Source organism: Homo sapiens, chromosome 16, assembly GCF_000001405.40.
Source record: "Homo sapiens chromosome 16, GRCh38.p14 Primary Assembly".
In the NCBI taxonomy this organism is placed as follows: Eukaryota; Metazoa; Chordata; class Mammalia; order Primates; family Hominidae; genus Homo; species Homo sapiens.
This window is the reverse complement of record NC_000016.10, coordinates 35,011,169-35,083,257: the sequence shown is the minus strand read 5'-3', so window position 1 is coordinate 35,083,257 and position 72,089 is coordinate 35,011,169. Positions and strand designations below refer to the sequence as shown.

The following is a 72,089-nucleotide window of genomic DNA, read 5'->3' as shown; positions in this document are numbered from 1 at the left end:
ATGAACACTGGAATTCTGGTTTACACACACACACACACACACACACACACACACACCATCTGCCTGCTGGCAAGCAGGGATCCTTGTTGGCAAAGAACTTTCTCCCAAATGCCTCTAGAGGACACCCAGGGCTTGGGGAGCCCACAAGGCCACCTCCTCTGTGTGGACCTGTGTCTCAGGTGGGCAGGGCCGTCAGAGCTTCAGGGTCTCCACAACCTCGCACTGCTGTCATGGGGCAGCCCCCATGCAGGGGTGGCCTGGGGACTTCCCAGGGTCCCCAGTTTGAACACTGCCCCTCCATGTGTTTCTTGGGATTTGGAATTGCAGTTATTTAGGGGGAGGAGAGAGGTTCTATGATCAACTCTGTGTGCCGTTGAACTATAGACCTTTTCCACAATTGCTCTTAACAAGCAGAGAGACCCTGGGATCCTGAGCGGCTTCTTCCCAAAGAAGCTCTGAGTCCACGAGAGCAGAGTTTACAACCAAGCCAGTCTCACCACACCTGCTTATTGTGCTGGATCAGGCCGACTTCTGCACTCAGGAGCTGTGAGGCTTTTTGGTTTTCTTAAATGAATGTCATTTATACTTACAGAATTCCATCGGGCTGATTTCCAGCCTGGCTTGGTACTCCCCGATATTTTTAGCCTCATGACTGTTTTTTAACCCATGGGCCATGAATTTGGAGGGTGCAGGTGTGATGGCCTGAGAGGCAGAGCTGTGCTCCAATCCTGCCCTGATGTGCTAATCTGTGACACAGAGACCCCAAAAGGGCAGGGACCTCCAGGAGCCCTCCCCTGATCAGGCCACCCAACTTCCAGACAAACCTCCACCTTGCACAGCACTGAGTCCTCTTGCAGCCCCTGGATGCTGTGCAGAACTAAGAAGCGCTCCAGTGTGCTGTCTTCTGGGTGCAGCAAGAAGCAGGTGTAATGACATGGGACTCCATGGTCCATGAGCACCTGGTGGATCTCCTGCTTGATCTCCTGGGGTAAGACTTCTGCCAGTGATAAGGCCCCCAGTACCTTGGGGAAGAGGACATATGGCAGGGAGAAAGGACATGCTCCCTTGTCCCCAGCCCAAAATACCCAGGTCCCAAGAATAAATACCCAACATGCTCAGTTTCCCACTTTTTGGCTTACGTTCCAGGTTCTGGCTGTACACACCAAGTCCACCTACTCATATGTGTGTGCTGGATGGAGCCCGGCCCTGCTGGCTATTCCTGAGCCCAAGAGTAACACCTGAGCAGAGTAGGGGGAGATGGAAGAACAAGGGGAGGGAAAAGAACAGCCTTGTCTCCTCCCTAAACCGGTACTAATGGCCCCAGGAAAAATGGCTTTCACCTTCCATTAGGGGCACTCCAAGGCCCAACCCTGGGGACACAGAGGACATGAGAGGGCTTTGCCTGGTTCCCCATTGAGTTAAAAGCATGCAACACCTCTGGGCTGGCTCTGCCCTTGGAGATCACCCAACACCACCTCCCCTCTGGCAGATGGTGAAGTCATGGCCCAGAGAGAGGTGACTTGCCTCAGGGCACAGAGCAAGAGGCTGGGAGTCCTGGGACCCCTCTCCCACCAGCCAGTCACTCCCACTCCTCTCCCCAAACAGGCCTGGCAGGTCCAGCTGGTAGCTGTCTTCTAGCAGTGGGGCAGTGACCTGAGTCTGGACTCCATTCCCACGTCCAGCACACCAGCTGAATGTCCCTGGGTGTTGGGAACAGGCCCCCAAATCTGGCCATAAACTGGCCCCAAAACTGGCCCTAAGCAAAATCTCTGCAGAACTGTGACATGCTCATGATGGCCATGACACCCACGCTGAAGGTTGTGGGTTTACCAGAATGAGGGCAAGGAAAACCTGGCCCACCCAGGGTGGAAAACCCCTTAAAGGCATTCTCAAACCACAAACAATAGCATGAGCTATCTGTGCCTTAAGGACATGCTCCTGCTGCGATTAACTAGCCCAACCCATCCCTTTACTTGGGCCCATCCCTTTATTTCCCATAAGAAATACTTTTAGTTAATCTATAATCTATAGAATCAATGCTGATCACTGGCTTGCTGTCAATAAATATTTGGGTAAATCTCTGTTTAGGCCTTTCAGCTCTGAAGGCTGTGGGACCCCTGATTTCCCACTCCACACTCTATATTTCTGTGTGTGTGTCTTTAATTCCTCTAGTGCTGCTGAGTTAGGGTCTCCATGACCGAGCTGGTCTCGGCAAGCAGCACCCAACATCGAAGCTCGAACCCAGGTCAAAGGGTCACCAGAGCGACAGTTGAAGAACTTGGAACTAAGCTGGAGGACACCCAAGTACTCTTTTTTTTAAAATATATTTATTTATTTACTTATTATTATTATACTTTAAGTTTTAGGGTACATGTGCACAATGTGCAGGTTAGTCACATATTTATACATGTGCCATGCCGGTGCGCTGCACCCACTAACTCATCATCTAGCATTAGGTATATCTCCCAATGCTATCCCTCCCCCATCCCCCCAACCCACAACAGTCCCCAGAGTGTGATGTTCCCCTTCCTGTGTCCAAGTGTTCTCATTGTTCAATTCCCACCTATGAGTGAGAATATGCGGTGTTTGGTTTTTTGTTCTTGTGATAGTTTACTGAGAATGATGATTTCCAATTTCATCCATGTCTCTACAAAGGACATGAACTCATCATTTTTCATGGCTGCATAGTATTCCATGGTGTATATGTGCCACATTTTCTTAATCCAGTCTATCATTGTTGGACATTTGGGTTGGTTCCAAGTCTTTGCTATTGTGAATAATGCCACAATAAACATATGTGTGCATGTGTCTTTATAGCAGCATGATTTATAGTCCTTTGGGTATATACCCAGTAATGGGATGGCTGGGTCAAATGGTATTTCTAGTTCTAGATCCCTGAGGAATCGCCACACTGACTTCCACAGTGGTTGAACTAGTTTACAGTCCCACCAACAGTGTAAAAGTGTTCCTATTTCTCCACATCCTCTCCAGCACCTGTTGTTTCCTGACTTTTTAATGATTGCCATTCTAAATGGTGTGAGATGGTATCTCATTGTGGTTTTGATTTGCATTTCTCTGATGGCCAGTGATGGTGAGCATTTTTTCATGTGTTTTTTGGCTGCATAAATGTCTTCTTTTGAGAAGTGTCTGTTCATGTCCTTTGCCCACTTTTTGATGGGGTTGTTTTTTTTTTTCTTGTAAATTTGTTTGAGTTCATTGTAGATTCTGGATATTAGCCCTTTGTCAGATGAGTAGGTTGCGAAAATTTTCTGCCATTTTGTAGGTTGCCTGTTCACTCTGATGGTAGTTTCTTTTGCTGTGCAGAAGCTCTTTAGTTTAATTAGATCCCATTTGTCAATTTTGTCTTTTCTTGCCGTTGCTTTTGGTGTTTTAAACATGAAGTCCTTGCCCATGCCTATCTCCTGAATGGTAATGCCTAGGTTTTCTTCTAGGGTTTTTATGGTTTTAGGTCTAACATTTAAGTCTTTAATCCATCTTGAATTGATTTTTGTATAAGGTGTAAGGAAGGGATCCAGTTTCAGCCTTCTACATATGGATAGCCAGTTTTCCCAGTACCATTTATTAAATAGGGAATCCTTTCCCCATTGCTTGTTTTTCTCAGGTTTGTCAAAGATCAGATAGTTGTAGATATGTGGCGTTATTTCTGAGGGCTCTGTTCCATTGATCTATATCTCTGTTTTGGTACCAGCACCATGCTGTTTTGGTTACTGTAGCCTTGTAGTATAGTTTGAAGTCAGGTAGTGTGATGCCTCCAGCGTTGTTCTTTTGGCTTAGGATTGACTTGGTGATGCGGGCTCTTTTTTGGTTCCGTATGAATTTTAAAGTAGTTTTTTCCTATTCTGTGAAGAAAGGCATTGGTAGCTTGATGGGGATGGCATTTAATCTGTAAATTACCTTGGGCAGTATGGCCATTTTGACGATATTGATTCTTCCTACCCATGAGCATGGAATGTTCTTCCATTTGTTTGTATCCTCTTTTATTTCCTTGAGCAGTGGTTTGTAGTTCTCCTTGAAGAGGTCCTTCACATCCCTTGTAAGTTAGATTCCTAGGTATTTTATTCTCTTTGAAGCAATTGTGAATGGGAATTCAATCATGTTTTGGCTGTTTGTCTGTTGTTGGTGTATAAGAATGCTTGTGATTTTTGTACATTGATTTTGTATCCCGAGACTTTGCTGAAGTTGCTTATCAGCTTAAGGAGATTTTGGGCTGAGACAATGGGGTTTTCTAGATATACAATCATGTCATCTGCAAAGAGGGACAATTTGACTTCCTCTTTTCCTAATCGAATACCCTTTATTTCCATTTCCTGCCTAATTGCCCTGGCCTGAACTTCCAACACTATATTGAATAGGAGTGGTGAGAGAGGGCATCCCTGTCTTGTGCCAGTTTTCAAGGGGAATGCTTCCAGTTTTTGCCCATTCAGTATGATATTGGCTGTGGGTTTGTCATAGATAGCTCTTATTATTTTGAGATACGTCCCATCAATACCTAATTTATTGAGAGTTTTTAGCATGAAGGTTGTTGAATTTTGTCAAAGGCCTTTTCTGCATCTATTGACATAATCACGTGATTTTTGTCTTTGGTTTTGCTTATATGCTAGATTACATTTATTGATTTGCGTGTATTGAACCAGCCTTGCATCCCAGGGATGAAGCCCACTTGATCATGGTGGATAAGCTTTTTGATGTGCTGCTGGATTCTGTTTGCCAGTATTTTATTGAGGATTTTTGCATCAATGTTCATCAAGGATATTGGTCTAAAATTCTTTTTTTGGTTGTGTCTCTGCCGGGCTTTGGTATCAGGATGATGCTGGCTTCATAAAATGAGTTAGGGAGGATTCCTTCTTTTTCTATTGATTGGAATAGTTTCAGAAGGAATGGTACCAGTTCCTCCTTGTACATCTGGTAGAATTCGGCTGTGAATCCATCTGGTCCTGGACTCTTTTTGGTTGGTAAGCTATTGATTATTGCCACAATTTCAGATCCTGTTATTGGTCTATTCAGCGATTCAATTTCTTCCTGGTTTAGTCTTGGGAGAGGGTATGTGTTGAGGAATTTATCCATTTCTTCTAGATTTTCTAGTTTATTTGCATAGAGGTGTTTGTAGTATTCTCTGATGGTAGTTTGTATTTCTGTGGGATTGGTGGTGATATCCCCTTTATCATTTTTTATTGCATCTATTTGATTCTTCTCTCTTTTTTTCTTTATTAGTCTTGCTAGTGGTCTATCTATTTTGTTGATGCTTTCAAAAAACCAGCTCCTGGATTCATTAATTTTTTGAAGGATTTTTTGTGTCTCTATTTCCTTCACTTCTGCTTAGTTATTTCTTGCCTTCTGCTAGCTTTTGAATGTGTTTGCTGTTGCTTTTCTAGTCCTTTTAATTGTGATGTTAGGGTGTCAATTTTGAATCTTTCCTGCTTTCTCTTGTGGGCATTTAGTGCTATAAATTTCCCTCTACACACTGCTTTGAATGTGTCCCAGAGATTCTGGTATGTTGTGTCTTTGTTCTCATTGGTTTCAAAGAGCATCTTTATTTCTGCCTTCATTTCGTTATGTACCCAGTAGTCATTCAGGAGCAGGTTGTTCAGTTTCCATGTAGTTGAGCGGTTTTGAGTGAGATTCTTAATCCTGAGTCTAGTTTGATTGCACTGTGGTCTGAGAGATAGTTTGTTATAATTTCTGTTCTTTTACATTTACTGAGGAGAGCTTTACTTCCACGTATGTGGTGGATTTTTGAATAGGTGTGGTGTGGTGCTGAAAAAAATGTATATTCTTTTGATTTGGGGTGGAGAGTTATGTAGATGTCTATTAGGTCTGCTTGGTGCAGAGCTGAGTTCAATTCCTGGGTATCCTTGTTGACTTTCTTGTCTCGTGGATCTGTTTAATGTTGACAGTGGGGAGTTAAAGTCTCCCATTATTAATGTGTGGGAGTCTAAGACTCTTTGTAGGTCACTCAGGACTTGCTTTATGAATCTGGATGCTCCTGTATTGGGTGCATATATATTTAGGATAGTTAGTTCTTCTTGATGAATTGATCTCTTTACCATTATGTAATGGCCTTCTTTGTCTCTTTTGATCTTTGTTGGTTTAAAGTCTGTTTTATCAGAGACTAGGATTGCAACCCCTGTCTTCTTTTGTTTTCCATTTGCTTGGGAGATCTTCCTCCATCCCTTTATTTTGAGCCTATATGTGTCTCTGCACGTGAGATGGGTTTCCTCAATAAAGCACACTGATGGGTCTTGACTCTTTATCCAAGTTGCCAGTCTGTGTCTTTTAATTGGAGCATTTAGTCCATTTACATTTAAAGTTAATATGGTTATGTGTGAATTTGATTCTGTCATTATCATGTTAGCTGGTTATTTTGCTCGTTAGTTGATGCAGTTTCTTCCTAGGCTCGATGGTCTTTACAATTTGGCATGATTTTGCAGCGGCTGGTACCGGTTGTTCATTTCCATGTTTAGTGCTTCCTTCAGGAGCTCTTTTAGGGTGGGCCTGGTGGTGACAAAATCTCTCAGCATTTGCTTGTCTGTAAAGTATTTTATTTCTCCTTCACTTATGAAGCTTAGTTTGGCTGGATATGAAATTCTGGGTTGAAAATTCTTTTCTTTAAGAATGTTGAATATTGGCCCCCACTCTCTTCTGGCTTGTAGAGTTTCTGCCAAGAGATCCGCTGTTAGTCTGATGGGCTTCCCTTTGAGGGTAACCCAGCCTTTCTCTCTGGCTGCCCTTAACATTTTTTCCTTCATTTCATCTTTGGTGAATCTGACAATTACGTGTCTTGGAGTTTCTGTTCTCGAGGAGTATCTTTGTGGCATTCTCTGTATTTCCTGAATCTGAATGTTGGCCTGCCTTGCTAGACTGGGGAAGTTCTCCTGGATAATATCTTGCAGAGTGTTTTCCAACTTGGTTCCATTTTCCCCGTCACTTTCAGGTACACCAATCAGACGTAGATTTGGTCTTTTCACGTAGTCCCATATTTCTTGGAGACTTTGCTCATTTCTTTTTATTCTTTTTTCTCTAAACTTCCCTTCTTGCTTCATTTCATTCATTTCATCTTCCATCGCTGAACCCTTTCTTCCAGTTGATCGCATTGGCTTCTGAGGCTTCTGCATTCTTCACGTAGTTCTCGAGCCTTGGTTTTCAGCTCCATCAGCTCCTTTAAGCACTTCTGTGTATTGGTTATTCTAGTTATATATTCTTCTAAATTTTTTTCAAAGTTTTCAACTTCTTTGCCTTTGGTTTGAATGTCCTCCCATAGCTCAGAGTAATTTGATCATCTGAAGTCTTCTTCTCTCAGCTTGTCAAAGTCATTCTCCATCCAGCTTTGTTCTGTTGCTGGTGAGGAACTGTGTTCCTTTGGAACAGGAGAGGCATTCTGCTTTTCAGAGTTTCCAGTTTTTCTGCTCTGTTTTTCCCCCATCTTTGTGGCTTTATCTGCTTTTGGTCTTTGATGATGATAATGTACAGATGGGTTTTTGGTGTGGATGTCCTTTCTGTTTGTTAATTTTCCTTCTAACAGACAGGACCCTCAGCTGCATGTCTGTTGCAGTACCTGGCCATATGAGGTGTCAGTCTGCCCATGCTCGGGGGTGCCTCCCAGTTAGGCTGCTCAGGGGTCAGGGGTCAGGGGTCAGGGACCCACTTGTGGAGGTAGTCTGCCTGTTCTCAGATCTCCAGCTGTGTGCTGGGAGAACCACTGCTCTCTTCAAAGCTGTCAGACAGGGACACTTAAGTCTGCAGAGATTACTGCTGTCTTTTGGTTTGTCTGTGCCCTGCCCCCAGAGGTGGAGCCTACAGAGGCAGGCCGGCCTCCTTGAGCTGTGGTGGGCTCCACCCAGTTCCAGCTTCCAGGCTGTTTTGTTTACCTAAGCAAGCCTGGGCAATGGCGGGCGCCCCTCCCCCAGCCTTGCTGCGGCCTTGCAGTTTGATCTCAGACTGCTGTGCTAGCAATCAGCAAGACTCCATGGGCATAGGACCCTCCGAGCCAGGTGCCGGACACAATCTCCTGGTGCGCCATTTTTTAAGCCCATCAGAAAAGCGCAGTATTTGGGTGGGAGTGACCCAGTCTTCCAGGTGCCCTCTGTCACCTCTTTCTTTGCTAGGAAAGGGAACTCCCTGACCCCCTGTGCTTCCCGAGTGAGGCAATGCCTCACCCTGCTTTGGCTCACGCACAGTGCATGCACCCACTGACCTGCGCCCACTGTCTGGCACTCCCTAGTGAGATGAACCCAGTACCTCAGATGGAAATGCAGAAATCACCCATCTTCTGCGTCACTCAGGCTGGGAGCTGTAGACCGGAGCTGTTCCTATTCGGCCATCTTCACCCAAGTACTCTTAAGCAATCCTCATGGTGAATGAGAAGGGGAGCTTGGAAGCATCAGGGTAACAATGGGGCAAGTGTGGGCTCTGGTTCATTCCACCTTGGAACCTTTTCACACTGATGATGAGGAGGAAGGACAGTATAATGAAGAAACAGAGCAGGTTTGTTTGCCAGCTAAAGCTAAAGCAGCAAAGGAGGAAGAGGTTCATCCCTACCCTTCTGCACCACCTCATTATTTTGAAGAAAAAGAGTGGCCTGACCCTCCAGATCTTTCTTTTCTGGAGGACACTGGATGAAAAGTATTAGCTCTAGTGACTTTTCAAGCAGTGCCTCCAGTGACTGCTCTCAGTTTTATTCAGACAGGAATTCAGCAAGCTAGAAGAGAGGGTGATTTAGAGGCTTGGCAATTCCCTGTTAGAATATACCCCCCAGATCAACAGGGAAATATTGTAGCTACATTTAAGCCTTTTCCTTTTAAATTACTCAAATAATTTAAACAAGCTATTTATCAATATGGACCAGGTTCTCTTTTTGTAATGGGACTGTTAAAGAATGTTGCTGTTTCCATTTGGATGATTCCTACTGACTGGGATGCTCTTACTCGAGCTTGTTTAACTCCCGCTCAATTCTTACAATTTAAAACTTGGTGGGCAGATGAAGCTTCCATTCAGGCTGCTCACAACACCCAGGCCTAACCTCAAATTAATATAACTGCAGACCAACTTTTGGGGGTTGGCAGCTGGGCTGGTTTAGATGCACAAGTGGTCATGCAGGATAATGCCATAGAGCAGCTTAGAGGAGTGTGCATTAGAGATTGGGAAAAAATTACTTCAGGAGCAGAGCAATTCCCTTCCTTTAGTGCTGTAAAATAGGGACCAAAAGAACTGTAAGCAGACTTTATAGCTTGGTTACAGGAGTCTCTTACAAAGGTGATTGCAGGATATAGTGTTATAGTTATCAGCTTTCAACAATGCTAATCCCGATTGCCAGACTGCTCTGCAATCTGTTAGACAGAAAACACATTCAGTTGATTATATCAAGGCCTGTGATGGTATCAGAGGTAATCTGCATAAGGCTGCTCTGCTAGCCCAGGCAATGGCAGGACTGAAACTGAGTAAAGGAAATACTCCATTTCCTGGAGCTTGTTTTAACTGTGGGAAGCATGGTCATACTAAAAAATAATGTAGAAAAAATCAGCGAGTCAGGCCACCAGATAGGGGAAAAAAGAAAACTGCTGAGCCTGAAATATGTCCAAAATGCAAAAAAGGAAAACATTGGGCTAATGAGTGTCACTCTAAGTTTGATAAAGATGGGAACCCGATTTTGGGAAATGCCATGAGGGGCCCATCCCAGGCCCTGTTCCAAACTGGGACATTTCCAGCTCAGGCCATTCCCTCACCCCTGTACAATGTCTGTCCCCCACCACAGCCAGTAGTGCTGCAGTAGATTTACACTGCACAAAAGCTGTAAGGCTTCTGCCTGGGGAACCCCCACAAAAAGTTCCAACAGGGATCTATGGACCCTTGCCAGCGGGGATTATAGGATTACTTCTAGGAAGGTCTAGGTTAAATTTAAAAGGGGTACAAGTACATACAGGAGTCATTGATTCAGATTACAATGGGGAAATTCAAATTGTTTTATCTACTTCTGTTCCCTGGAAAGCAGAGCCAGGAGAGCGTATAGCACAGCTCCTGATTGTGCTGTATGTGGAAATGAGGAAAAGTGAAATTAAATGAAAAGGAGGATTTGGAAGCACAAATAAACAAGGCAAAGCAGCTTATTGGGTGAATCAAATTACTGATAAGTGTCCTACCTATGAAATAACTATTCGGGGAAAGAAATTTAAAGGTCTGGTAGATACAGGAGCAGACATTTCAAGCATTTCTCTACAGCACTGGCCATCTGTGTGGTCAATTCAACCCACTCAATTTAACATAGTTGGAGTTGGTAAAGCCCCTGAAGTGTATCAAAGTAGTTATATTTTGCATTGTGAAGGGCCCAATGGACAACCTGGGACTATTCAACCAATTGTAACTTCTGTACCTATAAATTTATGGGGGAGAGGTTTATTACAACAATGGGGAGGACAATTCTAATTCCAGAGCAATTATACAGCCCTCAGAGTCACAATATGATGCATGAAATGGAGTATGTCCTTGGTATGGGACTAGGAAAAAAATTTGCAAGGTTTGAAGGAACTGCTTCAAGTGGAAAGACAAAGTTCCCGCCAAGGTTTAGGATATCATTTTTGATGGCAGCCATTGTTAAGCCTCCAGAACCTATACCTTTAAAATGGTTAACAGATAAGCCAATTTGTATAGAACAATGACCGCTAAATAAAGAGAAACTGGAGGCTTTAGAGGAATTAGTTACTGAACAATTAGAAAACGGACACATAGCTCCAACATTTTCCCCTTGGAATTCTCCAGTTTTTGTAATTAAGAAAAAATCAGGTAAATGGAGAATGTTAACTGATTTAAGAGATATTAATTTAGTTATACAACCTATGAGGACATTACAGCCAGGATTGCCTTCTCCTGCTATGATTCTGAAAAATTGGCCATTAGAAGTCATAGATTTAAAAGACTGTTTCTTTACTATCCCCTTAGCTGAACAAGACTGTGAATGGTTTGCATTTACAATTCCTGCAGTAAACAACCTGCAGCCTGCTAAGCATTTTCACTGGAAAGTGTTGCCACAAGGCATGTTAAACATTCCAACAATTTGCCAGACTTATGTAGGGCAAGCAATTAAACCTACTCATAAAACATTTTCACAGTGTTACATTATTCATTATATGGATGATATATCTTGTGCTGCCCCCACTCGAGAAATATTACTCCAGTGTTATGATCACTTGCAAAATTCAATTTCTGACACTGGTTTAATTATAGCTCCTGACAAAATTCAGACTACTCCTCCTTACTCCTACTTGGGGACCTTAGTAAATGACACTACCATTGTGCCACAGAAAGTAACTATATGTAGGGATCGATTGAAAACATTAAGTAACTTTCAAAAATTACTAGGCGACATTAATTGGATATGACCTGCTCTAGACATTCCTACCTATGCCATGAGTAATCTATTTTCTGTTCTTAGAGGAGATCCTAGTATCACTAGCCCTTGGCAATTAACAAAAGAAGCTGAGGCAGAGCTGCAGTTGATCAAAAAGCAAGTCCATAAAGCCCAAATAAATAGAATAGATCCAGAGAAGACTCCAGATTTGCTAATTTCTCCAACTCAGCATTCACCTACTGGTGTTATTGTCCAAGAACAGGACTTAGTAGAATGGCTTTTTCTTCCACATACTAATTCATGGACTCTAACTCCTTATTTGGATCAAAACGCTACTATGATAGGAAATGAGAGAACTCAGATTGTTAAATTACATGGATATGATCCTAGAAAAATTATTGTCCTCCTCATGAAGGCAAACATACAGCAAGCTTTTATAAATGGTCTTACTTGGCAAACTCATTTAGCTAACTTTGTGGGTATTCTTGATAATTTTCCTGAAACAAAACTGTTTCAATTTTTGAAATTAACTAACTGGATCCTCTCTAGAATAATTAAATTTAAACCAATTGAAGGTGCTGAGAATGTCTTAACAGATGGGTCTAGTAATGGTAAAGCTTCTTATTCTGGCTCAAAAGGTAAAGTTTTTCAGATGCCCTATACTACAGCTCAAAAAGCAGAGCTTGTAGCTGTAATTGAGGTATTGACCACTTTTGATATGCCTATTAATGTGATTTTTTATTCTTCATACATGGTTCATTCCACACAATTATTTGAAAATGCTCAGTTATGATTTCATACAGATGAACAACTGATAACTTTATTTACCCAACTGCAAATAGCAGTTAGGAGTAAAATGTACCCTTTTTACAACACTCACATTAGGGCTCATACACCTCTTCCAGGACCTTTGACTGCAGGGAAACAAATGGCTGATTGCCTAGTTGCTATTGCAATATCTAATGCTAAACACTTTCACAATTTAACCCATGTTAATGCCTCTGGTCTCAAATGCAGATACAGCATTACCTGGAAAGAAGCTAAAGCTATTATCCATGATGCCCAAATTGCCAAATGGTGTATTCCTCATCTTTTACAGGAGGAGTTAATCCTCAAGGATTGGAATCTAGTTCTCTTTGGCAAATGGATGTCACACATGTTTCTTCATTTGGGAAACTGGCTTATGTACATGTATGTGTGTACACCTTTTTTCACTTTGTCTGGGCTACATGCCAACCAGGAGAGTCTTCCGCCTGTGTTAAACATCACCTTTTGCAGTGTTTTGCAGTGATGGGCATTCCAGCTTCTATTAAAACAGACAATTCCCCCAGGCTATACTAGCCAAGCTCTAGTACATTTTTCTCTATATGGATATTAAACACATTACTGGTATCCCATATAATTCTCAAGGACAAGTCATAGTAGAAAGAATGAATCTCTCCCTGTAAGAGCAGTTGCAAAAACAGAAAGGGGGAACAGGGATTATGGGACAGCCCATACACAATTGAATCTAGCATTATTAACTTTAAATTTTTTGAGTGTGCCTAAAGGCCAAATGTTAGCAGCTGAACAGCATCTATAGAAACCAGCTGCAAAGACAGAAGCAAAACAACTGGTTTGATGGAGAGATCTGATAACAAAAAGTTGGGAAATAGGTAAAATAATAACAGGGTAGAGGTTATGCTTGTGTTTTTCCAGGACTGAGTCAACAGCTGATTTGGATATCATCAAGAAACCTGAAACCTTATCATGAGTCAGATGCTGAGGAAGAGATTCCAGGAAGAACCCAAGGAACCCCTGGTTGCAGTCATGTCGAGACTGACACTGAGGAGGACCCCAACTGTCATGAGCAGCACCCATTGAACACAGCCACCCACCTGGGGACAGATCAAGAAGCTGTCACAGATGGTGGAAGAAAACCTGAGGAAAGAGGGACAACCAGTCACAATGAGTAATTTAACGGTAGCTATGATAGTGGTGATCACCATTGCCATGAGTATTCCTTCAACAAGGGCTGACACAGAGAACAATTATACTTATTGGGCATATTTATCAATCTTGGCTGGCAATAATGCCTGGATGTAATCACTCTATGACACAGTTATGCATGCTTTCTGATCTCAGTATTTGTCATAATAAATCTGGTCCTACAATTGAGGCATACTGGCCTCAAAAACCTATTTGTAAACAGAATTGAACCTGGGCAGAAAAAATGAATGTACTTGTTTAGGAAGATTGCATTGCAGAACAGGCAAAGGTGCTGGTGCAACGATTCCTATGGAATCATTATTGATTTGTCCCTAATGGGCTGTTTAGATTGAATTGCACCCCTCTGCATGCCATGGCCATACTATGTTCAGCTGGTCTGAATAAAATGGTCAGATGGTAGAAACGATAAGAAATATGGCAAGAGTTCCTATTATCTGGCACCATGGTGGTATAGTGGCCCCTCAACCTCAAATGATATGGCCTGTTATAGGACCTAAACATAAGGATTTGTGGAAACTATTAATGACTCTTAATAAGAACAAAATTTAGGAAAGAATAAAAAGCATCTAGAAGCACACTCTAAAAATTTGTCTTTGGATATTGTAAAATTAAAAGAACAAATATTTAAAGCATTCCAGGCACACCTGACCTTAATGCCAGGAACTGCAGTACTTGAAGGAGCTGCAGTTGGGTTAGCAGCTAGTAATCCATTAAAATGGACAAAAACACTTGGAAGCTCTATGATTTCAATGATGATTGTGCTTTTAATCTGTGTTGTTTGTCTTTGTGTAGTATGCAGATGCAGATCCTGACTCCTGTGAGAAGTAGCTCACTGTGACAAAGCTGCCTTTGTTTTTATCTCTTTGCAAAATAAAGAAGGGGGACATGTTGGGAACAGGCCCCTGGATCTGGCCATAAACTGCCCCAAAACTGGCCCTAAGCAAAATCTCTGCAGCACTGTGACATGCTCTTGATGGCCATGACACCCACGCTGAAGGTTGTGGGTTTACTGGAATGATGGCAAGGAACACCTGGCCCACCAAGGGCGGAAAACCCCTTAAAGGCGTTCTTAAACCACAAACAATAGCATGAGCTATCTGTGCCTTAAGGACATGCTCCTGCTGCAGATAACTAGCCAGACCCATCCCTTTACTTTGGCCCATCCTTTTATTTCCCATAAGAAATACTTTTAGTTAATATATAATCTATAGAAACAATGCTTATCACTGACTTGCTGTCAGTAAATATGTGGGTAAATCTCTGTTCAGGGCTCTCAGCTCTGAAGGCTGTGGGACCCCTGATTTCCCACTCCACACTCTGTATTTCTGTGGGCCTTTAATTCCTCTAGTGCCACTGGGTTAGGGTCTCCATGACCGAGCTAGTCTTGGCACCTGTGCAAGGCACAGGACTCTCCGTTTCCTGCCTATGACATGGGGTCAGAAGGAGCATGGGTAAGACTTGGTACTTTAGCCTCATCCTTCCCAGCAGACTCAGGCCTGGTCTCCAGCATCCCTTCCTCCCCCTTACCTGTGAGAGAAGGACTCTATCCTGGAGGCCAGGATCTTCACAGCAAAACCATGTTCTGAATAACAATGACTTCCTATCCTGGGATATTATCTCCCAAATCGACCTCATCCAGCCCACCTTTTCTGGGTGACTTGGCTGCACCAACATCCTTCTTTGAGTTCTCTGGGGAGTCCTTGTGGCTCTGGGGGTGACAAGGATGGAGCTGAATCAGATGGGCCTAGCTGGTGAGGGAGGGCTGTCTGCCTCACTTCACCTGGGGGGGCATGTGCCTTATAGAACAGTGTCTGCATACCTTCCTGAGCCTCCAACCCACAGTCCCACCTCATCCTCAGCACCCCTGCAGTCCACCGCCTCTTCCCTCCCACATCCTGAGCCCTCCCTTCCCATCTGCTGCTCCTCAGCCCACCATGGCATGGCTTCCACCTGAGCACACTGCCCAAAGCACTCTCCCCAGGGTCACCAATGCCACTGTTAGGGCCCAGCCCAAGGATCTTCTCCAGCCCTGATGTGTGTGACTTCTCAGCAGCACCCCCCACCACTGCACACTCCCTCCTCCTCTTCCCTGACCAACATGATCCCCCTGTCCCTCCCTCTCTGGCTCCATCCCCTTCCACCAGTCCTGAGCTGGGGATGTGCCTGGGCCCAGCCTCTTCTCTTTCTCACCTCATCCTCTCCATGGCTTCAAATATCCTCCTTCCACCATGAAGTTCCCATGGCAAATCCTAATCCTGGCCCTGATCAGGCTTTACAGATGGAGGGGACAGCTGCCTCCCAGGCATCACATGTGGCTGACCCTTAAGCGTCACTGAAGACTTGTCTTGTGGGAATGGAATTTAGCTTCCTCCACAAACTGGCCGCTGCTCTGTGTAGGTCCCCCTTCCCTGTTGAATCACTAATCCTAATCTCCCAACTGGCCCATGGTCCCCTACCTCTGTGGCCAAGCCCTGGGATGGGCATTTCTCCTGTTTCAAGACTGCCACTTGGAACCCCTCTAATAAGCCCACTGCTCTCTAAGTCAAGCTTCCTAAGCCAGCACTCTCAGGCACCAACCTAAAGCCAGCCTCAGTTTCTTCCTGCCTCCCACTCAGGTCTAGAAGGGCCAAAACACAGAAGGCTGAAGACCATGCCCCTGCCCTCCCACCTCTGTGCTTTTGTCCAGGCTGCCCCTGATATTCCATTCTTTCAGGCATGCACACTCATCTTTCTAGGCCTAGGTGAAATAAGCCCTCTTCTCAAATGCCAGAATGACCACTGATGGCAGAATTACACCCCATCCCCCAACTTACAGGCTGTGAGGAGAGTGGGGAGTAGGTGGCATAATTTTCCATTCCTACCTAGGCACCAGGGGAACAAAGGAGAGCCCCTCCCTGCCTTTGGGAGCTGAGGCCTCCTCTCAGAAACCCTCCAGCAAACACAGGCCTGCCTGGATGCCCATTGAGCAAATGGGGACCTGGGACCCCAGGGTGTGCCCATCAGCCAGGCAGGCCTGCTTGGCTTGGCTTGGCTGAGAGCTCAAAAGTCTCAGCCCTGAGCAGAGTCTGGGTCAGCTTCCAGATAGAACAGCGCACCCAGATCCACCCATCCCAGCCAGCCCCATCTTTTCTTCCCTACCCAGCTCTCAGCAGTGGGATTAGGGTGCATTTCCCAGAAATGTGTGGGCCCAAACATGACCCACTGGAAGCATGGAGCAGGAGCCTCAGACAGAGGTTTTGCCAGCACAGAAAGGCATACCAGGGACATGGAGAGAAGCTACTATCCCTCCCCTGTATCCCACGACATAGAAATAGGACCTCCGGGAGCTCAGATATGGTCCCCTCCTTCTCACCCCAAATAAGGGTGTATGAGGCTCAGAAAGGTCCAGAGTCTGACCTAAGGACACCGGTCAGAAGGAAACCAGATTCCCTTCCACAGCCACACCCCCACGGCTGCTGCACTGCCCAAAACCCTAGCCACTGAGAGTCTTCAATAACTGCATCTGCTGTCACCCCTCCATGAAACTGCCAAGAAGCACAAGGATGCACAAGGACTTCCTCTCCCTTCCGGCGACCCAACAGCTCCCAGGCAGGGTAACCCCAAGCTCTTGGTAAGTGAGCAGCCATGCCCCACAGTGAAAAACTGCCTGACACTAATGACTGAGCAGACAGGAGTAGGAGGGGCAGAGATCGATTGGTTTTCAAGAAGCAGCAAGAGGAAGGGCAGATAGGAGGAGGAACTTACCCTACAAGGTCCCAGAGAAAGGCTGTGTTGACTGGTATGCCCCTGGAATGAGGGGAGAAGGAGGAAGGGCCCCCACCCACTGTGAAGCAGCAGTTTTGAGCTCTGAGATCCCAGAAGTGGGGAGGCAGAGACCTGGACCTAGATGAGAAACCTGTGCTCCTTGGCGTGTCTAGAATGGGAGGCATGGATAAGGAGAGGGAAGACAAGGCCAGGTGGCCACAGGCCCCATCCTCCCTCCCCAGCTCTGGGAGCCCACCACCTGCAGAGGGCATCTATCCCCTGATCAGATTTCAAAACAACGTGGCTGGTTCCCCAGAGGCCTCCTTTTACCCATGAGGGTCTGTCCTGCCCCTCCTCCTTCCTCTGGAGAACCCTGAAGGTCTCATCATCTCTGGGTGAAGCCCTGGGGACCTCCCCAGTGAGAGAGTAGCCAACTTGTTCATGAGGACTCCACTGCTCCCTGGTGCCACCCTCTCCTGGGCCCTGGGGTCTCAGGACTGCCATGTTAGCAAAGTAGCCAGTTCCCTGGTGCCATCTGTGTTCCTCACTCCAGTCTCTGCCGCTACCCTTGCTCTAATGCAGCTGGTGGGTCCCAGGCTGGAGCTCGAGCTGGCTTTGGGCTTCAATGGGCCACACTTACCAGGGCTGCCCCAGGAAGGGTGCACTCCCCTTGCCTTGCATCTGGCTGAAGGTTGGCCAGAAGGACGGCTATGGGCCAGGAGGCCCCAGTGGCTCCAGGATACCAGAAAACACAGCTATCTGCACTCGGGCCTATCTCCCTATACCCCCAGAAAGGGGCCACTCCTGGCAAGGCCACTGGGTGACAGGAGAACCCGGCATTTGGGGTACTTGCACCCCTGAAGATTGAGGGCCTAGGAGACTGGCTGACAGCATAAGCGCCCTGAATGGGGGTCCTCTGCTCAGCTTCCACCCCAGAGGGTTGGGCAGAACTGCTTTGGCAACAGCTGATGTAGAGCTGGGCCCAGGCCCTGAGGGGCTGCCCCAGTCTGCCAATCACAGGCACTGAGCATCTCCTCTGCCTTCTGGGCCTAGAGGCCAGCTGGGGCCTCTGGTTCCTGCTGCCCCCTGCAGGTGCCCTGACAGTCACCTCCTTCCTGAGAGTCACTGGTGATGGTGAGAGGGAGGTGGATGGAACCCCCCATCACTGTCTCCCAGAGGACAACTGCACTGGTACCCCAGGCCTCTGAGCTCCAACTGAGAAGCTGGTGGCTCCACCTTCCCATCCTCACAGCCCCTTCCCTGCCAGGAGGGAACCAAGTCTCTCCCAGGGGGAACAGAGCTGGCAGCAAGAGGCCAAGGGCAGCTCAGCTGGGGAGAGGGAGCATGCCCACCTCGCCAGGGCACCCCCCAGGGCCTCTGCTGTGCTCCCAGGGCCCCGTCAGGACAGCTCTGGCATCCATCCTAACCAGCTTAAGTGGGAGCCAGGATCTCCCTACAGCCCTGCCCCTCCAGGCCCAGGGACCCAGGCAGAGGCTGTGCCTCTCCATAGCTCCCACCATGGGTTCTGGGCCTCACACAATGACCAGATGGGAAGAAGGGCCAGGCCTAGGCAGAACCCGTCTCTTACCCACTCCCCAGATTGAAAAAGAAATAGGTCATTTCACATGTCATGATTTTGTATAAATATTTGTAAGAAATTTACTAAAAACCTATATGAATTAATAAATTAATTAGATACAATCAGATACAAGATCAACATACAAACTTAAATTGTACTACTGTATAAAATTAGTCAATCTAAAAATTAAATGAAGACAAAAATACCATTGGTAAAAGCCTCTTAAAGGAAGAAATAGTCAGAAATAACTTTAAGAAAATAAGAGCAATGACATCATAGTGAAAAATTATTTTAAAATGCTAAAAGTAATCAAAGAACTGAATATGTTGAGAGACATCAATATTCAAGAATAACAATGCTTAATATTAATATCAAAATACTAAAAGCTGGATCTATAGATTTAATGCAAATTCTCTAGGTTTTTTCAACAAAAATTTTAAACCTCTTCCTAAAATGCATGTGGATACGCAAAGGAAATAAAATATATGCATTTTTTGAAAAGAATAACAAAATTTAGTTACTTACACTGCCAATATCTTTTTTTTTTTTTTTTCAGAGACAGGGTCTTGCTCTGTCACCTTGGCTGGAGTTCAGTGGCAGGATTACAGCTCACTGCAACCTGGAACTTCTGGGCTCAAGTGATCTTCCCACCTCAGCCTCATGAGTAGCTGGGACTACAAGTGCATGCCACTCATCCCGCTAACATTTGTTTTTTCTTGTAGAGATGGGATCTTGGTGTGTTGCCCACGATAGTCTCAGACCCCTGGGCTCAAGCAATTCTCCTGCCTTGGCCTCCCAAAATGCTTGGATTACAAGTGTTAGCCACCTTGCTCACCCATCCAGTATCAATTTTTACTGCAATGTTATAGTCTGGTACTAGCATAAGTATAGATTCATGTAGGCCAACAGAATAGAATAGAAGGGCCACTAATAAACACATTAATTTATGGTAAATTGATTGTGTCAAAGATGCCAAGAAATTGTAAAAGGAAAATAAATGTCTTTTCAAAAAATTTTGCTGGGAAAATTAAATATACACTTTGCAAAAGGAAAAAGTGGACTCCTAACTCAAACCACAGACCCCCAAAAATACTCAGAAAGGGTAATATATCAAAATGTAAGAGGTTAAAGACAAAATTCTTTGGAGAAATCTTATAGTTAATATTTGTATTCTTGGGTTACATAAATATGTCTAAGATATTACACCAAAGGCACAATTTTATTAAAAAAATAAATTATACTTTATTGAATTGGAAACTTTTGTTTTTAGAACATCAAAAAGAATATGAAAACATATGCTGCTTAATGGGAAAAATATTTTAAATTGTATACATTATTTGGGTATATTAGGGTTTATAAAGAACACACACACATATATATTTTATATATATATCATATATATTTTATATAAAATCTCATTTATATATGGAATCTTAAAAACCAAACTCAGAGAAGCTAGTATCTAGAATATATAAAAAACTCTTATCGGTCAATAATAAAACAACAATTGACCAATTAAAAATGGACAAAAGATTTGAATAGATGTTTTCCATAGAAGATACACAATTTGCCAATTTGCTCAATTTCATCAGTTGTTAAGAAAATACAAATCAAACCACAATTAGTACTAGTTGACACCCACTAGAATGGCTATACCAAAGATACAATGACAAATGTTAGAAAAGAAGTGGAGAATATGGAACTCACATATGCTGCAAATAGGAATGTAAAATATTCTGCCACCTTGAAAATAAAACAATACGAAATAAAAATGTGGCTATCCCTCAAAATGTTGCACATAAAATCACTATAGGACACAGAAATTCTAACCCAAAGTTAGTATGCAAAGGAAATTCCTATAATCATACAAAGACGCTCATATGAATGCACATAACATGTGGTCATGTCCATGCAATAGAACTCCACTTGCCATCCAAGAGGAATAATGTAATGATGCAATGATGCAAACTACAACAGAAATGAAACCCAAAAACATTAGGCTAAGCGAAAGGAACCAGACCCAAAAGACCACATAATTCATGATCCTGGCTATTAGAAACTCTGATAATAGGCTCATCTATAGAGACATAAAATTGATTGTTGTCTAGATCTGACATGGCAAAGGTGAATGCAAGTAGGATGCATTTTCCTCTTAAGGGATACAAATATTCTAAACTTAGATGGTAATTAAGCTCGCATGGCTCTATAAATATACCAAATAGCCTGGAGTTGTACTTAAAATATGTGATTATATTATATAAAATATACCCCAGTAAAGCATTTTAAAAAATTAACAGGTCAACATACACTAAGGTTGTTTAAGATTTTGAGAAACCCAGGGCACAGATTGTAAAAATGAAATCTATTTCTTGTCCATTTCAAAGCATAATAAAGAAAATGGAGGCAGCAAGCTAACACGCAAAGGTTTGGTTAGTGATGCAGGTGTATTAATGGGCAGGAACCATGTGATTCGTTTAACCAGGTCAGAAAAGCAAAGGAAATGATCGTAATTTATTGAAGACCACTCTGACTCAGAGTGACTCAGATTGTTAGGAATGTGAAAGCTGTACTCGTAGGTTTGGGCATATTTCTTATCAAACACAGCTCAAAAGAGCCATCTCACAGAAAGGTTATCAACGACTCTCCTATCCGCAGTTTCCTGGAGTTTTACAGTTGTCTATCGCCAGCCCTAAAACTGCATTGTAGTCACTCATTCTAAACCCAATGTAGCACTCAAATCTAATACGAAACTCCACATTTCATGACTACCACGTTCAATAAATTGCCTTTTATTTTTTTCATTTTTTGGCCAGCCCTCCGCATTCCCTCTGTTTGTAGCCCTACCTGTCGCCGCTCGCTCTGGAGCAAAATTGTCCACCTCGGGAGCTGGGGCTGCGGGTCCGCGTACTGCGCCGGGCGCCCGTGTTGGCTGGTTCAGGAGCTGTGGGGCGGGCTTGGAGCTCACAGGGCGCAGATGTCCCCTGACAGCCCCGGGAGCCCGCGGCCGCCCCCCGCACCAGGCCGCGCTCCCCTCAGCAGGCGCCCCAAGGGTTCTGATCTGGGCTGGAAATTGAGCCCAGCAGAGAAGGAGGAGGGGGAGCGCCGACCCCACCCTCCGCTCCGCACGGTCGGCCAAGTAAACCCAATTCCAATTCCGTAATAAAAGGATGCAGAGGTGCGCAACTAGCTCCGTTCCTTCCTGCTGCCTGCCCTTAAGGGGTGGCCCCACTGTCTCCAAGGCTCAAGGAGCTTCCCCGCCCAGGAGCCCCGCGACTCCCCCGAACTAAGTTTGCCAAGCGCCAAGTGTGGCAGGCGGGAGCCCAGGCCTCCTGGCCGCGTCCACCGGGCGATGCAGAGAGCGATGCCAGTTTCACTTCCTTCCTCCGGGACCCAGAAAGGTCTGAAGACGGGAAAATACCCCGCGCCGGGTAGGGGCGACCCTAGGAGCCCCACGGATCTATCTCCCAGACGCCCTACAGAAGGACCCTGCAAGACCTAACCTGCTGAGGCCCCTTCTTTCCACCCTTTACCTCTCGGGGGAGCCATCATTCCCCTGAGTGTCCCCCTAGGTTATTCACGCGCACCCCGCATTGACCTCTGGCCTTGGAGCACCCTCGAGTGTTCCCCGCCCGGAACATGGGACTCCACAATTATTCCCCTCCAAAGACTCCTCCCAAACCTGTCTCCTGGCATCAGCGACACTGACACACTGCGGCAACTGCCCAGGCTGCCCCCTTCCCCGCCCCAACCACCTCGGGGTCTCCACAATGAGTTCCCCAGGTCGAGGGCTGTACTGAGACCCTGCACAGCGACCCCGACTCACAGGAGGACCCTCCAGCACTCCCTCAGACATCCCGCCCCCCCTACAGGGGAGACTAGGCCCCACCCTCCACCCAGACGATGGCTTCCCCCAGCCACCCCTAAAAATATGCTTTCCCGGAGACCCCGCACAGGGCGCCTCTGTCACACAGGGGCGACCCCATAAATCCCTCCCCAGACATCTTCCCCCCTCCCCAGATGGAGATCTCACAAGCGGAGAGCTCCCCTGGAGAGGATCCTCAGAAACCATCCTCAAAGCCACCACCACAGTCAGAAAGACCCAAGGGAGAATCGTGGGCACGAAACACATCTCCACACATGCACTCCTCCCGGCACTCACGGCCACCTCACCCCATGGAGACCTCAAAATGCTCTCCGTATGTTGCAGGGAAAAGAAAGGGAGAGCCCAGCAGAACTTCCCGCAGGAGAATCCATTTTCCTTTTATTCATTATGCAGTGGAGCCTAAGTGCAGGGCACGAAGGATTTTACACAAAATTTTAAGTTGTTAGGTATAGGTTTTCATGGAAATGTAAACATTTAACAAAGATACAGATAATAGATAATAAACCCATCCTAAGTACATTATCACTAGGTTTCAGCAATTCTTATTTTGCCATTTATTTTCAACGATCAATCCAAATATCCTAGTAGTATTTTAAATCAAATATAAGATACAATATCATTAATTTTGGAAAAACTTAAGTAACTATATCTAACAAGTGAAGATAAAAAAGAAAATATTATCACAACTAATATAATTTTTAATATATAAAATAGATAAATTTGTGTATTCACCAGAGTAGACTTTACAACCACTGAAGGTTTTGCATGAAATGTTTTAACATGTTTAGTCTAATATTTTATCTTCAGACAAAATATCAATACATGAAAACATTCAATTACATATAAAGGGCCATAGATTATGGTTGGAGGAGGAAATCGCAAATTGACGGTGGGATATTCCAAACCACTGCACTGTGAAAGTAAACGCAAGAAAGAAAATAGGGATTCCTATAGTTCCCGATAAAAGGAAAGGAAAGGTAACTCGCAGAGAGCCACTCCCTCACTTTGCCATATTCAAATGTCTAGAACAAGGCACAGGTCTGGCCATACCCAAGAAAAGATGAGGATTCAGGTGTAACAAAAGACAGCAGAGATCATGGGGCATCTTAGGATTCTGCCCCCTACATCCACCCTTGCACAAAAACTTGATCTAACATCTCACATTGGTGGGGATCTGGTGTTCTTGTAAGAGAAAAGAAAGTCTCAGAAAGTGGTTCCCTTGTAGACTCTGAGGCAGTTGCTCCTCAGCACCTTCTATTTTGGAAGCCAGAAAATTATTTCTTGATTGACAAGGGGGGCAGTCCTGTGCACCATAGGAGTCCCATTGTTGACTGCATGTCAGTAGCTGCCACCAGTTATTACAACCAGAACTGCGTGAGTAAACTTCCTCAGGATGCAGAAGCCGCTCCCGTGAGAACCTCAGCTCCTCTCCATATGCAAACAGACAGATGCAGGCAGCACCAGCAATCTCTTGAACCACTGCAGTGCACTGGAAAATGTGAGGTGCGGTGTGTCCCAGTGTTAGAATTATAGACAGGCTTTTGTTTTGTTGATAAGCGCTGAGACCATACAATGCATCGGGGCAAGATTAGCTGGGAAAATGATCTTCTGATAAGGTTTTGAACCCAGATGCTCCTCCTTTGTTGTTTTCCCGGAACTGGGTAAATTCAGTTTTCACTTCTGTAGCTCCCCTAACAATCCCAAGGCCAGGTCTTTTACTGCTTCCCTAGGTGGAGTGACCATTATCAGCCTGGGAGAAGATGAGCTGATTTCATCTCTTCCTTTATAACCATGACGTGGGGGCCTCATTTCACATGCACAGATTCCCTCCGAAGACTAGATGAGCAGACCTGAGCCACCCTGGTGCTTGGAGTAACGACAGTCTTGCCCCAATGCCACTCTCTCTTCCCAACATTGTTGAGTTTTGGGCCATCATGCATTCAGTGCCTCAGTGGACAGAGAACCAAACCCAGGTGCTCTCACAAATCTGGAGCCAATTCTAAAGTTTTTTTAGCTCCAGCTCAGCTCAGACCACTGTCACCTGCTAGGGACTGTGGGTGACTGTGGACACCACTGGCACCTGCTTGAGACTGGGTGACTGGACTCTGAGCTGGGATGTGCTGTGTCCATGTGACACTCCTTCTCTCCAAGAGTTGTTCAAGAAGGTGGTGCCCTAGGAATGCCATCTGGACCCAGTGAAAGAGGAAGGGCAGGAAGCACCTGGCACCCACTGTTCATCCCACCATCACCCAGTTCCACAATGTGGCTAACTTGAAGATACTTCCTCTTGATGAAAATCCTAAACAAACAAACAAACAAAAAAATAACAAATAAAACAAAGAAGAAAAAAAGAAAATCCTAATATTGTTGTTTCTTTCAGCAGAAGTGATATTTTCTAGTCTTTACAGTTGAGAAGTTCAGGGTCTTATAAGGCCAATTTTTCTCTTTAAGATAAGATGGCATTAGAGCACCCAATACCAATGAAATTCATGCTGATAACCCTTTTCAAAGCAGCGGCATCTTGATGCAAGTCTTTGTATTCACACAGCCGTGACATAGCCTAGGAAAGTAAGTCAAAGAGAAAACAGGTACAATTTTAAAAAGGGCTCCAACTTTTTTTTTTTCGAGATGGAGTCTTGCTCTGTTGCCCAGGCTTGAGTGCAGTGGCACGATCTCGGCTCACTGCAAGCTCCGCCTCCCAGGTTCACACCATTCTCCTGCCTCAGCCTCCTGAGTAGCTGTGACTATAGGCGCCCGCCACCATGCCCAGCTAATTTTTTGTATTTTTAATAGAGATGAGGTTTCACCATGTTAGCCAGGATGGTCTCGATCTCCTGACCTCGTGATCCTCCCTCCTCGGCCTCCCAAAGTTCTGGGATTATAGGCCTGAGCCACCGTGCCCGGCCGGGCTCCAGCATTTTTTAAAAGGCATCACTGATGAGAAGCCACACATGCAGATTCCTTTAGATGGTCCCTTTGCAACTGCTTTGGCTGAGGTTTACACTGCCAGGTTCTGAGGATGCTACTCCCTGCCCATTCACTAAGGTGATCTCCTTTAAGGGCTATGAATAGATTGCCAGGGCTATGAATAGATTGCCAGAGCCAAGAGGAACTTACTTTATTAAGTTATTTTAAAATTGGGCTCATCGCTTGATGATAGTCACATAAAAAATAAAATAGGACTCCCAAAGATTTCAAGAGTATTGTGACAAGCTCCTAACAACAATATCTGTTACCTGTGCACTTGTTCCTTCAATGTAATAAACATGCACTTGTGCCAAAAAATCGATTTACTCAGTGATTCAAATTCTACCAAATTCTTGTTAGTTACTATATACTCAAAGCAAATTTTAATGAGACAGGTTTGTTCTGGGCTATTTGGAACATCCAAGAAGTCTAATGACTGAAGCACCATAAGGTGCTACTTTACATGCACATTGTGGTAGAAAAATGTATTATTCTAAAGTATCACCAAGATACCAGAGAAAGTGCCAATTTTATATATGTCTATTTCAGTTGTAATTTTCCTGTATACTCACCAAGGGTCAGAAGCCATAAATCTTACATTACCCCATGAAAGTTACCATTTTCATTAAAAACCCATGTCCTTCCTACAGCCAGTACTTGAAACACTGGCACCTTATACAGTCTAAGTACAAGTCTCTCAGCCACTACTGCTTTGTCTAATAAACTCATGGGACTGCACCGTGATATATACGGTAGACAATGACATAAATTTGCAAACTGTGTAAGTAAAAGACAGTCAAGAGTGGTAACTGCATTGTGTATATAGGTATAATTAAGAATACAATTGCATTTATTCAAGCATTGTTGTATGAACGGATAGAGGTTAAAAACAAAGCCCATTAAAATCAGATTAAATTTAATTAAAAATATTCTGAATTATGGTCATAGCAGAGAGAATATCAATACATTTTTAAGAATATGGATCATTGGCCTGGCGCAGTGGCTCACGCCTGTAATCCCAGCACTTTGGGAGGCCAAGGTGGGCAGATCACCTGAGGTCGGGAGTTCGAGACCAGCCTGACCAACATGGTGAAACCCAGTCTCTACTAAAAATACAAAATTAGCTGGTCGTGGTGGCATATGCCTGTAATCCCAGCTACTCGGGAGGCTGAGGCAGAAGAATTGCTTGAACCCAGGAGGCAGAGGTTGTGGTGGGCCGAGATTGCACTCCAGCCTGGGTAAAAAGAGTGAAACTCCGTCTCAAAAAACAAAAAAAACTAATTAATTAATTAATTAAGAATATGGATCCTTCTATAGACCATAAAAGATAAGAAATATGATGCCAAAGAAATAAGCTCTTTGCTCTGTTAATTTTAAGGCTTTCATTTTCCAAATCACTACTTAATATGATTTTGTAACAGATTTTGGCTTTTGTGGCCTATGGAAAACTCCACTAAGTGACTTCACATCCTTACCTCCAGTTTCTGGGCTTTATCTTTGTGAAGAAAGCTAAATAGAAAATACAGGTCATGGTCATTTGCCAAGGCACACAGGTCAAAGTAATATTTTGCATAAACACTGGCAGACACATGAATATTAAACTCAAGTAGCTCCAAGAAACACTTCTCCATCTTGCTCCTGGGGGAGGAGAAACACAATAAAACCAACATAGGACAATTCTAGTCAAGTGGGTTATCTTTAAAAATATCATTCTGAGCTACTAGGATGCTCTAAATTCTATTTTGAAACACATAAAGGCTGCATGATCAGGTCCCTACACTAATGTCCAAATAAGACACAGCTGCTTGGGGCTCTTCTGCATCCCAGCACCCCAAGTTTGGGATAAGGGAAAGGTGGAAGCCTCTTCTGCACTCCTGCTGCTGAATCGGGGCTCATTCTTCAGAGTTCCCTTAGGGCAGCTGCACAACTCAAACTCCATGCTCACTCACAAGACACGCAATAGCAATCACATGACAGGAATGATGGGTGTCATTTATTAGCTCTTTAGTACCTCCAGGCATTTTTACCAGGACGATAACAGGAAGGGGCTTACTGAAGTAGAGAAGCACCAACAAGAGGACTGGGTGCATCACCACAGCAACAAATGGACCCATGGAGAGCCACCCTATTATCTCAGAGGAGGAAAAACTCTAAGGCTACAAGAAGGATTCATCCCAAATAATTACGTAAGCAAGCTACATTCCATGGCAAAAAGAATCCCCTTCCCTCTGCTCCAGCCCACAAGGCTATGTCAAAGGGGCATAACACAAGTTTCTGCTCACCTTAGTATTATGAAGAGTTGAAACTGCCACTGTGACAGGACAAGGATATTCTTTAAAGTTTGAAAGGCAGAAAAATCAAGGAGAGACATTTTGGCTAGACTAAACCCATTTTACGATGTGATTTCTAGAAGGGCCCTGGCCTTACACATGCGGTGTTGCTCCTGAGTTGGGAATGCAACCGTGAAGCGCTCAGCATCTGTCACCCCTGGCCAGAACGGGATGTGGGGGAGTTGAATGCAGTGGGAGACTAAAGGGCTGGGAGCCGTCCTCTGCCACACGGTCATCCAGCCGCCCTCACCAAGGCTAAATTAATAGGTACACAGTTAGAGTAAATCTGGCTGCTTTCAGAGTAACCCCTGTAATGAGTTAATTGCTTAAAAATGATCACTATCTAAACAATATATTTGGTTTCTTGGTTTGAAAGTTTTAATATTTTACCCACTGGCTAAGTCAACAAATGCTTGATGTTCTCCTGTAAGGGGGGCAGTTAGACCACGAGCCAAAATGAGGTGATCTCATTTGCTGAACTTAAAACCCAGCTGAACCTACTTCCAAAATTAATTTTCTGTTCAAATGTCCATAAGTCCATAGAAATGTAAATATATATATTTGAATTATATATATATAATTCGAATTATATATATATAATTCAAATAAATATGAATATTATTTCATATATTTATATATTTGAATTATATATAATATATATAAAATTATATATATAATTCAATTATATATAATTAAATTATATATATAATTTAATTATATATAATTCAAATATATATATAATTCAATTATATATATAATTCAAATTATATATATAATTCAAATAATATATGAATAGATAGCTAATCAGGACTAGACTTATGACAGGAATTAAAGGCACTTCACTATCCCTTTTTATTTTCTCCATTAGTACGTTGTAACCGTGTAGAAATACAGTACTTCACAGAATTAACATATTAATAGAAATTTAATCCTGAAGAAAATCATTCTGTGTATAGAATATGCATCTTCTGGGCTTTGTGGTTTCTTTTAAATGGCTAGATGATTGAATAGCATACCCTTTACAGACACAGCAAATTTTCCAAATAGCAGCTACTTAGTTTAACTTACTCTTTAGAAAGGAAATATTCTAGGGAGACACATAGATATTGGAAAGTTTTTTTATTTTATTATTATTATACTTTAAGTTTTAGGGTACATGTGCACAACGTGCAGGTTTGTTACATATGTATACATGTGCCATGTGGGGATATTGGAAAGTTTTAAGAAAAATCTGATCAACACCAATTTTTTAACTGTTACATTTACACTCAAAACGGGACCATTGCAAAGAGTCAACAGCAGGGGGCTGAAACAAATGTCTATAAACACTTTGATGTAATGCTTTTCAAATTCCCAAGATCATAAACAGAAGCAGCCTTCTTGGAGCATAGCTCCTGGTGTTTCACCATTCACACACCAACAGCACTGTTTGGAACCGGTCTTCTTGGAGCTAGGCTCTGCCCCACTGCTCCTGGAGCTCACTTCTGTGGAAACCTGCACATATCCCTGCATGCTCTCTGATCTTGTGACTAGAACTCAGAGCCCCAGCCAGCTGAGCTGCAGGTTTTGAGAACAATTCAGCTGCCATGATGGTAGAACTAAGTGTTCATGATTACAAATTTGAAGCCGCCTTTGCAAAAATTGTAACTAAGAAAATCGTGACAGTGAAAGAGAGCTGATCTGACTTCATCTTGCTTCTAACCTCCAAGGTGTCCTTGTTCATTCCTAGGCAGAGGCCAAACTAACTTTAGGATGAACTTAGTTTATAGTTTAATTTTGAAACAAAGACAGTAGCAGCCCTTTCCCAAAACAAACCCGCTTCCTGCCTGGGGACTAGCCTGCCTTTCCAGGACTAACAAATTAGCCACAAGATTAGAAATTATGGTTTAGGAGTCATGCGGCTGAAGGCTGCAAGAGTCTGAACCTCCCCATATTTCTCCTGGGAATAATATCACTATTGTAAAACCTAAGATCAGTGCTTGAGATATTTTGCAGGCCCTGTGCTGGGCAAAGGTGGCACCACTCCAAGCAATAAACTTGGCTCATCTGGTTTTGTGGCCCCCACCCAGGAGCCATCTCAGTGCAGGAGGACAGCTTCAACTCTCTGTGATTCCATCTCTGATCTGATCAATCAGCACTCACCACTTTCTGACCCCCTACCCACCAAATTATTCTTTAAAAAACCATCCCAGAGTTTTCAGAGAGACTAATTTGAGTAATAGTAAAACTCTGGTCTCCCGTACAGCTGCCTCTGCATGAACTAAACTCTTTCTCTATTGCAATTTGCCTGTCTTAATAAATCAGCGCTGACTAGGCAGCAGGCAAGGAGAAGTTGGGCAGTCACAAATCTTGCTTCCTTTGAGGAACCAGTTTACAAATGGATGACTATGATCAAGGCCACCTTAGTGTTTGCAACATCCAAAGTATTTCCGTTAGTTTCAAATTCATTTGCGGTCACACTCTTTGCTAAAATGGCTACCAGAAATATCACCATGATCACTTGGTTTACACTATTGGCAAAGTGGTGGCAAAAGTAGATTTTTGTTTTTCTTTTTGAGACAAGGTCTGGCTCCATCACCCAGGGCTGGTGTGCAGTGATGTGATCACAGTTCACTACAGCCTCAACTTCCCAGGCTCAGGCAATTCTCCCACCTCAAACTCCCAGGTAGCTAGGACTACTACAGCTGCCTGCCACCATGCCCGGCTAATTTTTTTAAAAAAACTGTACAGACAGGGTTCACTGTGTTACCCAGCAGGTCTTCAACTCCTGAGCTCAAGTGATCCACTCACCTCAGCCTCCTGAAGTGCTGGGATAACAGGCATGAGCCACTGAGCTCAGCCGCAAAGGGCTCATTTTTAAATGTAGATATACACTGAGGTATACCTACAACAGACACTATATCTTCAATTGCAGACATACACTGAGGTGATTCAGAATGACAGTATTATCTGGAGTCATGGACAAAGGTCACAAAACTAACTTGTCCCATGCCTGGCATGATCTTGATCTGCTGCTGCTGCTCAGTGTGAACAAGGGCTGCTCCCTTGTCTTGCACAGATGCAGCCTGCACAGCTGTCCTCACTGTCGAGCAGGCACCCAGGAAGGCTCTGCTGGAAATGCCTCCCTGCTCTCCCTGCCTGCCAGCTGCAGGTCCCTTCCCTTCACAGCAGTCATGAGGTCAGATTGGAAGGGAGCCCTGGTGAAGCTGCGTTTCAGTGTCATGTTGGTGCATCTGGGAGGAACCCCATGACTCCACAAGACTCCTTGCACTCTCATGGGCAACTCCAGACCCCAGCATGCTGCTGCGGATGTCTGAGTACCCATGGAGCTTTGTGAGTGTGGTGGGCATGGGGAGATGCCCCAGAAATGCTTCTCACACTGCAGGAGGCGAACGTTGGAGCTTCTAACTCATCAGGTTAATTTCCAAACACATGCAACACTCCCAATGGGGAGGGGCCAGGGCACAGGAATCTGTGGCTATTTAACTTCATATCTCAAGGTTCCTATAAAAACAGATCTTCAGATAAAATGGGGAGGAAAGGACCAGCAAAGGCAACTATACAAAGGGTGACTTAGGTTGAAGCTATAACTTCTCCATAGTCCAGAGTCCTTAAGACCTTAACAGTGGCCAATTATTTCAAAGGCCAAATGTTTGTCCCTTAAAAAGGGACTGAAACTGGCAGATAGCTTCTAAAAAGCTATAAAGATATTTATTGTACTGTGTCATTCTAATAGTACACTTGTAAGAGGTTTGCCAAAAAACAATCAGAAAAATGCTTTTCAGTTTATCCAGGAGGTTATTACAACAATAACACATCAAGACCTACCCATGAATGCCAAAAAATATAAACTGTTATACTAAAGCTGGATAGAGAGAAGTCTGTGGTCTTATGCCTATTTCCTTTATCTGCACGATGAAACCTATAAAGATATTGTTTACAGGGTTAACTTGGAGAGCAAATGAGGTATGGAAATTGGTTACACAGTTCACCAAAACCTTACAAACTCACATGTTCTCAACTGCAGTGTCCTTGGAATTCTGGCTGTCATCCACACTCCACAGACCATGATTTCTCCAAACCTTGGAGGCAAGAAGCATGGTTCCAAGGACAATCTTCTTCCAATTAGTAGGACAAAGATCGATGTTAGCACTAGTTAGAAGTCGTTTGATGTATACCTGCAAAATAGAGCACTGCTCTTTGATTTCAGTTCAGCTTAAGTGTGGTGATACGAACATTTAAAAATGAAAGATTTCTTCCGGTTTTGACCAGAAAGTAAGTGCCTTTTATTCTTATGTTCTGCAGAGACTTTGCTCAGACAAAGCAAGAGGCCAAATCACAGTCATAGTCAGATACCTCTGCAGCCTACTCTGCCTATAGACATTTCCAGCCCAATTTTGGTCACAGGGAGGACTGGACATCTCTGCGGGCATGAAGAGAGGCACCATCAGCACCTTCACACTCATTAAAGGCAGCACAAATTCAGGCCCAGTGCAGATTAAGGTTGTTCAGGAAACACTCCAGTGCTGTCTGTGTGCAGCATCATGCCTGGCTGGCAGGTAGATAGGAATTTTACAGGTATACCATGCTTGAATATGTAACACTCAAGTGATACTGAGAACACTGCTGTCTTCTCCTTTTCACAATAACTAACCCGCTCTTGGGACACCAGCTGAGGAACTGCAGATCAAGGTCACTTCCCAATGCCTGCCATGCAGACAGCATGACAAGCACAGGTCTCTGTGGCTGAGAAATAATCTCCGTATTCAGTGCTTGATAAGGAACACATGAGTATGAAAGGAGGGTCCTGCTCACAGCCCCTATGTTCCACGTCTCCACAATCTCTTCAAGAAAACTCATTTCTTGTTCTATAGTATCTGCATTCAGTCAATTCAGTTGGGTTTTAGGCAGAGACAGCTGTCGGCCTCTGTATCCCTGGGGTTCCTCTCAACATGCCAAGCAGTTTGTGAGACAATCTCAGAAAGTATTTTCTATCTATCCAATCTCTATCCTATAAAGAACTTGGTGAGGGACCAGCTGAGTGGAGGTTACAGAGGTGAGCGGTGAGGCGTTGCTATCCCAGAGGGTGCTCTGCAGAAGAGTATGTCTCTATGCTACTTGACATCTTTGTATCAAGATCAAAGGAAAACAGTTCATTTTAAGAGAGTTCATTTATTGTCTGAAGGTTATCAGATTGGCGGCTCAGATATGGCAATGTTCTCCAAACTCAACTGTGTTTTCAAAATCAAATGGCTCTTGAACATGATATGTTCTTATGAGAGATTCTGCTCCCTTTCCCCCTAACTCTGCACTATTGAGTATCCCAGGAATGACCCTCCCTCCCAGGGTTCAACTCCACAGCACTCATTAGAGAGCACTTAAACAGCATTGGCAAGCCCTCAACTTCCTGTCACCTTTACTGGTAAGCTGGACCTGCTGACACTCACCGAAACCACTTGCCCTCCTGGGTCAGTGAGAAAGCTCCTTTTTTAACACCAACTCTTCTATCAGCACAGTGGATCCCATCCCACTTTTGCAGAACACTGTTCCCCAAATCACCTCTTCTTGAAGCCTTTCTCCCTCTCTGCCAGAGATTTCCCCCAATATGAACGTGTTTCCTGTTCCCATCCTGCTCCCCACAGCTTCCCAGAGGCATCCTCTCAATTTGCTCACAGCATCAGGCCCTGTTGCCAGCTCCTCACCTCCCATCTCTCCTTAACCCACCTCACCCACCCCCATCACTCGCCTCAGACTCCTCTTGCAAAGGTCCTCAGAGTCTTGACACTTACAAACCAGAGCCCTTCACCCCAAGGCTCCACTCTCCAAGCTGGCCCTAATCTTGTCCAGGGAATTGCCATTGGCCTAGCTCCTGGGGACTAACACTTAAATGTGAGTTACCCTGTTTCAATCTGTGTGCACTCCCTCTATGCCTACCTTCACTGGTAGGCTGCCTGCTTCAGATTCTGAGCCGCCATGTGTCACGGCTCACCTATATCACCCTATTTGCTTCTTGGTAATCTTCTCTGCCCCAACCTTCCTCCCAACTGTGGTCTACTCTCCCCAAAGCCGTCACCATAACCTCTTAAATTAAGAACACTGCACTCCCCTCCTCAAGATCTACCATGAGCGCCCCCATCAAACTGGAATAAAACCTGAGCTTCTTCCCATGGCCTGCAAGCCAAAGGGCTCTGTGAGCTGTCGCACTGCCTGTGCAGCCTCATCTCTTCCATTCTTTCCTTCATTCCTCTCACCACGTGGGCCCCCTGGTGTTTGTTCCTTGAACACACATGAAATGTGTTTCTGTCTCAGTCTCAGCACTCATCCTACTTCCTGTCATGCCAGCACTTCTTATCGTCCTCGCTTTATAGTCAGGTCACTGTTCAAATGTGACCTCTCTAGAGATGCTCTTCCTGATCATTCTATTTGAAATAATGAGCCCCTCTCATCACTCTGTCTTTATCCTGCTTTATCGTTTTGCTATTTTCCATAACCTAAAAAAATGCTTTCCTCATTGCAACATGAGCACATAAAGACAAGGACTGTGTTCAACCTGTCCTCTTCTCTACCCCAGCACTTAGAAGAATGGGACAGGGTCGGCATGCAGGGGGTGTTTATGGAACGGACAACTTCTTGGCAGCATTTAGCCCTGTGACCACAGCCTTTCCTATCTTGACCCCTTTGCTCTTCTTTTATTATCCTCTCCTGCTCTTCCTCCTCCCACTCTAGCCACTTTACTGGGGGCTTGTCCCTTACATGCTGGTAGTCCTTACACAGCTATCTTCTGTCCACCTTCTTTTCTTTTCCTTTTTAGAGATGGGGACTTGCTATGTTGCCCAGGCTGGACACAAACTCCTGATTTCAACTGATTCTCCTGCCTCAGCCTCCCAAGCAGATGGGACTATAGGTGTGTCCCCACCATGCCCGGCTTCTCCACTTTCATTCTAAACACTTTCTCTGCATTTGAGCAGCTACTCTCTTTTTTTTTAGACAGAGTTTCACTCTCGTTGACCAGGCTGAAGTGCAGTGGTGTGATCTTGGCTTACTGCAACCTCCACCTCCTGGGTTCAAGTGATTCTCTTGCCTCAGCCTCCCGAATAGCTGGGATTACAGGCGCCAACCATGACACCCAGCGAATTTTTTGTATTTTTTAGTAGAGACAGGGTTTCACCATGTTGGTCAGGCTGCTCTCAAACTCCTGATCTTAGGTGATCCGCCTGCTTCAGCCTCCCAAAGTGCTGGGATTACAGGTGTGAGCCACTGTGCCCAGCCTTGAGCAGGTACTCTTACTCCTTATTCCTTATTTCCAGTTCAGATTCATGGTCCAGTCCCATAGATACAAATATTGACTGTACACGGCCACTCTGCTATCTTACAGGCACACCAAATTTAGCCTGTCTACAGTGAACTCCCCCTTCTTCCAATCCAGCTTTCCCTCCTGTGTCAGCTCTCTCTCTCTAGCTGGAAGTTCCACTTCTGCTTCCTGCCAGCATGTGCTGAGCATTCCAAATGGCCTGCAGCTCCATGAAGAGGACTGCACCTGATCCAATGCCCATGGAGGGATTTCTATGCAGGTGCCTAGCAGAAGCCATCTCTTCTAAGCTCTAGCCAGATGCTAAAGGAGAGGGTACTACTGTTCTAAGTATCTTTTCTCTCCTGGCTGCATGGTTGACACTCCTCTACAGGTTAGTGTGGGGAGGGGTAAATCAATCCCAGCCATCTGAAAAGGGCTTCATATTCAGAATGAGTCTCACCACAGGAATTCTGTGAGAATGATGTAGATGTAAGGACACAGCTATGGCTTAGCAGGCTACCTAGCAAAGCCTGTGTCCAAGTCTTCCTGGTACCACGTTCCTGGGCAATTTCTGGAGCAGGCACAAGAGGTCAGCAGGAACAACAAAGCATTCAGAGCAGCAGCTCCCAGTCACAGCATGCATCAGAAGTGCCCGGGGAATATGGCCTGGGACTCAGCTTAGATCTACATTGGAATCTGTTGAGGAAGAAACCAGAAATCTCTCCTGCTGCCTTTAATAGCAATTATTCTGTGATAAGAAAAGCAATGGCATCATTTTAAACCATAATGATGATTCAACTCAAATATGTGTATTTAATGGCTTGCACAGGTTTCTCTTAAAAGATCTGATGATAATTTCAGGAATCTACTTTTAGTTAGAAACATGGCCATACGCTGTGTAGGAGACCAGTTGTTAAAGATGCTTTATAAATAAGAAATATCTTACCAAAGCTACAATTGCACATGGAGCTGTTAGTTTTATGACTTGAAAAAGAGTACAGAAATGTCTGAAAATACAGTTGCGTTTGGGATCATGCTTGAAGGATTTCCCTGGAAGCTTCTCTTGCTGAAAGAAGAAAAAAGGCAATATAAATATCCACTCAAGGAAACTTTTTAAGAACTCTTAAGATGGCAGTGTTCACATTTGTGCCCATGTGTCCCTTACAACAATTTTGATGAGATAAAATGTCTTTTTATTTTAAAAATATAAACAGAAGGATATTAAAATATTTTTGGTTTTCTGTAAACATAGGCCCTAAGGTGGACCTGTGGCTATCATATATCTGAAGAAGGAAGTTTTTAAATTTTTGTAGCATTTAAACTGATTTAAATTGTTTTCTAATTCTATTTACAGAAGTTGTGCATATTTGTTAGGACTATTTACAAATATTTATATTGTTTGCTGCTATAGAAAATTATTTTTTAAATGACACATTTTGTTATTTGGATGGTATATTTACTCCCCTTAGCACACTAATTAAGCAAAGCTGCAAGTCAGCTCTTACTCCAGTGTGCCCACTTTACAACACTCCTTATATAAGATGATTAGACACAACAGAGGGAAGACTTAAAGGTGGGTGAGTCTGACTTCAGCATGAACTAAATATAACTCTATGAGACAAAAATAGAACCTCAAATAAAGCAACACTTACTGGAAGTGGATGTACTGGCTCTTCAAAAATAGCCAGAGATCTATTTGCATATCTATAAAATAAGAACGTGCATTCAAGAAATTAATTCGGGAATTGTTAATATCTTAGTAAAATATCTGCTTGGGAGTAGGGCATGGAGGGTGGAGAGAGATACCTCTTGTTTGCTTTGGTAAAATTTGTTCATCAAAAGAGTTTTTGCAAATTTTTCTCCTGGATCCTGGCCTTCAGAGGGTTTCTTGACCTGTTTTTCTTCAGCACACTATGTCGTGAACTGTGAAGTCTTTTCTACATTGATGAGCCAGACTTGCCTTTAAATATTGACCCCCGCTAACAGGCAATGGTAATAAACTATATCTATTTTCACTCCTCTAACCACATGCTGGAACGCAAGAGCATTTTATAAAGCAGTAGTGGTTGGCAATAAACTTATAACTTGTAATAAATGTGAATGAGATTCAGATTTACCAAATCTTCCTTTATTACATGTTTATCATATTTGTTTAAGTAGTTTGAGTTACAAACTTAATTGTCTTTTTATTTTAAAAGAGGCCAGTCTTAATGAACTTTAAAAAACTAACACATTGTATGCTCATTTAGGAAACCAGTGGTTCTCCAAATGTGGTTTGAGGATCCCTGAGATTCCCTAGGAGGCCCATGATGTCAAAAGTTCTTTTTTTTGAGACAGGGTTTTGCTCTTTCACCCAGGATGGAGCACAGTGGTACAAACATGGCTCACTGCAGGCTTGACTCCCTGGGCTCAAGCGATCCTCCTGCCTCAGCCTCCCATGGAGCTGGGATGAAATGTGCACACCACCATGCCCAGCTAATTTTTAATTCTTTTTTGGTATAGATGGGGTCTTGCCACATTACTCAGGCTAGTCTCAAACTCCTGGTCCCAAATAATTCTCCCACCTTGGCCTCCCAAAGTGCAGGAATTACAGGTGTCAACCACCACCTATGGCCCAAAATGTTCTTATAAGAATACTAATTCAACCTGAGAAGCTGATTGAAAATAAAACATAATTTATTACTTTCTAAAAGTATTAAGACATTGCTTGCTTTTTCACTGTTCAACACTTGTAATGATTGCATAAAAGCAAAAGTGGGTAAAACTTCTTGTTTCTCAGTAAGAATAAGGGCTGTGGTACCAAATTATACTAGTATTCATTACACTCTTCACTCCCCCTTGCAGTTTTTATTAAAATATCCTGCTTCACTTAAGAATATCCTTGATGAAACAGTAAAAATTAATGGTGTTATTAAGTCCTGAACTCTCTTTTAAGTATTCTAAGTAGTGGTGCAGGAAGTCAGGGACCCCGAACAGAGGGACCAGCTGGAGCCAAGGCAGAAGAACATAAACTGTGAAGATTTCATGGACATTTATCAGTTCCCAAAATTAATACTTTTATAATTTCTTATGCCTGTCTTTTCTGCAATCTCTGAACATAAATTGTAAAGATTTCATGGACATTTATCACTTCTCTAGTAATACTCTTATAATTTCTTATGCCTGTCTTTACTTTAATCTCTTAATCCCATTATCTCCATAAGCTGACAATGTACATCACCTCAGGACCACTATTGTACAAATTGACTGTAAACGTGTGTTTGAACAGTATGAAATCAGTGCACCTTGAAAAAGAACAGAATAACAACGATTTAAGGGAACAAGGGAAGATAACCATAAGGTCTGACTGCCTGTGGGGTTGGGCAGAATACAGCCATATTTTTCTTCTTGCAGAAAGCCTATGAATGGATGTGCGAGTAGGAGAAATATTGCTGAATTCTTTTCCCAGCAAGGAATAACCCTGGGGAAGAAATGCATTCCTGGGGGGAGGTCTATGGATGGCCGCTCTGGGAGTGTCTGTCTGATGCGGTTGAGATAAGGACTGAAATACGTGCTGGTCTCCTGCAGCGCCCTCAAGCTTACTAGGATTGGGAAATTCCAGCCTGGTAAATTCTAGTCAGACCATTTCTCTGTTCTTGAACCCTGTTTCCTGTTAAGATGTTTATCAAGACAATGCATGCACAGCAGGACATAGACCCTCATCAGTAATTCTAATTTTGCCTTCACCTTGTGATCTTTTATTGCCTTTTGAAGCATGTGATCCTTGTGAGCTACTCCCTGTTCATACACCCCCTCCCCTTTTAAAATCCCTAATAAAAACTTGCTGATTTTGCGGCTCAGGGTCGTCATCACGGTCCTACCAATATGTGATGACACCCCTGGAGGCCCAGCTGTAAAATTCCTCTCTTTGTACTCTTTTTCTTTATTTCTCAGACTGGCCGACACTTAAAGAAAATAGAAAAGAACCTACGTTGAAATATTGGGGGCTGGTTTCCCCAATAAAGTAGGAAGTTCACATAAACCACTTCTGCATACTGAAGTATGGGTATGTTAAAGAAAAGCACTTGTGATTTAATTGTGAGCTGAACAAGCAAATTTTTAACAGAACACCATTTCTATCTGAAAGTTTGACTGACTGTCATTCTCAAAAAGAAGTCAAATGAGTCTGTCATTTCAAGGAAAATAACAAGTATTTGTTGTCTATAATAAAGCTAAAGCTTTCAAGCTAAAATCAGGACTTGGAAAACTCATACCTACTACTGTGAGCTTGACGGCATCTCAATATTTGAAGACATTTTTATAATCATGGTGATACTAATGAAAGTGAGTTTTTGACACTATCAATGAACATGAATTAATATTTTCCAAATAGCCAATGCATAATATTATAAAAGACAGTAAGTGGAGAGATCCATTTATGGTATGAGAAAGATCAGTGAGTATTAGTGGAATGAATTCATTGATATGTACAATCCCATTATAACTATTTTAATAAGTCAGCACTTGTGAAGTTTTGGTGTGGTTAAAGAATACCCACGATTACCTGAAAGCTTTAAAAATACACATTTTTCCTACTACACATTTGCATGAGGCTAGTTCATCTTTTTATTTCTTCTTTACAATAAATTGCAAACAAGACATAAACAAATACACTTTGGGACCCTCAATAATTTAAGAGTTAAAAGAGTCTTACAGACCAAAAAACCCACAAATGATTCACTTTAATACTGTAAAGTAAGCACTCTACAGCTTATGTCTATAGTTATGACCTAACAGCATGTTTCATATTATACAAAGTGATGAGCTGGAATAACAAGGCAGGTTTTCAAAGAGCTCACCTGTGCTTTATGTTGTAATATATTGCCAAAGCCACACTGTGGAGGGAAAAAATATATTTGTAAGAACTGATTTTATCATTGGTTAGGCCTGAATACATGTTTTTAAAAGGGGGAGGAGGAATTCTCTCAGTGGCCCTGAAATCCTCTTGTTCAAAACAGTACCATATGAGCACTTTTCTTTTGTTTTAGCTCTCTGGCTTTATAGTGAAAATAGGAGAACCAAAATGCTAGGCAATATGCTGTTAGAAGATGTTTCTGCTGATGGTTATTATATATAAATAATTACATATTTTCCCTGTCATTTGCTATTCTACCCATAGAACCTTTCATCCTGTGCAAGTCACTTACATCTATGTGTACATAAGCTTACATTTAGGCCATATAGTAGTGTTTTGCTTGTTAAGTGGCTAGGCCCTGCATTTCAGCTGATTTAGTTCTCCATCGCCTACTCACCCATTTATCATTAGTTCCCTAAAAGCACACAATGATTGTGCTTTATACCAAATAAAGTAATTTAAAATCACCTCTGCATAATTATTAACAGAAAATTTATTAGTAAATATAATGCACACAAAAATTGATGACACTTGTAACTATCCTGAAATAAGCAGCACTAAAGAGCATAACACAGCATCATACAATATTCATGACAGGTATTTCCACATTCGTTTAAACAAAATATTAGTGAACAAATACAACTCTTCAGATGTATGTTACTGTGGTCCTCAGTCATCCTCAGATGGTGTGTGTCAGCAAACAGGGGCTTCTCTTGGATAAGTTCTGTGCTTCCATTTGCCCTCAGCATTTAAAATGAGGCTCAGAATAATTTGAGAAGGCAAATTTGAGTTGTAAAAAGTAGACCTTACAACATTATTAGCATCTAAGATCGATATTTCTATAGTGCCTCAAACAGTTCCATCTCCAAATTGATTTCAAAATCACAGAATTTGAAGTTACATGCTGAAAAGGCCACTGAACCTTACATGACACTCCATGAACCACCCATTTTACAAATAAGAGAACCAAGGCTTCAAACTGACTTGCCCAAGATCCCCACATAGTGCTTTTGTGAACTGCAGGAGTTCACAAAACACTGTGGTATGGTTTAAATTTAAGCATATGCACACATACATAGAAATGACTTGCACAGATGAAAGGCTCTATGAGTAGAAAGAAGAGCAAATGACAGGGAAACATGTAATTTATACGTTAGAACCATCACTCCTCCGTGCAAAGGAAGCAGTGGCCCCCACGTTTGCTGCACACTGGACCACCTAAGGAGCTTTAAAAACAGCCTCACCACCAGCTGGAGACATTCTGATTTAATTGGCATTGTGTATGATTTGGGCATCAGGGTTGTTGGTAAAGATCCCCAGGTGAATCCAATGTGCTGCAAAGTTTGAGAATGACTGAGTTAGGGTTAAGGTCAGAATCATCTGGGATGCTTTTATCCATATAATGATGCCTCACATACTTAACCATTTTTCTAAAAGGCTTGTGAGTGCCAGAGATGGAGGGAATGTGGAGCTGGGAAGATGCATGTGTTTGCAGAGATATATTTTGAAGAAACAGGTATAAGTGATTCTAATATGGCTCACTCATGCCTTTGAGTACAATGGACTACTAACCATGGAAAACATTTTTGAAAATCTTTCTGAAAGCCAATTTGCTCTATTAATTTGCTCAGTAAATCTTTATTTCATAAAAGTAAATATACCAAATGATCCCTTCTAAAATTTGAGAGCAAATTAAAACTAACTGTATTTCAAAAATAGACTTCCAGGCCAGGCGTGGTAGCTCATGCCTGTAATCATAGCACTTTGGGAGGCTGAGTTGGGTGGATTGCTTGAGACCAGGAGTTTGAGACCAGCCTGGCCAACACAGCAAAACCCCATCTCTAAAAAAGAAAAAAATAATCTATTTTAAAACAACTTGTAAGAATTAGACTATGCTGGAAGAAAAAGCAGAACCTCTACTTGTTTGAGCAAGGTGAAGCTTAAAAACTACTTTTGAATTGCATACTGAAACATCAGAATCTTTTGAAATCATAAGAAACCAGGGACTCTAGCCAAAACAGAGTGCCTTTTTACTTAGGGCTGAATACAAACATTAGGTGATGACTCCATAGAGGCCAAAACTCAGGGCTTTAGACACAGGTGGAGTCCAGTTCCTGATGAAACACAATTTGATCTCAATAATTGTTACACAGGAGAGAGGAAAGTGACATTATTATGAGTGTAAGTTTATCATTTTTAATTAAAGTAGAAGTTACTGACAAATTAGCTTAAAAAGCTAGTACATTAGAAACAAAATTAAGCTTGTAAGCTAGTCATGTTTATAGACTGGAAAGTTAAGTTAGGGATAAGGACATTAACATGCTAAGGTAGTAGTTCTCAAACTGTTTTCCCAAAAATCAATGCTCGTAATCTAAGGAGATGTTAATAATGTTCCCTGGATGCCTCAATGGAACTGGGCTTTGTTGTGACTTTTTAAATAAACTTGAACCCATCGTCCAAGGGTGTTTTGAAAAGGCATTTCTGATTGTGGCCTATGAAGTGCTCATGCATGATGGCAAAATGTAAATGCAGATATACTATGGCACCACTGGAGGACAAGCTGTTCCTTCTTTCAAGAGTAGTTTCCAAAGTATTACCCATCGTCTTTGGCCTGTAAAGAACTAATAATTTTTCCCAGAAACTTTCAATAAAAAGCACCTCTCCTTCCCATTAGGTTCAACACTGTCATAACATAAATGCATCAAATAAATAGCTACTCTTTTTCTGGGATTGCTTATTTGCTATCTGGCTTTCCCTTCTACCACACAGCATCTAAGGTTAAAAGAGAAACAGAAAATTCATATTTAGGTCCCAGAAATCCATATATCATTGACATCAACTTCTTAAACTGCTTGCTGAAAAGGGCAACCAAATGGCTGAAATGACAGAGGATGGCTGTGATGCTTTTAGCATATGGGGGTCTGTCACTCAGCCCTTGGCAGCCTCGTTTTACTCACCTTTCTAATGTATGTCTAAGGTCAGGCTGGCTGGCTGTGCTGTTATCTAGCAATATGGTGGAACATGAGCCGTATTTTCTATCAAGATGCCATGGAGGTATCTGAAGGAGAAGGAAGATAGAGAAAAATGTCACAGTAGGCTGAACCTACAAAAGTGTGGGCTTTTTTCCTTAGTCAAAATGTCAAATAATAAAGCATTAAGGTATTTTTTATACCCCATGACCTGCCTGAGTGTGGTATTGTGAGCAGCTCTATGGGAAACTCATTGGAGGTGCTTAACTTCTGCAGATGATGTTCGAGGAATGGGTTATAAAATGCTGCCCTTGCTATGATACCAATCGTCAAACCCAGGAAGCCTCTATTATGAATTCCCTTTATAAATAATGGGAAAAGTTTAAAGTAAGATTTCATGGTTTTTTATTATGCAGTAAAAAGCAGCTGAGATTTTCTATTTCTATTATTCATTAACTACAACAAAATGTCATACATTAAATAATATTGGCACAACAGCATTTTTATTGCAGTAAATAAAGACCTAATACTACATTCACTAAATTACTAATCCTAAATATACTCATTCAAGAGACAGTGTGATGGAATCAGAATTTTAGAGTCAGAGATTCTGTGTGCCAGGGCTGCTCAGTGACCAAACAATTGAGGGGCCATGGGTTTCTCTGGGCCTGTTTCCTTGGGGGAAGATAGAAAAAGTACTACTTTAAGACTCTCACATTTGAAAATCAGATGAGGAAAACCACTTCAGGAATTTAACTTTCACTTCGTGTTTACATAAGACTGCTATTACATTACTCAAATGAGAACTTCCGAGAATACTTTGCATTCATTTCAAAAGTTGATTGATTTTATTCTGTAAGTAATTTGACACACATCATGGCACTGTCCTGCCTCAGTCATGCTGCTCTCTGCCCAGAATACCTATTTCTTTCCTCCTTATCCCAGCAAGCTTCACCTCCTCTGCCTTCCGGGATGCCTCTGCCAGCAGCCACACCACAAAACATTTCCGGTTTTGTGTACTCGTCAGTCTAATTCACCGTGTGTTACATGATAGCAATTGCCTGCAAAGCATCCCCCTGGTGAAAAAGAAAGCCTCTCCAGGGGAGGGAGGGTCCTTCCTCTCCTACCTGCAGCTGCTGAGCACAGAATGTGGGAGAAATTAAGGAGTTCAATAAGTGCTTGACAAGTTATTTAAATCAGTTACAATTTGGAAGGTAAATCTTCCTACAGTTACAAATTGGTGAAATTTATCTGCAGTGCTATCAGAGAGGTGACAGTGAACCTTTTGAGCCCTCTAGAAAATAAACTATTTATAAAACACTTTAAAAGTATCTATTCATTTGTCGAGGGTGCAACAGTCAATATGGAAACTGCCTCATCTATGTTTAAAAAAATGCTCTTCCTGGCCGGGCACAGTGGCTCACTCCGGTAATCCCAGCCCTTTGGGAGGCTGAGGCAGGTGGATCATGAGGCCCGGAGTTCAAGACCAGCCTGGCCAAGATGGTGAAACCCCGTGTCTACTAAAAATACAAAAATTAGCCAGGTGTGGTGGTGGGTGCGTGTAATCTCAGCTACTCAGGAAGCTGAGACAGAGAATTGCTTGAACCTGGGAAACAGAGGTTGCAGTGAGCCGAGATCATGCCACTGCATTCCAGCCTGTGTGACAGAGCAAGACTCTGTCTTAAAAAAAAATGCTCTTTCTTAAAAATAATGGCAGTAACCAAATCCTAGTCACCAAATGGTTGAAGAGATCAACAGCATTATTTAAAACCACAAAATACCAATTATTTTAGCTTTTAAAAAAATAACTCACATGAGCCTTCCTTCTTCCTATTGGGATATGCTTGTCTGCATCATGTTATCACACTCTTCCATCAGGGTCTCCCACAAGTACATGAAAGACAGGGTAGGGAGGAGATCTAGCAGTTGTTTCTAAAAGTACACAGTATTTAAAAATTGCCTGTAGCCAATAATCAGAAATATCCATACAGTCTAACACCATTTTGCTTGTTTCAGATGCTTTTCACTGTAAATTCACTTACTTCTTAACAAAAATCCCAGATGTTTTTGAACAATATTACTATTTGAAGGACCAAATTCTCCTTCAAGGTAGAAATGTTTTAACTCTAGCTAAACTCTTATGTCTCTTAAGCTATTCTATTAATGTATATACTTTACATTAACAGTGTATGTATGTCAATGTACATACTTTTATTGCCTGAAAAAACAAAAATAGCATGAAAAATAAAAATGGACTCACTCAGATACTTTCATTCAAAGTGAAAGAAAGTATCCCTTAAGGTCACCACTATTAGGGGTAATACAGCATAATACTACGCGGTAACAAAAGTCAATTCTGAGAAAAAATCCATATATGAGAATAAAAAGAACAGAAAAAAAAACGCACCAAAACGCAGACTAGCTGGTACAGCTTTAGGTGATACCTGTCCCCATTTTGTTCTATTTAAAATCTCATATAATGAACATATATTGGGGTGTGTGTGTGTGTGTGTGTGTGTGTGTGTGTGTGTGCGCGCTTTGAGGAAGTCTTGCTGTGTTTCCCACCCTGGAGTGCAGTGGCCTGAACTCAGCTTACTGCAACCGCCGCCTCCCAAGTTCAACCAATTCTCCTGCCTTGGCCTCCTGTGTAGCTGGAAATACAGGCATGTGCCATCATGCCGGGCTAATTTTTGTATTTTTAGTAGAGATGGGGTTTCACCATGTCGGCCATGCTGGTCTCAAACTCCTGGCCTCAAGTGATCTGCCTGCCTCAGCCTCTCAAAGTGCTGGGATACAGGTGTGAGCCACCATGCTCAGCTCTCAAGATCACTTTTTTCTCCCCATTTTTTTAAGAGACATCTTTCAGATATTTTTAAAATAATTAATGACTTTTAGCTAACTTAAAAATTTATAACATTTTGTGTACTAACAAAAACAGCTCCATCTATGTTGCACAGCAATGGGACCACATGGCATGTATGGAGTTTGAATAGAATTCTTACACAAGGCCTGAGTGGAAAAGTGTTATGTGCTTATTGTAAGTATAAATAGAAATTGTCTGAATTAATGTCATAATTATGTTGAATTTAAACTTAGATTTACACTTATATATGGGTTAAATCATTAAATATGATGGATTGACCAGAAATTTATTTTCTCTTCCTTCTGAAATCTCATTAGTATTATTCATAAAATAAACATTATACACAGGACCAGGAGACAAGATTGATGGCAGATCATTCTGAGTCAATGATGCAAGGTGAAAAGCTGATAGAGGAGTTGCAACTGACATGGAAGCACAACTTTGGAGCTGACAGGGAGTGACTTGAACAGAAACAAGTGATCTTCTTTGTTTTGAAGAACCCAACTCAGGCTCCAAAATCAGAGGCACATGGTACCTGGGAAGGTAGGGTGAAATATACAACTGAAGCCAGCAAGGTCAACTGTAAATCTGTGCTTAGAGCCCCAAGTCCACCTCTCTTCCCATCTTAGAAGGAATTTGGATGTGTATTCTCTGGATATTTTATACCTGAGGGTTTCTGGGCTCAGAACTACTAGGGCTAAAACCTGGGAAATGGGAATAAATTGCACACACAAAGTGAAACTGCACCTTCCTTCCCAACCCTGCTTCTAGAAAGCCAGCAGCCGTGCTTGCACTGCCCAGGCAGAAAACTGGGAGATCCTCCTTGGAAGAAAACTAAACCATTGCAAAGAAAATACCCACATATAATACACTGAGTTTCCCCAAAAGAAAAGCTGGCTTGACCTCCAAATCCCCACAATGAGACCCCTCAGTGAACAAAGGTCCTGCTTCCAAATAGAGAAAGGCAAAGACTACCACACATCTCAGGGAAGCCTCCAATGAGAGATCAAAACAACAGGAAAAAGGAATTCTGGGACCAGTAAAAATTAAGGAGCAAAACTTTTTAAAAAATCTTAAAATACCCTTAAGGAGATTTTAAAAATTCAATAGAAGGGTTAGCGCAGAAAGTCAAAGAATCTCTAAGAAGCAGAACAAAAGACAAATTGGAAAATAGGAGGGGAAGAAATTAAAGATCAATGCAGAAATACTGCTATAAGAGGCCGAACATTTGAATCATAAGAATACTAAAATAATAATAAAACAGAGAATATAGGACAATTCTCTAAAAGAGATAGTCTGCAGACTTAATGGCTGCAATAAAATAAAAGGTCCCCACAAAGCTGTATTATACAATTTCCGAATCCCAGGAATACAGAAGGTCTTAAAAAGCTCAAAAATGTAAAAATTGGTTACATATGATGTATCACACAATGGCAATAGTTTCAAGTACAGTATAATGAAAACACAATAGGGAAATGTCTTCAGAGCCATGAAACTTAGTTTTCACTCTAGAATTTTATACTCTATAACAAAAGAAGGGTTTGGAGAGAGGCTAGATCTCTATACATGTGTGTCCATGAGCCTTTCCTCAGAAACTGTGCTCCAGCACCACTGGGGAGTAACACAAGGCAGAGGGCAATGCACAGTCTAGGACTCAGGGATCCAACATGAGTGGGCGCATAAGAGTTCAGAGAGGGCTCCCAGGGAAACAGGCCCAGGGCAGCCTAGGGAAACACAGTCTATCCTGGAGGAGGATAACCAAAGGCCAAGGAAAGTTCCTTCAAGAAAAAACACAGAACATATGTTTTAGTAAATAAAACATTATTTTTGATAGGCATGTGACAAATGTTACACCACTTGGGGAAGAATAGCTGTTAAAAAAGAGGCAAAGGAACATAGTCAGAAAATTAATTCCACACACAAAATAATGAAGGAGGTGAAAACAAAGAGGCCAGCTGGGGGCTAATGGTCGTATTTGGCTTTATGAGCTATCATGGGCTAGGAAAAGGGGGATTATCTGGGAGAAGTGCAGAAGTGTTCAGATTTCAGAAATATTTAAGAGAAACAATGAAGGATGCACAAGGAGGAGGCACAGTCAGAACACTACATGACTCAGCAGTGAATAATATGTGCATAGTCATAATCATGTAAATATCAATTAGTGATTTAATAAAAAATGGGTTACAGGTGGAAGAAACGGGGAGGGAAATAAGGTCACAGTGGAGTGAGGAAGCTACGCTTTCACCTGCTATGACAGGAAGTCAGGAGAAAGTGTTGGAGAAAGTAGACTCAGCTATTTTTAATTTTATTTGAATACAAAAGATTAAATATTTAAGGCAGATATTTATATCACAACCAAATTGTGATATAATATCACAATCACCCTTAAAAATGGGCACAGTAAGCTACAGACTTTCCTGTATAAATCTGATACTTAGGAAAATAGAAGAGATTTAGAAAGTCCATCAGAAAAGGATCACACTAACAGCACCGGCTCCCTGTTAAATTTTTAAGGAATCATGACAGACTTTTAATTCAAACAATCAATTTCTTAACTTTTCAAAAGTTTACTTACATAATATAGGTGAGAGCTGCTCCTCTTTTCTTGCACTAAGAATGAAAAAATAACTAATCAATTCTGGTATAAATACCATAGAATAAAAGTAGTTGCTAATCATCTGATTATCACTATATAAAATGAGATAAAATTCCATTTTAAAAAATTCTTACCAACAAAAGTTATCATTTAAATAATCCGGCATAAAGTAAAATCTAAAAATATAGTTTTATTTTTGACCTAACAGATGTTCTATTACACAAAAATGAAAGAATCCCCATGTACACAAGGAAAGGCAAAACAAATTAGGCAACGTGTATGCCCTCCAAATCTCATGTTGAAATGTAGTCCCCAGTGTTGGAGGTGGGGAAGTGTTTGGATCACGGGGGCAGATCCCTCATGAATGGCTTAGCGCCATCCCCTTGGTGATGAGGGAGTTCCTGCTCTGAGTTCATACATGATCTTCTTGGGTTTTTGTTGTTGTTGTGGTGGTTGTTCTGAGATGGGGTCTCACTCTGATGCCCAGGCTGGAGCACAGTGCCATGATTATGGTTCACTGCAACCTTGACCTCCTGGGCTCAAGTGATCCTCCCACCTTAGCCTGCGGAGTAGCTGGGGCTGCAAGCACGAACCACCACACCTGGCTAATTTTTAAATTTTTTGTAGAGACAGGGTCTCACTATGTTGGCCAAGGCTGGTCTCAGACTCCAGCCTCAAGTGATCTGCCTGCCTCAGCCTCCCAAAGTGCTGGGGTTACAGGCATGAGCCACCACACCTGGCCTGATCTGCTTGTTTAAAAGAAGGCGGCACCTCCCACTCTCTCTTGCTCCTCCTCTCACCATGTGAGAGATGACTTCACCTTCCACCATGATTATTAGTTTCTTGAAGCCCTTGCCAGAAGCAGATGCTAGCACCACACTTCCTGTACAGCCTGTAGAACCGTGAGCCAATAAAGCCTCTTTTTTTATAAATTATCCAGTCTCAGGTATTCCTTCATAGAAATGCCAAAATACAGGACAGATGAGAAATTTAGCTAATAAAAAATTTACCTATTGTATATCTGAACCCCTAAGCAGTAGTGTTTTCTGATTCTACATTTACACATAGCTTACTTTCATTACCAAGATCTAATAGCTGACAGCTCTAAGAACCAGTTTCTGGCCAGGAGCCAGTCTTTAGATGCACTAGAATCCCTGCAAGCATCCAATGACTGATCGGTCGTCTACTAATATGTTACTGAAAAAATAAACAGGTCTTTACACAACTGAAAAGTAGCCTAGCTTAACTCAAATGTTAACATGAGTGTGCCAACCTAAATGAACTTGGTATCCTCAGGACACAAAATCATTTCATTCTAATACAGGTCCAAAGAATAAAAGCTACAAGGGGGACTTGGGCCACACTTTGTTCCCTACAATGCCTCCTTCTTTGAAGTTGAGCTGGTCTCACTGACACACATTTCTCACTGCTGAAGAGACAGGGGCATGGGGTAGGTTTTCTTCCACTTCCATACACTCTATGTGTGAGAAGCCCATGGCTCTGGAAGAAACTGAGAAATACAACAATCCTAACCAGAAGTTACCAGCTTGAGACAGGCAAAGTCCATACAAACTATGAAAATGCAGGGGAGAAACCCATTTTTTATTGTGCTGCATTACTTCAGATGTTATTATAGAAACCCCACTTCTTGTATTCTTGCTGTTGAAAACAACTGAAAAACATGGTGTATGGCTTTTTTGAAAAAACAGTAAGATTTAGCAGAATGTTACAAAAAAATAAGCAGGAGTACAGAAAACTCCTACAGTTCTAATTCTCATCCTAAAACAAGCAGGATGTGGAAACTTTACACTAGTTTCACACACTAAGGCTAACCTGGAAAACAGCACAGGCCATGTTTACATTTCCATTACATTCGAATGAAAAAGTTCTGAGTAGCATGAACATGGATGTGACAGGCTCATGCGGTTAGAGCACTGTGTAAAAAGGAGGCCAAAATCACGGATCCAATCTAGAACAACAGATTCTTTTGATTTGTTCAAGTGAACTCCAAGCTGTAGCCTAAATCTTATCACTCATCATTAACATGTACTCTTTGGAGCAAGGGAAAAATGGGAAAGATGTATGAAGAAAAAGGCATACATCCATGACTACTACACCAAATCATGTGGCCAATTAATTGCATTGATAAAAATGTCATCAAACGTGGAGACATAAAGCCTGCATGTTTCCATGAACAGTGTCAACTAAAGGAAATTATGTCACATATTAAAATAAGACAAGTAAATATATAAAAAGTTGAAATTTTTTTAACTAATATCTGAGTTCCTCTAAATACTTTCTGTAATACATGAAACAGAAAGTTTGTAGTTTTTTGCTTGGAGGAAGAAACAATATTGTCTTACCACTCATTTGATATTTTCTCAGGAAGAGTGTGCTTTCCCCTGGACAGTCAGAAGCAAAATCTGTAGAGGAAGAAGGAAAAATGTGATAATTTAAGTGAGTAGAAAAGATTCTTTTTAAAGCTACACATCCATTTTAATCACTTTTAAGAGTCTTGAGAAAAGTTTTTAGTGATAAATGTAAAGAAAATAAAGGCCACAATGTCCCAATTCTACTGGAGAATGCAAAAATCACAGAAGTTCTCCACGTATGTGGAATAAAACCAGGCTGTGTCTGGGACTTCATTTTAGAACTTGCACCTAAATAAACTGATGCCACTTTTAGATGAATCATACACACGCCCTCCTCCTTCTACTTATCAAATATACCCACCCTCCTCTATGCTGCTATTACCAGCGCATTTCAGGGAAAGTCTCAAGCAGCAAGTGATGCTGTGGTCAATTACTGTCAGACACCGGCTCAATATAGCAAATATGTTAAAATAAAGAGCTGTTTTGGGCAAAAAAACAATTTTTTAAAGAGACAGGGTCTCACTCTGTTGCCCAGGCTGGAGTGATGCAATGGTGCGATGGAGCCAGCATAGCTCACTGAAGCTTCAAACTCCTGGGCTCAAAATATCCTCTTGCAGCTGAGACTATGGGTGCAAGCCACCATACCTGGCTAATTTTTAACCCTTTTTTTTTGTAGAGACAGGGTGATACATGAGACGTACATGAAAATGTGTTGTAAATCCTAAAGAATGATATAAAGAGTCTATTTTGGGCTCTCATCCAACACTACCCATCTACTACCTAGTGTGTAAAACCACTCCGAGGCCTACCTTACACCACCAAACGAGGAAAAACTTTCACAAGTACTTGCATGCTTTGTGTATAAAGGTACAATTCATTCACATACTATCTTTGTTCATTCTTTCACGATTTTTTAATATTCCGAGAGTACAGTACTTTCCAGCAACAAAGCCACATTCATCATGAAGCTTAATTATTCAAACGTTTAAATAAATTAAGAGGTCAACCAATGTTTAAACAGAAGAGCTGTAAGACACTTCCTCTATAGCAATGAAATCTGTAGCATACATTTTCTATTTTGAAAACTTAGTTTCTGCCTAGCCTTGGGGGATGAGAAAGGGGCCAGAACTGGGCACTGGGGTAGGGAGGAGGAGAGAAACCACCAGATGCTACAGGGAAAAAAAATTGGTTGCAGGGGGGAGGTGGGGGACGTAGGCACGAGGCAAGGCCAGTCCTCCTGCCTGGTGCCTGGGCCTAGGAAACCTGGCTAGGGGCAGGAGGGAGGAGTCCGAGGCTGTGGATGCCTCTGGGGGGACCTTGGGACAGCGGCTGCCAGAGGCTCACCTGAGGGCAAACACTATCAGTCGCCTCCTTACTTTTGGGCATCTCCTGGTCACTGATGTGTTGCAGGTCATGGCCCTCGCGGGCTCCGAAATCCGACTGGGCAGGCTCCACAGCAGTGGGGTGTGGGGATTTTTTTTTTTTTTTACTGCCACCTCTGCCTCCGTGAGGTTATAGCTGCAGGGCGGTTCCGCCCACAGCACCCTGCGCTGGCTTTGCTTGGGGCTGGCATCAGGGAGCAGCATGTTCCATCTGCGGCGCCTCCGCTCCTCTCTGCCTTGGCCTACACCTTTGCTTGACGCTGCCTCATAGATGTCAGCGCTGCAGGACAGCTCCCCAGACCTCCTGCGCTGGCCCCGCTTGAGGCTGGCGTTGGTGCCCAAGCAATAGCTCAGCGTGGGCTATCCCCATGGGGTAGCCCGGCTCCTCTCCAGCAGCTTGGGCCTTCCCTTGCTTCCAAGTCTGCAGAGCTCAGCACTTCCACCTCTTCCCAGGAAAGGCACGCTGGCAGGGCCAGCCCCGGCTATGGGGCTGCACCCCACTAGCAGCCCGCACCCCGCCTCAGCCGCCTCCCCTGAGCTGACTTGTCTGCAAGGGTCCCTTGGGAATCTGCTTGGTTTATTTAGAATGGGTCTAGATGCAACAAGCCTGAGAGTTGTGACTGCGGAGAAGAGAGCACAGATGGAGCTCCTCCTCCTCCCACCGCTTCCCACCAACTGAAGGAGGTTGCCCTGCCAACCGCCAGAGCTCCCTCCCGGTTCCCAGGAACCAATCAGGCCCAGAGACCCCTCCACGTGCCCCCGCCCCCATTGTGATGTAGGAGCCTAGGCACAAGGCTCACTAGGCCCTGCCATGCCGGCAGCCCCGCCCCCACCTTTCATTCATTACTGGCTGCTGGGAGCTTTCAGGTTTCTCCACTGTGAGGAAGATCTTATGTTTTCAACAAAAGAAGAGGCTTATGTAAAAGAAAACTGGGCCGGGCGCGGTGGTTCACATCTGTAATCCTAACACTTTGGGAGGCCAAGGCGGGCGGGTCATGAGGCCAGAAGATCGAGACTATCCTGGCTAACATGGTGAAACCCCGTCCCTACTAAAAATACAAAAAAATAGCCGGGTGTGGTGGCACGCGCATGTAGTTCCAGCTACTCTGGAGCTGAGGCAGGAGAATCGCCCGAACCTGGGAGGCGGAGGTTGCAGTGAGCCGAGATCGCACCATTGCACTCCAGCCTGGGCGACAGAGCAAGACTACGTCTCAAAAAAAGAAGAAAAGAAAAGAAGAGAAGAGAGGGGAGGGGAGGGGAGAGGAGGGAAAGGGAGGAGAGGAGAGGAGAGAAAACCACCACATAATAAGATTTTAAATGTGATCATAATTGCTTTTTTTTGGTGGGGGGTGGGGGGACGGAGTGTCGCTCTTGTTGCCCAGGCTGGAGTGCAATAGCGCGATCTCAGCTCACCATAACCTCCACCTCCTGGGTTCAAGCGATTCTCCTGCCTCAGCCTCCTGAGTAGCTGGGACTACAGGCATGCGCCACCACGCCCAGCTCATTTTGTACTTTTAGTACAGACGGAGTTTCTCCGTGTTGGTCAGGCTGGTCTGGAACTCCCGACCTCAGGTGCTCCACCCGCCTTGGCCTCTCAAAGTGCTGGGATTACAGGCGTGACCCACTGCAGTCGGACAGGTAAGCACTTTTAATTAATTATGTACTAGGTGCATAGCTCCAGACAAAGAACAATGCCTAGAATTAGACTTCTGCTTATGTAGAAGGATCAAGTATAAGGGCATGAATTTGTAGACAACTAAAGCAAGTATCAGAAGAAAAATTTTAACTTAAATGATCTGCCAGGGGCACTGATTAATTCGAAACAAATTTCTAAATTTTGGAGACATTTTTATTTTATCTGTTATCTTAAAACTATCTATATATAGCTATATATAGGATATATATATATGATAGGGCCTCACTCTCGCCCAGGCTGGAGTGATTTATGTAATCTTTCTCATCCTCGGTTTATCTAAAAAATATGAATAATAACACAAATTTTATAAACTTGCTCTAAAGATTAAATGAGGGAAATATAATACTGCTCCTTCCATATATTGAATGCTTACAAAATTACAGGCATTGTGTCTAGATTTTTACATATGTACCATACGTAAGCCTCATAACAAGCCCATTTTTAAAGGTGAGAAAACTGAGACTCAGATGAGCTAAAAACACATTCACGATCATGTAGTAATAAGCGATGGAACTGGGATTCAATCCAGTTCTGTCTGACTCCAAAGGTGGTGCATCATCTTAACGAAGACCAAGTTATACCCAGCACATGAAGGTACTCAAAAGATGTGGATTCCCTTTTACTATCCCCTTATGTGTGAATTTCAGTGGCTTTCACAACCTCAGAACAACCCCACACACCCTCCCAGGTTGCCTTTCAGTGGTTCCATTCTTCCTGGGGATGATTAGGAATCTGCATATTTAGACTACTTCTTCAATCATCTCCTTACAAACATGTGTGGATAAAGAAATGAAATTTTCTAGGCCGTAGGTTACTAACTGTGAATTAATTGTCTAGTTTATTTATTGCAAATTTATTTGCAATACATTTATTATATGAAAAAAAATCACACTGTCTACTGAATTTGTGCAGAAAGATCCCAAAGTACACTGCAGGAACATCTTACTGACTACACAGGAAGGCTAGCCCAAACACACAAAGCCAGAGTCCCTCCAAAGGTCAGGTGTGGGGTGGTTCTTTCCTGTAATCCTAGCAATTTGGAAGGCCAAAGTGAGTGAATCACTTAGGGCCAGGAATTCGAGTCCAGGCTGGCCAACACAGTGAGAGCCAGTCTGCATAAAAAATTACTTTTTATTAGTATAATTAAAAAGAGTACCTCTAACATTGCTTTAGGATAGAGAGCTCTGGTCTAGAATTCAAGATATGGAGTTACGAGTCCCAGTGTGGTTACTTAACTACTGTTGTGACTGTGGGCAGGTTATATAATCACTGTGATTCTCAGCCCTTTCTTTGCAAATAACCAGCATTGGAATAGATGACTTTTTAAAGCCCTGACCAGCTCTACCATTCAATGATTCTGTATCAGTGGATACTTGTCAAAACCATAATTTACTTGTCTAGTGATGCCCTGAGGTGTTCCTGTGGTCACAGGAAATGTGGAAATAATATAGTCATATTGGTCATAGGAATTATGACCATATGGTCAAATATGGTCGTAGGAAATAAATTTGGCTTTGCTTTTAAAATGGGTGATTTAACCACATGGAATCTATGACTATTTTGAGAAACAACATGAGACAGTCAATGTGATGCAGCCTGATGTGGTCCCAAAGCGTTTCTGCAGGATAAGAAACTCACTCACAAAAGCATTCACTTCCCCGTGAATATACCAGTGAATCCTCTAGCCACAAAAACTTACAGTCCATATATGTTGTAATGTCTAATACTTGTGTGAATTACTGCATTCATAACGCACTCCTTGAAAGGGTATGGCCTGCTTCCCAAAGTCCTTGGTACTGGAAGCCCAACTTCCATTCAGTAACTGGAAAGCCCTCTCCCACCTTCTCCCATTTCCTTCCATGACTGCTGGATTATGAAGGAACTGAAAACCACAATAAGTGAGGACTGGTTAAAGAAACAAGTGATGTTTATCCTGAGAATGACTGACAACATTTCAGTGAAAAAATGAGAGTAGTATTTGAATAACTGAAGGTCTACCGCAGAAGAGGGTTTCAGCTGGATGTGTTCTGCAGACTCCTAGGATCCACGGCATGGTAAGCCCCTAGTGAATGTTTATTGAGTGAATAAATCCTGTACTGCTCCCACAGCATGGACCAAGACCATGGGCCGCCATGGGGTCCTGCGGCTGAACTGGGCCCTGGCAGGAGCAGTCCCCTCACTCTCCTTTGATCAGAAGGCTGCATGTGTTCTACATTTCAGAAGTAACCCTGTGAACTGGGACATCCAGACTCCAAATGATGAGTAACATTTGCTTCGAATTTTTCAAAAAGCTTTATTCATCCAACAGTTGGGTTATTAAAAGTTACCTTGGTAAAATAAAGTACTTTGGCTTCACTTTCTATAAACAGTTTCCTCAAACACTGACTATGTGTTACATCAGAAATCAATGTGTTCTGTCTACTTTGTCTCTGTTATCTCAAGAACCAATTTTCCTTATCTTCAATTAGTCTTAGTGTGATATGTAACAGAGTCAGGTGTTATCACTATTATCTCAAAAGCGTGTTTCTTTTTTTATTTTATTTTTTTATAGAGATCAGGTCTTGCTCTGTTGCCTAAGCTGGTCTCGAACTCCTGGCCTCAAGCAATCCTCCTGCCTCGGCCTCCCAAAGTGTTGGGATTATGGGTGTGAGCCACCACAGCCAGCCTGAAAATCTGTTTCTTAAGGAGTAATGCAGAACACATAACATTCTTAAATATACCCCAGCCTTCTCCAGCTAAGCCAAATTGTTTAAGAGTTCTATAATATTTAAGATTCAGGATACTGTATTTCAACCTCCCTAAAAACAATGTATTAAATCTTAGAATGCATGTGCCATAATGTCACTTTTCTGACAAATAGTAAAACATTTCATGAGCTTGGTACAATAACGTGAAATAAAATGGTAAATTTTAAAAAATTAAAATATACATCCTGCTTTTTTTTTCAGTTACATATGTCAAAAATAGTAACCTAGACCAAGACATCCATTTCAATCAGTAGACATTTCAAGCCACAAGATTTAACAATAAACAATATTGGGTGTAGGTAACAATCCCCAGCTGGATCAGGGAAGCCCTAGCTCTACGTGGTATTACGGTATAAAGATAGTGTCTCTCTTCACTGGCAGAGAGGGATGGCCTATCCCTGAATACAGGATGGGGTCAGTCTCACTGCACTTTCATGAGCCATTTTATCAACCACACTTTGCATTTCTTTCCTAAGCTAAATACACATCTTTTTGGGAGAAGACACAGCACTACATGGTACCAAATACTAACCAAAAAAATCATACAAAAAAAAACCAGATAAATAATAAAGCATTCAACTGCTAAAACACAGCAACATTAAGCCACCTCAGTTTTCTTTTCCCAATGCTTGCAACACCCTCAATCCCTCATCTTATGATGAGGGAACAACATCTTATGATGGGGAACAACATGTGGTATGACATGGGGGAGTTACATCTCAACACTATGGAAAACTTTTAGAGCTCAACGTTAATTTCCAACAGAAGTAAACAGCTAATGAGTCTTTGAAACTTTTTTGTTCAATGATGCACTGGCAAAAATAGCTCATCCTCTTACAATATTTTCTGTTATCGCTGTAGTTATGTGAGAAAGAGATTTTCTATTTGTCTCAACTGAGAAGACTTCACTGTCTGATTCTTTCTTCAGGAACCATGCACCTCCTTGCACTGTCACTCAGCTACTCAGAACATCTCTTGAACATCTCTTGAACAATTCTGTTGTTGGAAGTTTATAATGTCAGGTGCCAGCACACTTGAAATGCGTGAAAATGAGGTGATACACACAACACTTCTGTTCAAGTTTTGATTCAGCCTGCCTCAGTGTCCTGGCCTCTTTTCTCACTGGATACAATGGACAGGCCATCAGCATCAGACTGTGTTCCGAATAATCAGAGGACATTGTGTTTTGCTTTCATCTGAAAAGATAATAAATAAATCAGGAAACCAGAAAAAGTCAAAGCCATGAGTGATTATGATGCCAGATACTGGCTATTTTTCTCAGATTAACTGTCCAAATGACCAGTGCTACCAGACAGTCACAATCTTGTCTGTGGGAATGTGAGAGAGAGACAGACCCGCTTACAGTAAAATTTAACAGTGTTTTCCTAGTTCCTTCCTGGCTCTACTGATGTCACAGTCCTAAGATTAATTCATCAAAGTTTCATTAGGGATGATCACAGTTTTTAAATGGGCTTTGTAGAAAAGTTAAATCATTTTAAGAAACAGCAGCTCCTATTGTATTGAGGAGCTAACAAGTTTTGGTGGCTCTTCTGTTAAAGTAGCATAGATTTCTAACATTGTTTGATCTTAAGACAAACAAAACATTGGTTTTTTCATTTTCCTTAGAGTATGATTCATGAAATACTTTACATAATTTTAAATGTTCAAATTATAAACAAACCTTTCTAATACAAAATACAGAAAGTCCAATCGCATACATTAAAAGTTTGCAATCACATTATAGAAACACCATCTTTTTTTTTTCTTTTTTTTTTTTTTTTTTTTTGGAGAGTCTCACTTTATCCCCCAAGCTGGAATGCAGTGGCCTGATCTGCAACCTCTGCCTCCCAGGTTCAAGAGATTCTCATGCCTCAGCTTCCAGAGTAGCTGGGATTACAGGCACCTGCCACCACGCCCGGCTTTTTTTGTATTTTTAGTAGAGACGGGGTTTCGCCATGTTGACCAGGCTGGTCTCCAACTCCTGACTTCAGGTGACCCGCCTGCCTCAGCCTCCCAAAGTGCTGAGATTATACATGTGAGCCACCGTGCCCGCCCGGAAACACTATCTTATTATTGCACAGCTTTAATAATGTAAAATATTTACTCACAACTGCTTATAATATTGTCAATAATTTATGATATTTTGTCTGTAACTTGTTCCCCAGTCATTGGGCTACAGACCACACTAGAAAATAACTGTCCACATAGTGGCTACAAACATTTAAATTTTAAAAAAAAGCTTCTTACCGACAGGTACTTGTACACACAAAGCATTCTCTCTTTCCCAATAGAACTTCACATTGCATTGAAATAATCCACTTATTTATAGTAAAACAAATCTTGCTTAAAAAAATTTACCTAGCCAGATTTATTCAGAAGTAGATAAACTTCATTTAAGGTTAGGGTTATTATATTGTCTGTTGCCCACATAATCTTAACATTATAAATACGTCAGAGGAAGACACTGTCATAATACACAGCATTTGGACTACTAAACCACTTCTTTTAAGATGAAGAGTTCTAAAAACATAGTTCAAGTGTCTAATTCGAGCAAAACCAGCGAGTTTCAGTGGAATACTGCAGGAGACGCCCTTTCTCCCTCTAGGGATTACTGGGTTTTAGTAGAAAAGAAGTGAGGATTGCCTGGGCTCTTTCTGTTCCTGAGGCCGTTTTGCAATCACCTTTTTTTTTCACTTAAAAGGTTGCAGAGTTCTCAAGAACAGTCAGACTCACTGTTGAAGGACGCGAGTCCCGTGTGTTGAGCTAGTTTAGACCATCTCCTTGTTCTCCTGGGTAACCTGGCGAATGGACGCTGCCTGCTATGCAGGCTGCTGAGGTGCGTTGTCCAGACTGACAATGGGAGGGCTATTTTGCGCTCTTTGCACCCCAGGGTACCCAGAGGGATGGTGCAGCAGCCAAAACTTCCTGGGATCTGGGAAAAGCCTCTGTTCTGAATGATGGAAATCTCATTGTTCTTTATGGGAAGCTCCTGGGGGTGAGCTGCAGCTTCCTGGTTCCAAATATTGGGGTCGCCATTCATTATTTGGGCTGTCAGATCCTTCCGGAATATTTCAGAGAACTTCAGGCCATCATCCCCTAGCAGAGCCATGGACTGTTCCACCGCGGCAGCTCGCCTTGGGGGAGGTTGTGAGGGTGGTTATTCCACATGTGAGTGCCAAGTGTACCTGGAGGTTGCCCTTAGTGGTGAAGGCCCTACCGCAGATGGCGCCGCTGAACGGCTTCTCCCCAGTGTGGGACCGGGCGCGGGCCTGCGGAGGGCCCTCCTCTCTGCTGAGGAACTGCAGGCTGAAAGGGGACCCTCCTTGCCCACCGGCGGAGGTGGCGGGGGCGGTGGTCAGGTCCGGGGCGCCTCGTGGCCAGGGACGGGCGGGCGGGCTGGCTGTCCAGCCTCTGGGTCCTGAGCGCTATTCCCTGGGCTCCTCCAGGTTGCCCAGGTCGGGGACTTGGGGCGGAAGCGCTTGCCCAGCACCAGGACAGGTTCTATGCCCCGGTCTTCCGCAGCGACAGGTTGGGCGCTGGCCCTTGCAGCGCTTCGCGGGGGCGGACAGCAACAGGAGACATTGGCTGTGGCGCGATGCCGACCAGCAGGCGGGGAAGACACTGCTGTGAGAGCTGAGGCAGAAGAGGACTTGACAGGCTGGGCGCCGAGCTCACGAGGGGCCCTGGCTTCAACGCTGAGGCGCGGACGCCAAAAAGGCTGCGAGAGGCGAGACCCGCGATGTTGGCGGTAGGGTCGCGGGTCGGTTCCGCGCTGGGGGCGGCCAAGGATAGGAGTCGGGAAGAGCAGCTGGAGAGCCGGGGGCGCTGGAGCCGGCGCAGGCTGGGACAGGAACTGGGAGCCTGAGCCCGCGGGGTTGGCTGGGGCCCGAACGGAGAGCCGGAGCGCCCGGCGCAGGTTCAGCGGGGGCAGCTGGCTGGCCAGGGTGGACGCGCTCGGGACTGAGCGAGGGCGGCAGCCGCGGCGGTGCCTGAGGGCCCCGGGGCTGCGGATCTGCTGCATGAGCTGTCTCTGGGGGCCCTGCCTGCGCGGAGCCAGGAGCCGCTCCAGTCTCCCGGCACAGCCACCCCGCAGCCTGCCTCCAGGCTCCCTGTAGGAACCGCGCCGGCGCCACCTGGTGCTCAGCGACGTCTCCAGCTCCTGCGGTGCTGGGCGCTTGGGCCTCTGGCGGCGCCCAGGGCAGGTCCCCCATCCCCGACGTCTCTGCTTCTACAGGCTTGGCATCCTTCTCTGCGGGCCTCGCCTTGCCTTTCTAGCGGGCTCCTCAGAGACCACTCTCTTGGCTTGGTCTCTGGGCGAGCTGGTAGGAGAAGGTTCTGGAGTCCTCGGCGGGTGGGGCCCTAGGCTGTGTGCAGTGAGATCAGCAGGGGCGGGGTTCAGCGGCTCTTCTGCTCCAGGAAGTCCAGCTGCTGGAGCTCCGCACAGTTTCTCGCTGAAGTCGATCTCCGGCCAGCTGCTGCTCTCCACCTGCTGTCTGGGTCGTGGGGCTTCCCCCAGTGGCCTACTGGGGAGTCCCCACCGGGAGCAGCAGCTCCTCCTCCATCTTGAGGAGTGGGGCTTGGCCTGCTTGCACCCAGACAGCCTGTCATTGGTGCCTCTCAACCATCTACACGCACACATATGCACACACAACAGCTCACTCTGTGACATGTGCATGCGTCACACACACATACATATGTTCAGACACAAGCTGGTTGTCTGAAAGATTGAACAGCTCAGAAAACTACCAAGAAAAAAAAATAAACAGGGGACGTCTCTGAGTTAACAGAAGGGAAGATAAGAAATGAGGTTGCTAGAATTGTTTATGTAATAAATATAAATCAAAAGATATATATTTTAATACATCCAATATTATAGCAAAATTCTACCTTATGCTCCAGCATCCCTGCCTTCAGACCATCATTCAGAGCATGGTGACTCTCCGTTTATGCTGAATTCCAATGATACGGGAAATTTCTCATTCAAGGCAAATTGGAAGCAGCGATCACATATCTCTACCTTTATTAAATAGTCACACTGTCAGGAGATTGACCTTCACTAAAGATGGAACTATTTTATATTAGAATATGGTATACTTCTGACATGATTTTAGTGTATAATGTTTAAGAAGCAAAGAAAAATAAACCAACAGTTACAATTCTTTAAATCTGATTACTTCAAAAAATATACGTATTCATCCTGGAAAATTCACTTGTATGAGTTTCCCCAAAATGCTGAATATGTGAGACATCGCTTCATTTAATTCTCCTTCTTTCTCTATGTAATATATTTTAGAATTCTAGCTGTTAATTTATTACTGTTTTATGTTTTTCAAATTACAAAGAGCTATCCGTAACCGGTATTTCAGAGTATTCCCGGAAAGACTACAAAGCCATCACTAATCTTTTAAAAAAACAATGACTCACTAACAGACGGCATTTTGACATTCATGTTGCTCTATGGTAAATACTTTAAAGACACATTTCTGGGCATCTCATTATCCTTGTGGATAAATAGTTCCAATTTTTACTTGAATTACTCCACTTCATCAAAAAGTGAAAGATAAATTAGGAAAATTATTTCATTTTAAGAAGCATACTGTCAATAATATTAATTAGAAAAAGAGTCAATCAAAGGTTAAAGAGATTACTTGTACTTTTAACAAATAAAATCATTTGTGCTTTATGCAAGTTTGTTCATACAGAAAAATCGGAACAATATCTGTTAGGGAAGATGATGATAATGCCAGTACTCATGATGACACACAGCAATGGTGAGAAGCAACTGAAACCAGAAGAAGACTGGAAAAAGGGCGAGGGGACACCACTCCTTAGTTTACACTTGGAAGTAGAAGCTTATTTGCTGAGGGTTTATCCTAAACTCATCATCCTAAGATTTTTGTTTCTATAAATTGAAATATAATAAATATAATGAATTGGTTCTGAACACCCATTAGAACAATCACACTAAATAATTAATATAATTTTTAAGAAAAATGGGATAAGTGAAAAATATGTGAAGGCAGTTTAAAGAGAAATATGACAGTCTTATTAAACAACATACTTATTTTATAAAGTGTTATAAAATGTTCATCTTAACTTGTAGTATTTCTGTACACTTTTGCTTGACATATGTTGTTAAGTCAATATGTGAATCACAAAATACATAAAATCTCCTTTCTCTTAATGCTTTTATATTGACATGAGTTTATTGTGCTATAGGATGAATGTTTATGCCCTTCCCCCAAAATTCATATGTTGAAACCTAACGCCCAGTGTGATGGCATTTGGAGGTGGGGTATTTGGTAGGTGATTAAGTAGTGAGGGTGGAGCTATAAGAGTTTATAACAGATTTCCCTAAAATTTAATAGCTTGGTTAAATAATTTTATTGTCTGTCATGGTTTCTATGGGTCAGAAATTTGAGAGCAACTTGGCTGTAGAGTTATGGCTTGAGATCTCTCATGAGTTTTAAATCAGGTATTATGGACCCCCTCCACAGGTCTGCTTGACTATCCTGCTTGAATTTTCCACAGAACTAGGGACCCAACACTCTTAGTCAATTTTTTGAAATAGTTTTAGTAGGAATCTTACTAGGTCTTCTTTATACAACTGGTAAAATTTGATTATGAATTCATCTGGTCTTGGGCTTTTTCTAGTTGGTAGGCTTTTTATTACTGATTCAATATCACAACTCATTGTAAGTCTGTTAAGGAATTCAATTTCTTCCTAGTTCAATCTTGGGAGGTTGTCAGTTTGCAGGAAATTTATTCAATTCTTCTATATTTTCTAGTTTGTGTTTGCATAGAGTGTGTGTGTGTGTGTGTGTGTGTGTGTGTGTGTTTAAATCTCAGAAGTTTTGTATTACTGTGGGGTAGGTAGTAATGTCCCCTTTGTCATTTCTTATTGTGTTTATTTAGATCTTCTCTTTTGAATCTTTTGGATTTTTTCATTGGTCTAACTAGCAGTCTATTAATCTTATTTATTCTTTCAAATTATTTCCCATTATTTTCAAAGATTTTCTAGATTTATTCCTTAATCTTATTCTTTACCCTAAAGTCATTCAGGAGCAGGTTGTTTAATTTCCATGTAATGGTATTGTTTTTAGAGATTTTCTTAGTATTCATCTCTATTTTTATTGCACTATGTTTTCAAAATGTGTTTGGTATGCTTTTGGTTTCTAAAAATTTGCTAAGGATTGTTTTATGACTGAATGTCTGTTCAATTTTAGATTATGTGCCATGTGCAGATGAGAAGAAGGTATATTCTGTTATTTTGGGGTGGGGAGCTCTCTAGAAGTCTATTAGGACCATTAGGTAGGTGTTAAGGTCCCAAATATCTTTGTTAGCTTTCTTTCTGGATGATCTAATATTGTCAATGGGGTATTGAAGTCCCCCACTATTTTTGTGTGATTATCTAAGTCTCTTCATAAGGCTGTAAGATCTTGCTTTATAAATCTGGGTTCTCCTGTATTGGGTGCATATATATTAAGGATAGGTTTTTTTTCATTATGTAATTTCCTTGACTTTTTTGTTCTTTGTTGGTTTGAAGTCTGTTCTGACTGAAATTTGAATAGCAACCCCTGCTTTATTAGTTTTCCTTTTGCTTGGTAGATTTTTCTCCATCCCTTTATTTCAAGCCTATGGATGTTATTGCATTTGAGATGGGTCTCTTGAAGTTATAGTTGGATCTTGCTTCTTTACCCAAGTTGCTACTCTGCCTTTTAACTGGGGGGCATTTAGCCTGTTTATATAAGTTTAATGTTGATATGTGTGGATTTGATGCTGCCATTTTGTTGTTAGGTGGTTATTATGCAGACTTCATTGTGTGGTTGCTTTATACTCTCAATAGTCTATGTATATGAGTGTTGTGTGTGTGTTTGGTTTTTGTGTGTGTGTGTATTTTTAGTATAAACAGGTTTTCACCACATTGGCCAGGCTGGTCTCGAACTCCTGACCTTGTGATCTGCCTGACTTGGCCTCCCAAAGTGCTGTTGGGATTTCAGGCATGAGCCGCCATGCCCAGCCGCATGACCACATTTTAAGAGGTGTATTTACAAACATGTACAGAAAAAAGAAGGAAGTTGTTAACAGTGGTTATCTCTGGCTGGTAGAACTACATGTGACTTTTAAAAAATACATGTTTTAAGTTTTCTAAAATGAACACATATCATTTACTAAAAAAAAGGTAAAGGAAAAAACTCAGTGGTATATGTATCAGTATATATGTAATGCTTTCTGCTTGGATACTGTTATGAAAACCTGAAATATCTTGAAATATGATAACAGGTTTCTCATGTATCACATAAACTCCAATGAAAACTTCAGCTTCCAGCTCCTTGTTAACTACCATAATATGTACATGAAACCTATTCACAGAACTCTGGAGGTTAATGCTTTACTTTGAAGGAAAAAAAAATCATTCTACAACTTAACAGGAAAAGGATATCCTCTCTGTAGTTTGAAAGGAAACTGGAGATAGAGCTTTATAAAAAATGCATTAGTTGCTAACCAAGAAGAAACCCATCTGAGGTGTAAGTGCATTTCACACATCAGTTCAAAAAACAATACTGCCAAGGCCTTTGGAATTTGGAGAGAAAGACTACCTAAGAAAAATAAAATATGGGGTGGGTTGTTGTAAACAAATAAGTCCAAGAACCTGATGAGTTCAGGCCACAATTGTGCTCTCATATGCTTCTTCCTGATCTATGCAGTTTTACACAGACCTGGCAGGTGATGTGCTTTGGAGAAACAGATTTGTGACTCTCAAGCCATGTGTAGTGCTGATTCCCTCTGCATACTGTCAAACACATATTGGACTTGCAGTGCATGCTGGGCACTGTTTTTTTTGTTTTGTTTTGTTTTGTTTTTTTTTTTTTTTTTTTTTTTTTTTGCTCTTGTTGCCCAGGCTATAGTGCAATGGCACGATCTTGGCTCACCGCAACCTCTGCCTCCCGAGTTCAAGCAATTCTCCTGCCTCAGCCTCCCAAGTAGCTGGGATTACAGGCATGCACCCCCACACCTGGCTAATTTTGTATTTTTAGTAGAGATGGGGTTTCTCCATGTTGGTCAGGTTGGTCTCAAACTCCCAACTTCAGGTGACCCACTCGCTTTGGCTTCCCAAAGTATTGGGACTACAGGCGTCAGCCACCACGCCCAGCCACTGGGCACTGTTCTTAAGTTTCATTCCTGCAGTTGAACTCAGGGCATCCTCAAAACCACCTGTATTAGTCAGGGTTCTCTAGAGGGACAGAACTAATAGAATGGATATATATATATGTGTGTGTGTGTGTGTGTGTGTGTGTGTATATATATATATATATATGAGTTTATTAAGTATAAACTCACACATGATCACAAGGTCCCACAATAGGCCATCTGCAAGCTGAGGAGCAAGGAAGGCCATTTCGAGTCTCAAAACTGAAGAACTTGGAGTCTGATGGTCAAGGGCAAGAAGCATCCAGCATGGGAGAAAGATGTAGGCTGGGAGGCTAAGCCAGTCTAGCCTTTTCACATCTTTCTGCCTGCTTTATATTCTGGCTATGCTGGCAGCTGATTAGGTGGTGCCCACCCAGATTAGGGGTGGGTCTGCCTTTCCCAGCCCCTGGACTCAAATGTTAATCTCCTTTGGCAGCACCCTCACAGACACACTCAGGATCAATACTTTGCATCCTTCAGTCCAATCAAGTTGACACTCAATGTTAACCATCACACCATCCTATGAAGTAGATACCACTGCTGTCCCCACTTAACAGATGAAAGAGGTGAGGCACCTTGTTCTAGCTCACATAACTAAGAAGGAGCTTTTTAGCTCACATAACTAAGAAGGAGTTTTTTAGCCAGGATTGAACCTAGGGAGTATGATTCCAACTCACATTCTTAGCATCTGTTTTGCCTGTCAAGTAGCCTTATTAGTGGAGAGAAGCACCAGAATAACCCCAGGGGGGACCTAGCCCATGTGATTTGCTTTTACAGTTTATACTTCAGTTTGCACAAAAGCATTGAACCAGGAATGATAGCACATGTTGATTAAATGGTTCTTATGAGCCAGGCATTGCCTTAAGTATTTTACAGATAACAATTGCATTATCCATTATAAGCCTAGGAGTACTATTATCCCCATCCCCACTTCACAGGTGAGAAGACTGAGTTACAGAGAGTTTAAGTAACTTGCCCAAAGTCACATAGTTAACAAGTAGCAGAGCCAGGATCCAACCCCAGGCCTTCTGATCTAGAGCTTGTACTGCTGATCTCTATGCTGTGGGATGTACTTCTAGGGAAATGTGTTGTATACTGGTTCTATGTCAAGCCTTGTTTAAAGTGTGTTATTTGGATCATCTCATTGGAAATGTCCCTAACACACTGCCAGAAAGCAGCTGGGAAGTAGTTTCTTCAACCTAACAGCTGGTTCTCTATTAAAATGTTACCAGGCTGAGCGCAGTGGCTCACGCCTGTAATCCCAGCACTTTGGGAGGCCAAGGCAGGTGGATCACAAGGTCAAGAGATCGAGACCATCCTGGCCAACATGGTGAAGCCCCGTCTCTTCTAAAAATATAAAAATTAGCTGGGTGTGGTGGCGCACGCCTGTAGTCCCAGACACTCAGGAGGCTAAGGCAGGAGAATTGCTGGAACCCGGGAGGCAGAGGTTGCAGTGAGCCAAGATCGAGCCACTGCAGTCCAGCCTGGTGACAGAGCAAGACTCTGTCTCAAAAAGAAAAAAAAATGTTTCCAAGGAAACCTAGCAGAGTGATTCCAAGAGGGAGTTTTGTGATCAGAATGACCAGTGTGGAAATAAATACTGGCTATACCATTTTTTTTTTTTTTGAGACAGGGTATTTCTCTGTCACCCAGGCTGGAGTGCAGTGGCACAATCTTGGCTCACTGCAACCTCCACCTCTCTGGCTCAAGAGATTCTCCTGGCTCAGCCTACCAAGTAGCTGGAATTACAGGCACACGCCACCACATCTGGCTAATTTTTGTATTTTTAATAGAGATGGGGTTTCACCATGTCGGCCAGGCTGTTCTCAAACTCCTGACCTCAAGTGATCCGCCTGCCTTGGCCTCTCAATCTACCACTTATTAATAAAGCTCTAGTGCCTTTTTTTCCTTCATCCCCACCCCCGACCCCCTACCCTCTCCATCATCCATCCATCCACCAAAAGAATTAGGAGAAATTGAAATGGCAGTCAAACTATCCCCAGCATGGTGAAAGCCACCAAAATCACTGGGAGCCCCCACTTTACTGGAGAGACATTTGCTGCAGGTGGCTGAGGGATCAGGAAAGAGGTGAGGCTCTTGAACGGTGCTCCTCGAAATGGGATTCCCTAGACCAGCAACATCAGCGTCACCTGGAAACATACTAGAAATGTAGCGTCTCCAGCCCCAGCCCAGACCACGAGCTCAGAGGCTCTGGGAGCAGGGCTGGTGTGTTTCATGATGCCCTCTAGGTGATCCTGGTGCACATTCAAGTTTGGGAACGACAGCCCAAGGAGATGTGGAAGACAGGGTGAGGCCCCAAGCTCAGAGCCCTGAGTGGGATACGAGTAACTTGGAAGTAGTAATAATTAGGTGGGAACTCTCTCCCTCAGTGAATTGGAGCAAATTCAGTTTTCCTTGTAAAGGCTTCACTGTCCCTTTCCTTCTGATGGAAGCATCTAGGTGGCATGACAGAAGCATCTGGAAGGGCCAGTCCTCCAGGTGAACCTCTGGAGGTAGGTCAAGTCTGGGAGCACAGACAGTTGGTGTTGCTGTTGGGAAAAGTTTAATACTCGGTCCCCTCTTTTATAGCTGTTGGAATTGAGGCCCACTAAGGGCAAGGAAGAGGCAGAGCCAGGACCCAACACCGGAACCTCTGACCACATAATCTGCCTGTCAGCACCTTTCCCCAAATCTTTTTTGGGCCCAGTTGTGTGTTCCTTGGACTTCGCTCTCTCCTCCCCTTGTGTGCATGCTCTGGAGTGTACGTGCCCACCTAACTCTGCTGGGCTTGACCTTCACTCTGCCCTGCAGAACCACCCTGAGTCCCACAAACATGATGTTCTGGAAGGCCTCAGTTCCCCCTCGGTTCCTTAGCAGCTCTGGCAGGTGCTCAGGGGAGACAGAGGCACCGAGGGGAGGCAGAAGCGCCAAGGGGAGGTGGATCAGATGAATTTGGAAAGTTCTCCTGAAGAAGAGAGTAGGGAAGAGGAGCATGGCTTGGCAGAGAAATGTGGAAAGGCAAGACATTTGAGAAGACATAGAGGTGAAACCCACTGATACTTAGAGAGGCTATTTCTTAATGCAAAGGAAAAGTACTAGTAATATAAAAACAAAACTTTCACTAAAGCATATGGGCTATATGATCCCACTTTATTTTCCAAAGATGTATAGATTTACACAAGAGTCTGGAAATCTACGTCAAAACATTTGCAGTGATTATCTCTGGATGCTGCAATTGCAATTTCTGTTTCATTTTTTTCTTATTTTCTGCATTAAGCATTCATTAAATTTTTTTCAGATATAATTCATATATCATAAAATTCACCACTTTATTTTAAAGCGTGCGATTCACTGGTTTTTAGTTTATTCACAAAGTTGCACAACCATCATCACCCTCTAATTCCAGAACATTTTCATAACCCCAAGAAGAAACCCTGCACCCAGGAGCAGTCACTCCCCAACATTGCTCCATTCCCAGCCCGAGGCAACCACTAATTACTTTCTCTCCCTTTGGATTGGTCTCTTCTGGACATTTCATATAAATGGAATCATACAATGTGTGGTCTTTTGTGACTGGTCTCTTTCACTCAGCATGTTTTCAGGGTTCACCCATGTTATAGCAGGTATCAGAACTTCATTGCTTCTTATTGCCAGATAATATTCCATTACATGGATAGACTGCATTTTATTTATCCATTTATCAGGCGATAGACCTTTGAGTTGTTTCCACTTTGGGGCTATTATAAATAATGCTGCTCTAAACACTTGTGTACCAGGTTTTGTGCAGACATATATGTTCAGTTCTCTTGAGTACATGGCTAGGTGTGGGATTGCTGGGTCATATGGTAACTCTTATGTTGAATTTTTTTTTTCTTTGAGACAGGGTCTTGCTCTGTCACCCAGGCTGGAATGCAGTGGCACAATCATACCTCACTGCAGCCTCGACCTCCTGGGTTCAAGCAATCCTCCCACTTTAACCTCCAGAGTAGTTGAGACTACAGACACATACCACCACACCTGGCTAACTTTTTCTTTTTTAGAGACTGAGTCTGACTATGTTGCCCAGGCTAGTCTTGAACCCCCTGGGTTCAGACCATCCTCCTGCCTCAGCTTCCCAAACTGCTGGGATCACAGGTGTGGGCCACCACGCCTGTCCTATGTTGAACTTTTTGAGGAAACACCGTTTTCCAAAGAATTTGAACCATTTTACATTCCTACCAGCAACGTATGAAGGACCTGATGTCTCCACACACTTGCTAATACTTGTGATTGTCTGTTTTATTATAGCTGTCCTAGTGAGTGTGAAGTGGTATCTCATTGTGGTTGTGATTTGCATCTCTCTGATGATAATAATGCTAAGTATCTTTTTAAAAAATATATTTTTACATATTTTTATCTTTAATTGACAAATAATTGTATATAACTATGGGGTATGATGTGACATTTTGACGTATGTGTACATTATGGAATGATCAAATCTAGCTAATTCACCTATTCATTACCTCACACACATCATTTTCTGTGATGAGAACATTTGAAATACATTCTCTTAACAATTTTGAAATATACTATACGTTATTTTTAACTGTCACCATGTTGTGCAATAGATCTCCAAAACTTATTCTTTCTATCTAACTGAAACTTTGTATCCTTTGACCAATATCTGATTCCCTCCCTACTCCACCACTCCCCACTCCCAGCCCCTGGTAACCACCATTCTACTTTCTAGGTCAAAGGGTTCAATGTTTTTAGGTTTCCCATAGAAGTGAGGTCACACAGGGCTGGGCGTGGTGGCTCATGCCTGTAATCCTAGCACTTTGGGAAGCTGAGGCGGGTGGATCAGCTGAGGTCAGGAGTTGGAGACTAGCCTGGCCAACATGGTGAAACCCCGTCTGTACTAAAAATACAAAAATTAGCCAGGCATGGTGGTACATGTCTGTGATCCCAGCTACTCAGGAGGCTGAGGCAGGAGAATCACTTGAACCCGGGAAGCAGAGGTTGCAGTGAGTGGAGGTCATGCCATTGCACTCCAGCCTAGGTGACAAGAGCATAACTCTGTCTCAAAAAAAGAAAAAAAAAAAGAAGAAGTGAGGTAACGCAGTATTTGTCTTTTTGTACCTGGCTTATTTTACTTGGCATAGTGTCCTCCAGGCTCATCTGTCTTGTCACAAATGATAGGATTTCCTTCTTTTTAAGAGATGAATATGTCCCCATTGTGTATATAAGCCACATTTAATTTATCCATTGATGGACACTTAACTTGATTTCCCATCTTGGCTGCTGTGAATAGTGCGGCCATGAACATGAGAGTGCAGGTATCTCTTCAACAGAGTGATTTCAATTCCTTTGGATGTATACCCAGTAGTGGAATTGCTGAATCATGTTCTATTTTTAGGTTTTGGGGAATCTTCCATACTGTTTTCCATAGTGGCTGTACCAGTTTACATTCCCACCAACAGTGGACAAGGGTGCCCCTTTCTCCGCATCCTTGGCTACACTTGTTATATTTGATATTTTTGATAATAGCCATCCTAACAGGTGTGAGGTGACAGCTCATTGTGGTTTTCATTTGCATTTCTTTCTGATTTCAGTAGCTTTAGGAGTACAAGTAGTTTTTGGTTACATGGATGAATTGTACAGTGGTCAAGTCTGAGATTTTAGTGTTCCCATCACCCAAGTAGTGTACATTGTACCCAATAGGTAGTTTTTCAATCTCTCACCCCCTCCCACCCTCCTCCTTTCTGAGTCTTTGATGTCCATTATACCATTGCATATGCCTTTGCATACCCATAGCTTAGCTTCCACTTATGAGTGACAACATGTGGCATTTGGTTTTGCAATCCCAAGTTCCTTCGCTTGGAATAATGGCCTTCAGCTCTACCCAAGTTGATGCAAAAGACATTATTTCTTTCTTTTTTATGGCTGAGTAGTAATCTATGGCATATGTATATTACATTTTCTTTATCCACTCATCGCTTGATGGGCACTTATGTTGATTCCATATCTTTGCAATTGTGAATTGTACTGCAATAAACATATGCGCACAGGTGTCTTCTGATAGAATTACTTCTTTTCCTTTGGGTACATACCCAGTAGTGGGATTGCTGGATCAAATGGTTGATCTGCTTGTAGTTCTTTGAGAAATCTCTATACGGTTTTCCATAGAGGTTGTACTAATTTACATTCCTGCCAGCAGGATATAACCATTCCCTTTTAACTGTATCCACACCAGCATC

The 72,089-nt window shown here is 42.8% G+C and overlaps 2 long non-coding RNA genes and 1 pseudogene across 3 annotated transcripts; all 3 read right to left on the bottom strand.

The window, feature by feature from the left end:
- Positions 1-22,929: 22,929 nt before the first annotated feature.
- Positions 22,930-52,909, bottom strand: CCNYL3 (cyclin Y like 3 (pseudogene); annotated as a pseudogene). Its single transcript, NR_158158.1, has 11 exons — positions 52,181-52,909; positions 50,828-50,887; positions 48,444-48,478; positions 44,819-44,937; positions 42,994-43,094; positions 39,981-40,016; positions 36,795-36,846; positions 36,089-36,208; positions 31,863-32,029; positions 26,997-27,159; positions 22,930-25,114 (listed from the first exon to the last, which is right to left on the bottom strand). The product of NR_158158.1 is annotated as a cyclin Y like 3 (pseudogene) (transcript).
- A 3,596-nt stretch (positions 52,910-56,505) lies between these two features.
- LOC107984902 (sal-like protein 3) lies at positions 56,506-60,007 on the bottom strand. The gene is made up of 2 exons (XR_005647010.1): positions 59,395-60,007; positions 56,506-57,857 (listed from the first exon to the last, which is right to left on the bottom strand). It is a non-coding gene; the product is annotated as a sal-like protein 3 (long non-coding RNA).
- Positions 60,007-61,251, bottom strand: LOC162137 (Putative uncharacterized protein MGC34800). Its single transcript, XR_001752133.3, has one exon. It is a non-coding gene; the product is annotated as a Putative uncharacterized protein MGC34800 (long non-coding RNA).
- Between the last annotated feature and the right edge of the window lie 10,838 nt (positions 61,252-72,089).